The 68,556-nt window shown below is 37.9% G+C and overlaps 4 protein-coding genes, 1 long non-coding RNA gene and 1 other non-coding gene across 11 annotated transcripts; 3 read left to right on the forward strand and 3 right to left on the reverse strand.

The window, feature by feature from the left end:
* Positions 1-12,084: 12,084 nt before the first annotated feature.
* LOC115724842 (UPF0481 protein At3g47200) lies at positions 12,085-16,737 on the forward strand. 5 transcript variants are annotated; one of them, XM_061117029.1, is made up of 5 exons: positions 12,085-12,471; positions 12,828-12,979; positions 13,070-13,149; positions 13,741-13,806; positions 14,546-16,318. In XM_061117029.1, exon 5 carries the CDS (start codon positions 14,582-14,584, stop codon positions 16,019-16,021), a length of 1,440 nt encoding a protein of 479 aa, XP_060973012.1. In that variant the 5' UTR covers positions 12,085-12,471; positions 12,828-12,979; positions 13,070-13,149; positions 13,741-13,806; positions 14,546-14,581; the 3' UTR covers positions 16,022-16,318. The 5 variants fall into 5 exon arrangements, with proteins under 5 accessions (XP_060973012.1, XP_030510060.1, XP_060973011.1 ...); XM_030654200.2 differs by lacking the exons at positions 12,828-12,979; positions 13,070-13,149 and adding an exon at positions 16,542-16,737 and having other exon boundaries at positions 14,546-16,041; XM_061117028.1 differs by having other exon boundaries at positions 12,828-13,149.
* Positions 16,738-28,630: 11,893 nt separating this feature from the next.
* Positions 28,631-29,739, reverse strand: LOC115694934 (uncharacterized). Its single transcript, XM_030622036.1, has 2 exons — positions 29,287-29,739; positions 28,631-29,236 (listed from the first exon to the last, which is right to left on the reverse strand). Exons 1-2 carry the CDS (start codon positions 29,737-29,739, stop codon positions 28,631-28,633), a joined length of 1,059 nt encoding a protein of 352 aa, XP_030477896.1.
* A 437-nt stretch (positions 29,740-30,176) lies between these two features.
* LOC115724865 (uncharacterized) lies at positions 30,177-31,667 on the reverse strand. The gene is made up of 4 exons (XR_004013292.2): positions 31,531-31,667; positions 30,851-30,915; positions 30,560-30,742; positions 30,177-30,440 (listed from the first exon to the last, which is right to left on the reverse strand). It is a non-coding gene; the product is annotated as an uncharacterized LOC115724865 (long non-coding RNA).
* Positions 31,668-32,959: 1,292 nt separating this feature from the next.
* Positions 32,960-35,973, forward strand: LOC115724858 (serine/threonine-protein kinase Aurora-2). The gene is made up of 9 exons (XM_030654219.2): positions 32,960-33,255; positions 33,588-33,704; positions 34,211-34,357; positions 34,456-34,551; positions 34,712-34,807; positions 34,904-35,000; positions 35,163-35,280; positions 35,410-35,482; positions 35,574-35,973. Exons 1-9 carry the CDS (start codon positions 33,220-33,222, stop codon positions 35,673-35,675), a joined length of 882 nt encoding a protein of 293 aa, XP_030510079.1. The 5' UTR covers positions 32,960-33,219; the 3' UTR covers positions 35,676-35,973.
* A 7,112-nt stretch (positions 35,974-43,085) lies between these two features.
* On the reverse strand, positions 43,086-43,192 carry LOC115696066 (small nucleolar RNA R71). The gene has a single exon (XR_004007664.1). It is a non-coding gene; the product is annotated as a small nucleolar RNA R71 (small nucleolar RNA).
* Positions 43,193-46,650: 3,458 nt separating this feature from the next.
* On the forward strand, positions 46,651-57,226 carry LOC115724851 (uncharacterized). 2 transcript variants are annotated; one of them, XM_061117030.1, is made up of 2 exons: positions 46,651-47,087; positions 56,443-57,226. In XM_061117030.1, exon 2 carries the CDS (start codon positions 56,451-56,453, stop codon positions 57,219-57,221), a length of 771 nt encoding a protein of 256 aa, XP_060973013.1. In that variant the 5' UTR covers positions 46,651-47,087; positions 56,443-56,450; the 3' UTR covers positions 57,222-57,226. The 2 variants fall into 2 exon arrangements, with proteins under 2 accessions (XP_060973013.1, XP_030510072.1); XM_030654212.2 differs by lacking the exon at positions 56,443-57,226 and adding an exon at positions 47,823-49,356 and having other exon boundaries at positions 46,684-47,087.
* Positions 57,227-68,556: the final 11,330 nt, after the last annotated feature.

A 68,556-nucleotide genomic window follows, 5' to 3' on the forward strand; every position in this document is an offset into this window, starting at 1 on the left:
TTTCGACTGTTTGTGATAGAATAGCACTTATAGGATAGGTTTTCTGCTGCTGGTGTGAGCATAGCACTGCAGGATATATTTTTGGCTGCTTGTATGGGTTTACTTGCAGGTTATCCTATCATGGGTGAGTACAACTTGTGATAAGGGATTGCCCTATTGGATGCCGAGTGTGAGAACAGCACAAGGCATGGCAAGTTACACTTCATGTATGATCAACATGAGTGGGAGTAGATTATCGTATGTGAGGACAATGTGCGATAAGATACTATGTGTTATGTGTGTGAGTATAGCATGCATTAAGATTACACTGTGATATGATGTTGTATTATATGTGAGAATAATATGTGATATGACATGTTGTTATATGTATGCAAGTATGGTATGAATTGATTTGATATTGTGATATTGTTATACTTATGACTATGTTATCTAGTTGAGGGGGTTATGTCCTACATAGCTCTTCTTACTGGGCGTTAGCTCACGGGTACTCTGTGTGCAGGTAAAGACAAAACTAAACAGTGAGGATGGCGAGCCCGAGGCGTGGATTACATGTTAGGGGATTGTCACGATGTTTTAGTTTAAAAATATTTCATTAAAGATTATGATTCAAATAGTTTTTGTAAAGCTTAATATTTTAAGGTTATGAATAAATAAATGTTTTGTTTTAAAAATAATGAGATCTCATGCTTAGTTATTTTTCAATAAAGAAGTCTTTTATTGTCTTTATCTTAAATGGTTTTAAACGGACTAGCTAGTGTGACATCTCAGGAAATCGAGGCGTTATGGGCTACCGAAAAATAAGATGCACCTTGTTGATATAGGTAGTACCAATTAATCTATTTATACTCTCTTCAACTATGTATTCCCATACCTACACAGCCTCAGAATCATCACACTTGACCTTCCCCAAGCGATGTGAGATTGCACAGTGATTAAGGCTCAAATTTGTACATTCTAAGTCTTTATTTATGCATATTAAATTAATATAAATTAAATATTTCATATTATTAATGGTAAATTTCTTTAGTTGGAAATATTTAATTTATTTTAATATTATGTTATTTTTCAGATTTGGAGCACAAATGGTAAAATTATAAATAATTAAAGTAGAGAAATGAAGACCAAATGCAATGGCCCAAGAAGCAGCCCACGTCCATGCATAATCCTTTCTTCAATTGGGCACCCTATCTCATGTCCAATGCAATGACTCAATTGTAGCTTTGGTCATCACGTTCATTTAATGTCCCACTACCTCAGCCAAGCACCACGTAATTGAAATGTGCTCTCTTCACACTCGGCTTGGCATGTGGCCATCATCTCCACAACTTTAGCTTGAGTCATGCACATTTTCACATTATTATGGGAGCATGGAGCCACATTCCCACTCTCTCGACAGTCTACATGAATTTTACTAATTTTACAGCAATCGTTCACTATAAATTAGAGCCAAAATGTGTTGTAAAGGGTATCAGATTTTAGAGGAGAGAAATACATTTTCTCATCTTGTTCTCTCTTATTACTATTTTATTTTACTTATTTTAGTGACAAAAATGAGTGAACTATTTTAGAAATATTGGTGAGGTTTGAGTGTAGCTTTTGAAATTCTTATTTCTATTATTGATATTGATTCTTTTGTGCTTCATCTCCATATCTCATTTATTAAATTGTTCTTCATCTTCTAATTTTTCTTCCAAATTTAATAGTATCTTTTATATAAGTTCAGTCATGCTTTTCTTATGTAAGTTAGGCTATTAATTATTTTAGTGTATTTATTATATTGTATGTCATTTACTGCATTCTGCCAATAGTGGTATTTTGTCGATTTATGATATATAATATGATATGTTGTTAAGTTAGAAGTGAGATTCAATTTATGCAAGATTAATTAATTTGCGCTTTTATTATATACATCTTCCAGTTGTAATTAATGGTGTAGAATTGCAACTGTGTTTTGAATTAATATCGGTATTAAAATAAGATTTGCATAACTACATTTCTACCTTACTAAACTCTTTATCTGATCAACTTTCTCATCTCATCATTTTATTATTTCTACTCCATTCACATTTCTATCATTTTCTATTTATATTAATCTTTAGTGGTAATTTACCTCCCTGTGGATACGACATATAGCCCGTTTACTACCGCGACCGCAGTGTAACTAATTGGGCGACATCAATTTTTGGCGCCGTTGCCGGGGAGGTTTCTGCGCTACAAGAGGTTAGTATAGTAGTTTGTTTATTTATTATTTTTTTTTGTATCTATTTATTATTTTTTTTTGTCTCTTTATTTGTTGAAATTAAAAAAAAAAAAACTTTTAGTTAATATAGTATAATTTAGTTTTTTTTAGTTATATATATATTTGAAAAAAAAAATCACTATATATTAGTTTTTTTTTTCTCTTCTTTACTCTTTCAGTAAAAAAAATAAATAAATAATAAGAAGCAAGTAGTTTAATTTTTTTTTATTTGTTAGTTGTATTTATTATTTTGCTATTATATTAAGGTGCTATTTTTTTTTTACATTTTTTTATTTTGTATACTTTTTTTTTTTTAGGATATTAGCCATTTTTTTTATTTTATTTATTTTAGGTCACTTGTAGACTTTCCAAAAAAAATCTTTAGTGTCAACAATAATTGTGTAATAATGAAAGTGGTAAAAATTGAGATTATTCTGTCTAAGAAAGATTGGCTTTAAAGGTTTGTGGTAGAGTACCCTCTACACTTTCTAGCAACCTCGGGGAGTTCTAGTAAAGTGTGGGACGAAGCGGTACCTTGGCAACCTTCCCAATCGGCCTGGGAATATCTCATGTATATACCCTTAAATTATTACATAGTTGACTTTATGCTATTTTAAAAAAAATATGAATGAAGAAGATCATCGTCGATTTGAATATTTGTATCAAATATATCTTGCTTCATCAAACAAAGGAAATTTTAGTGCTACTGAAGGTACTAGTAATTTTATCGAACCAGAATTTAGTGACGGGGAGGAAGCTTTCCAATACTATTCTTTTTACAAGAGTGAGAGTTTCAAAAAGTGGAAGGCTTGGTACGAGTCGCATCGACCACGTCCTTGTGAACATACACCATCTAGTGCATATTCCTATGATGAGGAGGAAGAACAATCCTACAACTCTTTCTATCAGAATAGTCTTGATGATTATAGTTGGAAGCCTGAGTACAACTATAATCCCTTATATGAGTGGAGTTGTGAAGTGGAAGATCCTTGGTTTAATCACAAAAGTTCTGATAATTATAGTTGGAAGCCTGAGTACGACTATAATCCATTATATGACTAGAATTGTGAAGAGGAAGATTCTTGGTTTTCTTATAACTCTCAGCATCTATACAATATTTCCCTCAGTGACACTATTGTTGAGTTACAATCATCTATGGTAACAAATTGCGAGATGATGAAAGACTTACTTGCTGAGCTGAAACAAATTAAGCAAGAATTGAGCAAGTTATTTGGTCACCTGGTAAGTTTACATGCTAACGGTTTTCCTCTACAACAAGTGAATGAAGCACTAATCTCCAATACTACCTTTCACAATTTTGACGAGGTAAGTGTCACCTCTACAACTAGTGGTGAAAATTTAGAAGAATCTACCCTACCAAGTACAAATGAGGGTTATCATACTGATGTGGTACCCACATTATTCATAGAGGAAAATGATACCACCACTATTCAGAAAGAAACTCTTTCTCATTCAACCATTCTTCCCCTAATTCTGGATAAAAAGAAATGCTATCATACTGATGTGATAGAAAAAGTCATTGAGGAAATTAGAAAATTATTTACGTTTAGTCATTTACACTATTTCCTCCATGACTTAGACAATGACCATTTTCTTTTTCCTGAAAATGTAACTAATGCTTCTATTTTTGAGACACAGGATAAAAGAAAATTCATTTTCGATACTGGATAGTCAAGAATATTGAGTAGGTAAGCCCACCAGAGGAGACTTGTCTCTGGTTTGCCAAGACTAATCAGGTTCTATCTTTCCTTGCTTTCTTTTATTTCTGGAATGATTTAACTTTTGTTTTGTTCGTTTATTTATTTTTTTTTTCATTTAGTTTTATTTTTCTAAGAATCAATATCATGTCATTTTGCATTGGCTCACTCTCTAAGTGTTCTCATTTCACGCATTTCATGTATATATTTTTTAACAATGAGGACATTGTCTGATTTTAGTTGGGGGTGGTGAGCATATTCAAGCATGCTTATTAAATTTTGTCATATTAATATTTTCATGGTCAAATTTTTCACATATTACTCTTTTATTCTTGTAAAATATTATTTTCAAGTCAATATTTGCTATCTTTGTACTTAGAATATTTCTAGAGTTATAAAATGCACATGCCAAACTTTGTGGTAAGATGGTTGTTAGCACATATTTGCTTAGAAAAGCTACCAAGTTTAAGTGTTTATGTTTTTGTGAGTGGCGAGATTTGAGAAAACAACTTTTGAATTTTTATTGATTCTTAGAAATGGTTATAATTATTTTGGACATGGTACTTGGGTTTGATTGGATGTTGCTTTAAGGGATAATTTTTAGACAAATCTTATTAAGGAGCCTTTGTGTAATTATTTTCTTTATGTGCAAAAACAAAAAAAAAAAACAAAAAACAAAAAAAAAAAAGAAAATACAAGAGCAACATTTCCATCATCATATCCAACATGTTGCCTCTTGTTTAAAAAAAGAGAGAGAAGAAGAAATAAAGAAAGAAAAAAAAAACAGAAAAAAAAAGAAAAAAAAAAGTTTGTAGCATTTCATTTCTTTATTTGTTTTGGCTTCTAGAATAAATGTAAAAAGATTGTCTATTTTCGTTTAAAAATCCCGAAAAGCTAGTTTGTGGTACTCTTATGGTGGTTTGTCCAAATAATTCATAATCTATCTTCGTTTCAATGTTTATTCAAATGTTTGTCCTAAATTGATTTATCCATTTCGAGTGCTCACTTTTCAATTTCCAACTCCATGAGTGAATACCTTAGCCATATATAAATATTGTCAAAAACCTGTGAGGCTAATGGAGTTGAGACTTCCACTTGATATATTTTTCGAAAGCATTTATGTGCTACAGTTTGCGGTGAGAAGGTTTAAGTTTGGTGCACACACTCACAACTCTAGATTTATTCAAGGTAATTTTGGATAGCTTTTACTGGCTTGTTACTAATATTTTGCTTGAATATTTGTGCAATTTTTAGAAAGTTTGAGCTGAAAAATATTATGTTGACATTATTATTCTTTCGCTTGAATTGCTAGAGACTAGCAATAAGCTAGTTGGGGGTTGTGATTAAGGCTCAAATTTGTACATTCTAAGTCTTTATTTATGCATATTAAATTAATATAAATTAAATATTTCATATTATTAATGGTAAATTTCTTTAGTTGGAAATATTTAATTTATTTTAATATTATGTTATTTTTCAGATTTGGAGCACAAATGGTAAAATTATAAATAATTAAAGTAGAGAAATGAAGACCAAATGCAATGGCCCAAGAAGCAGCCCACGTCCATGCATAATCCTTTCTTCAATTGGGCACCCTATCTCATGTCCAATGCAATGACTCAATTGTAGCTTTGGTCATCACGTTCATTTAATGTCCCACTACCTCAGCCAAGCACCACGTAATTGAAATGTGCTCTCTTCACACTCGGCTTGGCATGTGGCCATCATCTCCACAACTTTAGCTTGAGTCATGCACATTTTCACATTATTATGGGAGCATGGAGCCACATTCCCACTCTCTCGACAGTCTACATGAATTTTACTAATTTTACAGCAATCGTTCACTATAAATTAGAGCCAAAATGTGTTGTAAAGGGTATCAGATTTTAGAGGAGAGAAATACATTTTCTCATCTTGTTCTCTCTTATTACTATTTTATTTTACTTATTTTAGTGACAAAAATGAGTGAACTATTTTAGAAATATTGGTGAGGTTTGAGTGTAGCTTTTGAAATTCTTATTTCTATTATTGATATTGATTCTTTTGTGCTTCATCTCCGTATCTCATTTATTAAATTGTTCTTCATCTTCTAATTTTTCTTCCAAATTTAATAGTATCTTTTATATAAGTTCAGTCATGCTTTTCTTATGTAAGTTAGGCTATTAATTATTTTAGTGTATTTATTATATTGTATGTCATTTACTGCATTCTGCCAATAGTGGTATTTGTCGATTTATGATATATAATATGATATGTTGTTAAGTTAGAAGTGAGATTCAATTTATGCAAGATTAATTAATTTGCGCTTTTATTATATACATCTTCCAGTTGTAATTAATGGTGTAGAATTGCAACTGTGTTTTGAATTAATATCGGTATTAAAATAAGATTTGCATAACTACATTTCTACCTTACTAAACTCTTTATCTGATCAACTTTCTCATCTCATCATTTTATTATTTCTACTCCATTCACATTTCTATCATTTTCTATTTATATTAATCTTTAGTGGTAATTTACCTCCCTGTGGATACGACATATAGCCCGTTTACTATCGCGACCGCAGTGTAACTAATTGGGCGACATCACACAGCTTACTCGGTATTTCCCCTTACGGATCACGGGACTACTGACTGTCACAGTGGTGTCCCAATACTGGAGTAGAGCCATAGATCACATTGATCTATCAGACTTGAACTAGTATATATCTTGGTGTTGATTTTTTTATTTTAAGTAGTTATTAGATACTCATTTTTACTCCTTTTTTTCCCTGTTTTCTATCGATTATTGTTTTTGGCTTGATAATCTTGTCATTGCTAATTATTTGATTGTTTAAAGTTTAGTTGATTTGATTCTACACTATTGGTCATAATTTTCCCACAAATTAGAGCTAAGTAATCGATCAAGAACACATAATCAAGATTCTTTCGGCTATAATTCTCGAAGAAACTTTGAATGTCATCAATGGCGAGATTTGAATTAGAGAAGTTCAATGGAACTGGGGACTTTGCGCTATGGAGAGAAAGTCTGAAAGGAATCCTAGTGCACCAAAAAGTCTCTAAGGTTCTTGGAGATGAGAAATTACTGGCAAAAAAGAAACTAGAGAAAAAGACAGAAATGGAGAAGATGGCATAGTACACGATTATCATGTATCTCAAATAGTGTTCGAAGAAAACTCAACGCAAAGAAGATGGCAAAAGGAGTTTGGGATAAATTGGAAGAATTATACTTAAAACCATTGATTGCTAGCAAGATTAATTTTCGAGAAAGGTTCTACGGTTTTAGACTGATTTCTTCCCATCGGTTTTAGATGAAAATATTGATAAATTTAATGAGATTATTGTAGGATTAGCTAATATAAACCACAAGATTTATGAAGAAAGTCAGGCCATCATTTTGTTGAGTTCACTTCCAATCGCATATCAAGAAGTTAAGGTAGCCATCAAGTATGGCAGGGATGTTATTACGTTGGAAGACATACTTGCCGCAATTAAGTCTAATGATTTTAAATTACAGTTAGAGAAGGAATCCAAGAAAGAAGAAGTGTATTTGGAAAGAGGAAGATCACCCAAGAAAGAAAGTTTAAAGAATAAACACTATCACTCTCAATCATGATCGAAGTCTAGAGAGAAGGAAATAAGGAAGTGTTACTTTTGTGGAAGGTTTGGACACCTGAAAAGATCTTGCAAGAAGTACAAGGAGCAACAAGGCTTTCACAAATCTCACAATGGAGATAGGAAGGACTTTTGGCACCATCATCACAAGAAGAATTCTGCTACAATTGCAGAATATAGTGACGACTGCTTCATAGATGGAGAATTGTTCTCTATCTCAGAATTTTCAATGAATATGGAGTGGATTCTCGACTCCGGATGCACTTATGACATGTGTCCAAATTGAGAGTCATTTTTTTTATAACTAGTCAGTTGATGGAGGTAAAGTTCTAATGGGTAATGATCGTTCATGTAGGATCATTGGAATCAAGAAGGTAGCCATCAAATAGTATGATGGCAGAATCACCAAAGGCACATCCCGGACCATAGACGAAACCTCATATCCCTAGGTGCTCTTGAGGACGTAGGATATGGATATAAGTCTGCACAAAAGCTAAAGGATCAGCAAAGGTTCTTTGGTAGTAATGAAAGGTGAAAAGACCAATGGTCTATATGTTCTCCAAGGAGAAATTGTTCCAGCTGGAGAAGTAAGTATGGTGAAAGGACTAGAATCGTTATGAAATTATGGCATCACAGACTTGGACATATTAGTGAACAAGGCCTCAAGGAATTTCATCAACAAGGTATAATTGAAAATTTAAATTCTTGTGCCTTACCATTTTGTGAAGCTTGTGTTTTAGGGAAACAACATAAGCTAAAGTTCACTCCGATAAGGCACACAACTAAAAAGATACTTGAATACGTGCACGCTGATCTTTGGAGGCCATACAGGGTGCTTACTCACTCCGGTAAGCAATACTTTCTTTCAATAGTTAATGATTATAGTCGTTGTGTTTAGACCTACTTGTTAACCACTAAGGATGAGTGTCTGGAACAATTTAGAAATTAGACAACTCAGGTGGATAAACAAACTGATCTTAAAATTAAGAACCTTAGGACTGATAATGGATTGGAGTTTGTTAACTCTAAATTTGACAAAGCATGTCAAGAATTTGGAGTCGCTAGGCATAGAACCGTAATTAAGACCTCGAAGCAAAATGGTGTTGCTGAAAGGATGAACCAAACCATGTTGAACAAAGTAAGATGTTTACTGTTTAGTTTTGGGTTAGAAAAACCATTTTGGGGGGAAGCCTTAGCAACCGCAACCTACCTTGTTATCAGGAGCCCAAACCTTAAGACACCTTACCTTAAGACACCTTATGAGATGTGGTACAATAAAACCCCTAACCAAACGCATTTAAGAACATTTAGGTGTACTGCATATGTACACCAATCCATTGACAAGCTAGAACCTAGGTCCGTGAAGGGAACTTTTCTAAGTGATGCCTTAGGAACCAAAGGGTATAGAATTTACATTTCTAGGAAGGGTAAACTAAAGGTTGTGATTGCTAGAAATGTTGTTTTCAATCAGTTAGAATATCCTTACTTGACCTCCAAGAAAGGTAGTGTGTCTACGTGTGATGTAGGAAAAATAGGAAACAAAGACACTGCAAGTGTGTAATGGAGTACGAAACGAAGCTCTCGAAAGAAAGTTCACAGGCGAAAGATAGTGTGAAACCGAAAGACAATGCGCAACCAGAAGTTGTTGGGGAACCGGAAGACAATGTACAGTTGGAAGCTATTGTTGAGTCAAAAGAACAAGATAACAAAGACCAAATAAAGGTGCCAAAAGGGTTCAGACAGACAGGTTTGGAAGGTTATCAATTGGCTCGTGATAGAACTTGAAGAGAGATTCAACCTCCGGGAAGGTTCGCGAAAGTTGACATAATAGCATTTGCATTGGCAGCAGTTTAACAAACTAAAATTGAAGAGCCCAGAAGCTATGAAGAGGTAATTTCAAGTGTAAACAAGTCTAAATGGATCTAAACCATGGATGAGGAGATGGATTCTCTACGTAAGAACAAGACTTGGGTAGTTGTGCTGAGACCGGAGAACAAGAAAATTGTGGAGTGGAAATGGATTCTCAAGATGACAAAGGGAATCAATGAGAATGATCCTGTGAGGTTCAAAGCCAGGTTAGTGGCTAAGGGTTTTACTCAAGTGGAAGGTATAGACTATACTGAAATCTTCTTACCTGTGGTAAAATACAAGACGATAAGACTGATGCTGTCCTTGGCAACATATTTGGAGTTTGAAGTTGAACAGCTTGATGTCAAGACTGCTTTTCTGAATGGGTTCCTGGATGAAGAGATCTATATGAAGCAACCACCTGGGTTTCAAGTGGAAGGGAAAGAAGTCAAATTAGTGTACAAACTTAATAGATCTTTACATAGTTTGAAACAGTCCCCAAGGCAATGGAATAAGATATTCGATACATACATGCATTAGATCAGTTTCAAACGACCCGCATACGATCACTGCTTATATTTCAAGAATCTGGAGTAATCTACAGTCGTGTTCTTATTATTCTGTGTGGATGATATGCTCACCATGAGCAAAGATAAATTAGTGATCAAAAGTATCAAAGCCAAGATCATGAGGGAATTTGAGATGAAAGAGCTTGGGCCAGTTCAAAAGATACTTGGTATCGAAGTCTCACAAAACTAGAAGGAAGGGACTATTAACTTAAAGCAATCCGGGTACATGAAGAAAATTGTTCAAAAATTCAAGATGGAAGATGCAAAGAGTACATCCATTCCGTTAGGGGGTCAGTTTGTTTTGTAAAAGGAACAATGTCCTAACAGTACAAAAGAGAAAGAAGAAATGAAGGATGTAACCTATGCTATGGTCTTGGGATATTTAATGTACGTGATCGTGAGCATGAGACCAGACATTGTTCACGCTTTAAGCATCCTAAGTAGGTTCATGTCCAATTCGTGCATGGAACATTGGAAAGCCCTTAAATGGTTATTGAGATATTTGAAGGGCACTTGAGATTATGGTCTGACCTATGACAAAGGAGAAGGTATTATGAAGTTAAAAGGGTTCATGGACGCAGACTATGCCTCGAATAGAGATACAAGAAAATCAACCACTTCTTATGTTTCCTTGACAAACCGGAACTGTATATGCTGGAAGGCTCGCTTACAGTCTGTGGTTGCTCTTTCCATCACGGAAGCAAAATTTATGGTGACTACGGAAGCATTCAAGGAAGCTTTATGGTTTCGGGGAGTTCTTTATGAGTTGAAACAAATCAGAAAGGGAGTGAATGTGTATTCGGATAGCTAGTCATCCATCCATCTTTGTAAGAATCTAGTTTATCATGAAAAGAGCAAACATATATATAAGACTCTACTGGATTAGTGAGAAGATAGAAGAAGGGCTGGTTAATTTAAAGAAGGTCAGTACTGAAGATAATCCTGCTAATGTTGGGACTAAGGTCTTAACCTTAAACAAGTTTAAGCATTTCTTGAACTTGATCAATCTCAGAAAGTATACTGAGATTCTTGGAATACTAATCAATGATGGTTGCTTTCTTTCTTCATCGTCGTCATTCTTTTAATTTGAAGTAACTAGGTAAAATTTGTGGTATAGTTCCTCCAAATGTAAAAGTCTCCACTTTTGTCAGTTTACTTGCGGTCTCGAAATGAGTCTCGTGGAATGATAGTCGTGTCCAGATAGGAGTTCCCAAATGTCTATCATGACCACTCCGAGTCCAATCTTCAGGATAACTAGCTCTTTCCTGGAAAGGAGTTACAGCTGGCTAGTTATCCCTCCTGCATTGATAGTTCCGAATAGTTGACTTTAGTAGACTTATATCCTATCAAGAAGTGTCTTCAACTAGGGTCCGTCATCCTCGAGCTCGGAAGCTCATTCATGTTCCCGGAGGCCCTGGTGCTCATGCTGACGTGGAGACTTCGCTAAATGAGGAGTTGGTTAAGTTAGTTATTTTCTAACTAACTTAACAACCTCATTTTTTTGCAGCCACTAACTTTAGGATCTTGATCCTAAGGCTATATATACCACCTTGGTTTGTCTTTTCAGAAAGATATAGAACACGAGAAATTAGACTCTGTCCAGACGAGATTGAGAGTTTGAAAGAGAGAGAAAAAAAGATTGGGAGGTAGAGAGAGAGGTACCGAGTAAAGGGAGAGATAGGGTTTAGGTTTTGTAAGAAGATTCTACTGTAAATGAAGAAGATTCTTGGGTGTAAAGTGTGAGAGTTGAAACACTTTGTGAGGACTCAATAAAGAATCTCGTCTCGACTGTTTTGTATCTATTCTTGCTCAATCAATAAAGAAGTATAACAGTAGTGTTCCAAAATTGGAGTAGAACCATAAATCACATCGATCTATCAGACTTGAACCAACATATATCTTAGTGTTGATTTCTTTATTTTATGCAGTTATTGTTTTCTAGTTTAGATACTCTATTTTTTCCATGTTTTTTGTCGATTATTGTTTTTAACTTGATAATTTTGTCATTATTAATTATTTGATGGTTTAAAGTTTAATTAATTTGATTTTGATATTTCACACAATTAACAAATATAAATATCAACCATTATAGTCCAACTACAGTGAGCAATGACCAATACTATATAATTTGAAGAAAGAAAAATGATTAATTTTTTTTTCAAAGAACTTATCTACAGCATCACTTTTTCTTGTATATTATACCAGCAACACTTTAGTCTTCAGAGAACATTATATGGTGTGACAATTAATTGTCTCTTTTCTCTATATTTCTGCCGATGTCTCTCTCTTCCAGTTCCTTCCCGTTTCTCCAATTGTTCGATCTCAATATTCAGAGGCTTGAAAAAACAGTAGGACAAAATCGATTTTGAGAGGGCTCTTCTCTTTCACGACTGTTGGAAGGCTATTCATAGGCTTTTTCTTCTCGTGTTTGCTTGAGCGTTCGCCGTTAGAACTTTAGCCATCATTTTTGTGCTATTCATAAGGTATATGTTTCCCTTTCAAGACTAAAAAAAGTTTTAACAGCTGTTTTCTTTTTCCCCTGTAAATCAGGATTTTGTGTCCTATAAATTGGAATGGGAATGTAATTTGTTTTGAGCTACTATTATTGATATACCATTTTATTTTACTTTTGAAAAGCCCAATTGGTTTGTGTTCGTTTTGTATGTATAATTTCTCATATATATAACTTATAAGATCATTTTGTTAGTTATATTTCTTTTTGTATGGTATAGTTTATCATATAAGATCATGTTATTTACATCAGATTATTACAAGTTTTAAGTAATGACCAAATTTATTGTTAACTCTAGCTATTGTCATGAAATTTTATGCATACTAGACAGGACTTTGGTTATGAAGCATGAAACTCTATCATACTGGTTTGGCATCTTGTTCTCTTTATTATATCGTTAATTTTCAATAAATATATACAAATCAGCGATGTTTCTCCCAGCAATCAAATTTGAGTGAGGGATATTGCTAAGATAAGAGGTATCATTACCATTTTCAGATTTTTAATTGTAGTGCTTTAGAATTTTTAGTCTTCGTATGACAGTTTGACAGCTAGCTTTTGTGTCATAGAAGTTGGTTGATTTGGGGAATCAGCTTGATTAAGAGGCTTATAAAAGAGAAACTCAGACTCATTTTTCATGGAAAAGTTGGTGAGTGAGGTGCTGAGAGATTTTAGTCTCTTATTTTCTACTGTTTTGAAAGACTTTGTTGATCTCTGGGTAAATATCAATCTGAGGCTGTTCTACCCCTTGGATGATAGTAGTCGCAAAAGCCCATTGCTTTTGTCTACTAAACCAAGTAAATTGTTCTGTTTTTGTTATTAATTTTCGATTCTCATTATCTTGCATTCATTTCTTTGATCATTTTATTTATTTTTTTGATAAAATTCTTTGATCATTGTTCTTGAGAGTGTTATTATAAACACTACAATAATAAAGACACATCTTTTATTATGTTGTGACCACCTGCCACAACAAGAGATTCTTTAATCAGATACTATCTTAACTATTCTTGTCCTAATTTTCTGTGTTTTACACTGTCTAACTACCTATGTAATCTCTAATTCTAATTATTAAGCCTTGTTTTTGTTATCATAATTTTTGATGATAAAATTGGTAATAAATAGAGCTATTTATGCAAATGCTAAGAGCAGTTGTTGGAACAACGTTATATCAGCTTTTCAACATCATCAAAAGCTAACTACTTTAAAAACTACTAATCACTAATAGTATTCTCGATAGGTTTCGTGAAGCCTTGAATTATGTTCTCGGAGAAGCTAACTGGTATGCTGTGAATTTGGTAGTAAGGTGTGCAATTTCTCTCTCTTTCTGTCTCCTTTTTAATTGTAACAAAGGGGACAAATATCTTTCTTCTTAATATTTTAACATAGTCAACACAGTTATCTAGTAATATATTTAACTTTTATTTATACAATACTTCTATTCATAGCTCTTGGCTCTGGTACACATTTTAATAAGTTTGTTATTATGTATGTAGGTAATGTCTTTAACCATTACATTTTGATGCATATATATAAACAAAAAGAAAAAAGAGTTTTTAACCCTTATTATTGATCCAGCTAAGTTTTGCTTCTTCTCATTCAAAGTTATCAAATACTTTTTAAGCAAAGTAAATGGAAAGAACAGAATGTAACTAACAATTACTGTGAAAAGACATTAATTTGTCATTGCATTAATATAACTTTGAAATTGTTCATATTATTAGAGAGTAATGATTTATACACTCTTAATTTATAGACTTTAATTACATACAATTTAGGTATTAAATTTTAATAATAAATATTTCTAAGTATGATCACATTTAATTGTGTGATTAAGATTAATTTTAGTAATAACCGTCGATTGGGATGCATGTAACACGACTTGATCATATCAACATATGAATTATCTCAAGCTAGTTTATATTTTCTGTTGGAAAAATCTTTGTTTCCAGTTTCCATAAATGATAAAGTTATAGGACCTCCACAGACATATTATGCACAATAATGTACATTTTCAAACTAAAACAATTACCTCTTTTTCTCAGGAAAGAAGACAAATAACTCTCTTCCTTAAGCAGACCATGGATGGTAACCAGGACGTGGTAATTGCCATTGGCCAGCAAGCTGAGCTGAAGGGTGATGATGATGGTGATAATAAGTTGTTAGATTTCATCGAAAAATATATTGAAAGTGGAGGAGAAATAAATAAAGCTACTAAAAGTGACGACGGATCACATATCAAGATACAAAAAGTTCCAAAAATGATGTTGAGGAAAAATAATTGGAAAGAGTATTACAAGCCAAAGGAGATTGCAATTGGTCCTCTTCATGCTTTCACCAAGAGCTTGAAAAATACAGATGATCTCAAGCATAGATTAACGGCAAGATTTATCAAAGAAAGCGGTCGAGATGGGAGAACTTTACTTGAAGAAATCAACAAAAACATCTCTCAACTGAAGGAGTGCTTCGATTTGAATGTAATACCTCGCCTCTTCAATGATGATGATAAGGAATTGGCCAGGTTACTGTTTTTAGATGGGTGTTTTGTACTACAATTCATAGATAGTTATGTCAATGGTGACATAAAAGAGTTTGAGATTAGCAGTGGCCAAGTTGTTGAGATTCAACATGACTTGTTTCTCCTGGAAAATCAAATTCCATTTCGAGTACTCATAATATTGATGAGGTTAAGTAAGGAAGGGGTTCGATTGGCGACAAACATCTATCGTTTTATCTTTTTGAACAACATGGTACCACACAACTTCTGTAGCAATTGGGCACAAGACATTTTTTTTGCCAATTTAGAAATTCTTGTTAATAAAAAGAACATCATTGAAGATGATAAATTGCCTGCTCATCTTCTTGACCTTCTTAGATCAAAGCTGTTATTTAATGAGGATGAGCCTGAATATGATCATGAGAGCAGCACAGGTGGAAACACTACAGATGCTCTTTTGTACTACAAACACTCTTTTCGCAACGTTCAAGATCTTAAAGAAGTTGGTATAATGTTAAAGCCCGACTATTCTCGTGGCCTGAAATCTGTATCTTTCTCTTCTCCATTGTATATTTTTGGTAAACTTAACCTTCCTCCATTGATTGTGGATGACTCAACAGCACGAAAGTTGCTGAACTTGGTTGCTTATGAAATGTGCCCTGATAACAATAAGAAAAACTACACTGTGACTTCTTATTTGAGGCTATTAGATTCACTCATCGATAGTGAACAAGATGTTAAAGATCTAAGATTAGCACATATACTTCGAAATCATCTTAGTAGCGACGCAGAAGTAGCACAATTGTTCAACACCATAGGCAGCAGCTTGGTGCCCTATGATGCTTATTTGAGCGTGAAAATAGAAATACAAAAGCACTACGAAAGAAAGATCGTTGCTTGGAAAGCTCAGTTCTATAGAGACTATTGTAAAAGTCCTTGGACTATCTTGGCTCTTCTTGCTGCAGCAGCGGCACTTATATTAACAGGGATTCAGACTTATTACTCTGTCAATAATCCCTCCTAAGGATTGAGTTACAGAAACAAGTATAGTTTTTTTTTTAGTCATATTGTTTTAGCATAGATGTTATTGGGTGATTCTACAATGCACCCCTTTAAAAGGGATGTACCGACTTGTTTCGGCATCCAGAAGAATTTTTTAATCTAATTTCTTTTCATATTCATGTACGTTGTAGCTATTTAAGATAACCTACAAAATTTTGAGAAATTCAGAATAATTTACAATATAAAAAACAATGTTCAAACAGTCTATTTTACACGCGTATAAAATAAAATAGTCACGCGTGCAACACACTGTTGGAACGTATTTTTCGACATGTTAAACTTTTCCAAATTTCTTAAAATATTACAAGATTTCTTAAATAACTATAACGTAGATGACCATGAGAAAAAATTTGACTAAAAATTATTACGGGTGCTAAAATAGATAATGGTGCATCAGTGTATCTATTTTAAGGGAGTGTATTGTAGAATTTTCTGATGTTATTTTAACATAATGTCTAATAATTGCTGTTAATTTCTTTCAGGAATCGGCTGCTCGGAACAGAAGACTACTTCTGGAAAATGAAAACTTAACAGTTGTCTTGAGGTTACTGAAACAATTGCTTTTAAATTAGTCCCAGTGAAGTGCTTTTGTGTTCTGTCCTTTTTCATGGGATTATATTTGGTTTGTATGTCCTTTTTATCTTTGTGCAATTTAAAAATGTAAAATGTTCTTTTTTGAAATAGAACGTCTATTATAAATATAAATTAAATTTATTTTGAAGAAATTATATTGTATATTTTGGTGGTGTTTGGTAATATTTTTTTAATCAGTTTTCTGTTTTTAAAATTGAAAAAATGAAAATAAGTTTTAAAAATGTGTTCTATAAAACTATTTTCATTTTTTATTTTTTTTAATTGAGAATTAAAATTTTAAAAACAAAAAAAAATTACTTTCAATATTTTTTTAAACAGTTTTTTTTTAATCAATATTTTGGACTCTGACTAGATTCGGACCCAAATCTCCCCCACGACCCTGGCGCTGAACCCGACCTCTGATCTGAACCCAAATCCGACGCGCACCTAAATCCGACTTAAATAAAATTAAAAATAAAAATAAATTTTACAGAATACACTTTTGTTTTCTGTTTTTAAAATTGAAAAACAAAAGTAGTTACAGAACACATTTTTGTTCTTCAAAAATAAAATTTTACTTTCATTTTGTGATTAAAAAATTAGAAGACAAAAGTGTTACTAAACGGTACCTTTATTTTAATTCTTTTAATTTTTACTTTTATTTTTATTTTCTTTAAGATATATCTACTTTTAAAGATGATATTTCTATTATTTTCATTATTATAAATTATGTGCTAGACTTAAGTGGATAGTGATGTTATATTGAACAATTCACCAAAAAAGTAAGTACATTTTAATAAAATATAAAATAAGGTGTTTTTAATTAATGGATACCAAAAAAGGTATTCCTCAACTTATTCTATTTGTTTTTGGGTTGTAACTTTTATAAGGTTCATTTTTGTTGTTCTAAGTGGGCCTTGGAGATGAACATTAGTGGGTTTCTTGAGGCTTCCTCTATTTACAAAAATATGAAGAAGAAAAAATTGATATATATGGCATGCAATTTTTTTTTTTTTGAAAAAAATCATAAGATTTATTAATTTATAATTCGTTCAAAATAATAGAACGCACTTCAGATGAACAGTTCTCCAGCTGAAGCACACAACCTATAGAGAAACAAGAATCTCTTGCTTAGCAATGAGCCAACTTATTTGCACATTGTTTTACAAAACACAAATCAACAAAAGATAAAGCCAAAAGCAAATTTCGAACATTTTGAACAATAAGACCAAACTGTGAAGGCATAAAAATACTGCTCTAAATCGCTTGGACATACACCAAGCTATCTGTTTCCAACATGACTCTATCCCACGAATGAGTTGCATGTTAGAAATTATTAGGGTCACAATTGTATATATAAAAATGTGTGTTAGGTCATCAAATAAATAAGTCAAATTTATGTGGTCTATTTTGGAATAAAGTTTATGACTTAAGGGCATGATTGTCATGATTTTAATACGTGGTTACCATAAGGACAATTTCTATTTTGATGAGGGGCCAAATAGAAATAGTCAATAAATATTACCAACAGTTTTGTCTGTTGGTAATATAAACGGTAATGGTCCCTGTAACACCCTAACTACCTTAGGCGTATTACGTGATTTTTAAACATACTGTGCAGCTCGTTGCTAATCAACGAGGTTTATGGAAAAACGTGATTAATTAAAATTTTGCTTTTTAATTAAACTTATAAACCATATTACAAAAGACTCGGGATCCCGATTATAAAATCATTTACAAAAAGTTTCAACTGTTTAACCATTACATAAAACTAAAGTCGTCTAACGACCAATTACAAAAATTCAGCCTTGCTGTCCCGAGGATCGTACGCTCCAGGCCTAACCGCCCCGACATGTACAATCTCATAAGCTCGCTCACGGTCCATCAGCTATAGCCTTGCCTTTACCTACACATAAACGTAGATCTGTGAGTCGACAGACTCAGTAAGAAAAGCATAATAATACTCATACATAATACTAACTGCCGTGTCCAACACGATACTGAGTCCCGCTACTGCCATGTCCAACATGGTACTGAGCCACTACTGCCATGTCCAACATGGTACTGAGTTCTGAACGTTCATAGGGACGGTACTATTGACACGTAACAACCTGATCGGTCGAACCGGTCATACTCCGGCCGTCGGTCATACTCCCGCCCGTACCGACGTGTTACTATATCCTCCCGATCGGCCGAACCGGTCATACTCCGCCGTCGGTCATACTCCACCGTACCGACGGGATACGTCAATAGCACGGAACCACCAACCAAGTGTCACTGATCGGTCAAACCGGTCATACTCCGCCGTGGTCATACTCCAGCCTGTACCGACGTGACAGGGTTGGATGGTTCGAAGCCAACATACAACTAATGTAATCTAATAGGCTTCCTACATGCTCGCTAAACATGTAATCTACATATGCATACTGTTATACTAATCTTACCTGGATTTCGATTTCAGGTGTGCCAACCCGACCGGAATCGAAGCCGAGCGCTTGACATCGGCTCCTAAACCATAAAAATCACAACGCTATAAGTGACACGCTAAATCACTTCCCGGGGACTAAAACTTGGAACTAAAAGTTTCCCTATCGATAAAAAGCATGGCAATACCCCCCTAAAACATAAAAACGAGGAAAACCAGGGTCCCTGAATTTTCCCCAACCGGTAGACCGGTTGCCCAACCGAATTCGGTTCGGAAAATTCGAACCCTCATCCGAATTCGGATGCACAACCGAATTAGGTTCCTCGCAGCAAGAAACCAAATTTTTCATAACTCGACCAATTCAACCCCAATTGGTTCCAAACTTTCCAGACCTGCTCTAAACACCCCAAAGAACAAATCTAAGGCAACAAACTAACCCAGAAACCTCAGAAACAAAATTCACCATGTGAGCTCCAAGCTTTGAGTAAAAACTCAAACTTGGCTAAAGCTCACTCACAAGCCTCAAGCTAGCTTAGAATCACATAATCAAGCATAGAAATACTGCAGAAAACAAAACCTAGTTCATGCAACAACTACAGCCACCAATTTCTCAATTTTTACTTTGAAAACCAAACTTTTGCATAAGAAAATTCTAGCATGCTCAACCTAGGAATCATACACCACAAGTAGTTTAATTAACATCTAAAAATCATGATTTAACCTCAGAAATCAACAATCAAACTCAGCAGCAACAACATTCAAATTAACATGCATTAACTCATTTTTTATCAAAAATTCCAAGAAGACCAAGAAGAACAAGTAAGAGATACATACCACAATCAAGAGTTTCTAAAATGTGATGAATCAAGCTTGAAAAACCCAGCCTTTGAATCCCCAATACCCAGCCGAAAATGGAGAGGAAAGAGAGCTTTTCTTTGTAAATTCTATCTTTCTAACTTAGTGTTTTTTTTTTTTTGAGAAAAAGGAATAAAATGAAACAAGTCACAAATACTCATTCTTTTCAGCCATAATAAACCATTAAATTAAACATTAATTCCATTTAATAACTCACATAAGACAAAACACTAATGGGGCAAAAAGACCATTTTGCCCCTCCACCATAAAATCACATAAATCATACTAAAGGGGTATTTTTGGGACATACTAAATTCCCGGCCATTCCCGACATTCCCAATGTCTAAAACCCGTCCCCAAACTACTAACATACTAAGTTGTGATTTCTACTGAGCCAAACGCCGAGTTCCAAAATACCGGACACCGGAAATGCAAAATATGCAAGATACTGAATAACATAAATAACAGTATAATAGATTATTTAAATAGCTATAAATAATCTCATAATCAATCACAAACAACTGATAATTTCCAAATTAACTAAGCGGGCTTTACAACTATCCCCCCTTAAAAGGATTTTGTGGCAGTCAGTAGTCCCGTGATCCGTAAGGGGAAACACCGGGTAAGCTGTGCAATCCCACACCGCCTGGGGAAGGTCAAGTGGGATGATTCTGAGACTGTGTAGGTATGGGACTACACAGTTGAAGAGAGCTTAAATGGATTGATTGGTACTACCTATATCAACAAGGTGCATCTTGTTTTTCGGTAGCCCATCTCGAAAGAACTCCACAGTTAAGCGTGCTTGGCCTGGAGCAATTTCAAGGATGGGTGACCTCCTGGGAAGTTTTCCCAGGATGCGTGTGAGTGAGGACAAAGCACGCTGGAAACACCTGTGTTGGTCTGTAGGGTCAGTCATCAATCCAGGAAGCAGCCAGAGTGGCGTACTCGTGTATAAGAGCCATTAGTCCGTGGGTGTAAGGGCCCAATGGAGGCTTGAAGCGGGGACGTTACAAATGGTATCAGAGCCTTGACCCAGCCGGAAGTGTGGTCGACGAGGACGTCGGACCCCGTAAGGGGGGGTGATTGTGACAGTCAGTAGTCCCGTGATCCGTAAGGGGAAACACCGGTAGCTGTGCAATCCCACACCGCCTGGGGAAGGTCAAGTGGGATGATTCTGAGACTGTGTAGGTATGGGACTACACAGTTGAAGAGAGCTTAAATGGATTGATTGGTACTACCTATATCAACAAGGTGCATCTTGTTTTTCGGTAGCCCATCTCGAAAGAACTCCACAGTTAAGCGTGCTTGGCCTGGAGCAATTTCAAGGATGGGTGACCTCCTGGGAAGTTTTCCCAGGATGCGTGTGAGTGAGGACAAAGCACGCTGGAAACACCTGTGTTGGTCTGTAGGGTCAGTCATCAATCCAGGAAGCAGCCAGAGTGGCGTACTCGTGTATAAGAGCCATTAGTCCGTGGGTGTAAGGGCCCAATGGAGGCTTGAAGCGGGGACGTTACAGATTTCGTCCCCGAAATCTAACCTGAATAACTCTGGATATTGAGCTCTCATACCTGACTCTAGCTCCCAGGTGGCTTCTTCCACCTTACTGTTTCTCCAGAGAACCTTGACCAATGCTATGGTCTTATTCCGAAGGGCTTTATCCTTTCTATCAAGGATCTGCACTGGCTGTTCCTCATAAGTCATGTCTGGCTGTAGCTGAAGGCTCTCATAACTGAGTATATGAGAGGGGTCTGAAACGTATTTTCTCAACATCGAGACATGGAATACGTTGTGAACTGCTGATAAGGCTGGAGGCAATGCTAACCGATATGCCACTTGACCTATCTTCTCCAGAATCTCGAAAGGTCCTGTAAATCTAGGGCATAACTTGCCTCTTTTCCCGAAACGTTCAATCCCCTTCATCGGAGATACCCGTAAAAACACATGTTCCCCTACTTGGAACTCAACATCTCTGCGTTTCGGATCTGCGTAACTCTTCTGTCTGCTCTGTGAGGCAAGCATTCTAGCTTTTATCTTTTCTATCGCCTCATTGGTCCGCTGAACTGACACTGGACCTAGGTATTTCCTTTCCCCTATCTCATCCCAGTGGATAGGGGATCTACACTTTCTACCGTACAACAGTTCATAGGGAGCCATCCCTATCGTACTCTGATAACTGTTGTTGTACGCAAATTCTATCAACGGTAGATACCTATTCCATGAGCCTTCAAAGTCCATAACACAGGCTCTCAACATGTCCTCCAATATCTGAATTGTCCTTTCGGACTGACCATCTGTCTGAGGATGGAATGCTGTACTGAATTTTAGCTTTGTACCCATTGCCCGTTGCAAACTTTGCCAAAATTTGGAGGTGAATTTCGGATCCCTGTCCGAAACTATAGACTTCGGTACCCCGTGAAGTCTCACTATCTCTCTGACGTACAGTTCTGCCAACTGATCCACTGTGAATGTTGTTCTAACCGGCAGAAAATGAGCAGATTTCGTAAATCGGTCCACCACTACCCAGATGGAATCAAATAAACCCGTGGTCCTAGGTAACCCGACCACAAAATCCATCGTAATATCCTCCCATTTCCATTCTGGTAGGGTTAGAGGCTGCAACAACCCTGCTGGTCTCTGATGTTCAGCCTTGATTTGCTGACAGGTGAGGCATCTCGATACGAATTCTACCAAATTCTTCTTCATACCGCTCCACCAGAAGTACGGTTTCAAATCTTGGTACATCTTGGTGGTGCCGGGATGCAGAGAATACGGGGTAGAATGAGCCTCCTCAAAGATCTCATTTCTAAGTTCCACACTGTTCGGAACACAAACCCTGGCTTTATACAAAAGCATCCCACTATCTGACACTGAAAAATCCTTGGCTTGACCAGCCAACACCTCATCTCGGATTTTCACTAATTCCGGATCTGTCATCTGAGCGACTTTTATTCTTTCCAACAGATCAGATTGCAGCGTCAAGTTGTGAAGCTGACCTACCACAAACTCAATGCTGGATCTAACCATATCCTCTGCTAGCTGAGGTGAGATCTGAACCATGCTAGCTACTTGCCCGGGACCCTTCCTGCTCAGGGCATCGGCCACTACATTGGCTTTTCCGGGATGATAGAGGATCTCACAATCGTAATCCTTCACTAATTCCAACCAACGCCTTTGTCTCATGTTCAAATCTTTCTGAGTAAAGAAATACTTGAGACTTTTATGGTCGGTATAGATCTCACACTTCTCCCCATAAAGGTAATGCCGCCAAATCTTCAGTGCAAAAACCACTGCGGCCAATTCTAGATCATGAGTCGGGTATCGCTGTTCATAATCCTTTAACTGACGGGAGGCATAAGCGATGACCCGATCGGCTTGCATCAACACACACCCCAAACCCTGTTTGGATGCGTCGCAGTAGACTACGAACTTCTCCTTGTCCGAAGGCAAAGCTAGTACCGGAGCGGTAATCAACCTCTGTTTCAGCTCCTGAAAGTTAGCTTCACATTTATCTGACCAAATAAACCGCTGATTCTTCTTTGTAAGCTCGGTTAGGGGCATTGAAATTTTGGAGAACCCCTCCACGAACCTACGGTAGTACCCAGCTAATCCCAAGAAGCTTCTGATCTCTGTCACTGTCTTCGGTTTCGCCCAATCCCTGACGGATTCAATCTTCCCGGGATCCATCTTGATCCCATCTTTACTCACAATGTGCCCCAGGAAGGACACCTGAGACAACCAGAACTCCCATTTCTTGAACTTGGCGTAAAGCTTATGTTCTCGAAGTCGTTGCAGTACCATTTGAAGATGTAACTCATGCTCCTCTTCTGATTGAGAGTACACGAGGATGTCGTCGATAAACACAATCACACAGATATCGAGGAAATCCTTGAATACTCTATTCATCAGGTCCATGAATGCTGCAGGAGCATTGGTTAGTCCGAATGACATAACCAGAAACTCGTAATGTCCATACCTAGTGCGGAAAGCCGTCTTTGGAATGTCCTCCTCTCGGATTCTCAACTGATGATAACCCGAACGGAGATCAATCTTAGAAAAAAAACCGTCTTCCCCTGAAGCTGATCGAACAAGTCATCGATCCTAGGTAATGGATATTTATTCTTCACCGTCAGCTTGTTCAACTCCCTGTAGTCGATGCACATCCTCATATATCCATCCTTCTTCTTGACGAACAAAACCGGGGCTCCCCAGGGTGACACACTGGGCCGAAAGAACCCTATGTCAAGCAACCCTTGGAGCTGAATCTTTACTTCCTTAAGTTCAGCTGGAGCCATCCTATACGGGGCTTTGGAAACCGGATCCACCCCTGGTGCCAAGTCGATCACGAAATCAATCTCCCGCTGAGGTGGTAACCCTAGAAGTTCTTTGGGAAAAACGTCCAAAAATTCCCGAACCACTCTGATGTCCTCCGGCCGAATGGTATCTGGCCGAGTGGTGTCCACCACCACGGCCAGAAACCCTAAGCAACCGCCGTGCAACAATTCTCTCGCTGACATAGCCGAGATCACCGGGATCCGAGATCCCTGAACTAAACCCACAAATACAAACGGTTCTTCACTTTCCGGTTGGAAGACCACCATCTTCCTTTTACAATCAATGCACGCCGAATATTTATATAGGAAATCCATTCCTAAAATAATATCGAATTCGACTAAACTCATCTCTATCAGATCAACATTTAACTCTCTACTATCTATCCTGATCGGCATAGACCTAATCCACCTATTGGAGATAACCAATTCTCCGCCAGGTAACAGGGTTCCAAACCCTGATTCATATCTGTCACACGGTCTAACCAATTTACTAGAGATTCTAGCAGCCACACAAAAACAACCTTGACCCAAGCACTCACCCGGAGGATGCCTCTCACTAATGAGACACTCCAGTAGGAACAATGGGTCTCAACACTACCCTGTCGATCGTCTTGATTCTGGTTCCCTCGGAACCTCTTGTTCTGCCTCGAGCCACCGGATGCAGTGGATGATTCCTCTTCCAGTCCATGGCCGAACCACTACCTCCCCTGCTGAAACCTGACGCAGGAGGGGTAGGAGCCCCGCCACATTCCGGAGTCCTAACTGATTCCACATACATCTAGGTGCGCCCTCAGCTCACCATGCTTTCTTCGCCATCTCAACTTAGATGGTCTTATCGTCGGTAGTGATCATAAGGTCATACTTGATCTTCACATTAAGTCCATCGAGATATTTTCTTTCTTACTGAAATCGGTTGGCGCAAATCTCGAGGCTAACCTCACCAACCGGCTGAACTGAGTAATATATTCCGTCATGCTCATATTCTCTCGCTGGGTCAGGTGGGCGAACTCTTTCCTCTTGGCGCTTCTGACCGCCTCGTTATAACATTTAACGCTGAAGAGTTCCTAAAACCTTTCCCAGGTCATAGTGATAACGTCATGGATCTGAGACACTATGTCCCACCAGACCAGAGCGTCTTCTTAAAACTGAAAAGTGGCACTCACCACTCTGTCGTTCCCGGTGACACCCATAAAGTTCAGAATCTTGGTGATCACCGTCGCCCATCTCTCGCTTTTATCACGTCCGGACCTCCCAGAAAACCGGAGGTGCTTGCTTCCGAACCGCTCATACGCAGGTTCCAATCTATGGGCCGCCACCACTATCTCGGCACCGGCGGCGAGGGTGTGCCACCGGAACTACGGCACCTTTGGGAACTGCAGGAGCACCCTGCTGTCTCAACCTCTGAATCTCGAGGTCTTGTTCTTCTATCCGGGATTGCATTTCCGCAAACCGTAACTTCCCAATTCTGGGTTTCCTGATTGACTTGGGCAGCCTGCGGCGAGTTAACATCGCTCCAACCGCGAACTCTGCCCCTGGGACCTCTACCTCGGCCCAAAACACTTGAGGGGAACTGAGCTCCTCGACCTTGATCTGACCCGACTGAGATGCCCTGACTCCTAATATTTCGTCTGGCGTCCATCTAGTCTGAACCGCCTCGAAATCCCGAGTTGGCACTTCAGGTCACGATCATCGAGAGCTTACTAATGCCGCTTAATTTGGAAATTAAAAAAACGAAACATGCGCCTATTCTACTATCAGGCTACTAACATGCTTCCTAACAGGCTTTTCTTTTTCATAACTGAATAAAATAAACTACTAAAGCAATAAAGGCTTACTGAACCGTGAACCGAGCTAACTGCTGATGATGATTGTACATGTCGTGACGATCTTCGGAAGACAACCTGGCGGCTCTGATACCAAATTGTAACACCCTAACTACCTTAGGCGTATTACGTGATTTTTAAACATACTGTGCAGCTCGTTGCTAATCAACGAGGTTTATGGAAAAACGTGATTAATTAAAATTTTGCTTTTTAATTAAACTTATAAACCATATTACAAAAGACTCGGGATCCCGATTATAAAATCATTTACAAAAAGTTTCAACTGTTTAACCATTACATAAAAATAAAAGTCGTCTAACGACCAATTACAAAAATTCAACCTTGCTGTCCCGAGGATCGTACGCTCCAGGCCTAACCGCCCCGACATGTACAATCTCATAAGCTCGCTCACGGTCCATCAGCTATAGCCTTGCCTTTACCTACACATAAACGTAGATCCGTGAGTCGACGGACTCGCAAGAAAAGCATAATAATACTCATACATAATACTAACCGCCGTGTCCAACACGATACCGAGTCCCGCCATCGCCATGTCCAACATGGTACCGAGCCACTACCGCCATGTCCAACATGGTACCGAGTTACGAACGTTCATAGGGACGGTACTATTGACACGTAACAACCCGATCGGTCGAACCGGTCATACTCCGCCGTTGGTCATACTCCACTCGTACCGACGTGTTACTATATCCTCCCGATCGGTCGAACCGGTCATACTTCGCTTGGTCATACTCCAGCCGTACCGACGGGATACGTCAATAGCACGGAACCACCAACCAAGTGTCACTGATCGGTCAAACCGGTCATACTCCGCCGCCGGTCATACTCGGCACATGTACCGACGTGACGGGGTTGGATGGTTCGAAGCCAACATACAACTAATGTAATCTAATAGGCTTCCTACATGCTCGCTAAACATGTAATCTACATATGCATACCGTTATACTAATCTTACGGATTTCGATTTCAGTGTGCTGGTCAACTCGACCGGAACCGAAGCCGAGCGCGGACATCGGCTCCTAAACCATAAAAATCACAACGCTATAAGTGACACGCTAAATCACTTCCCGGGGACTAAAACTTGGAACTAAAAGTTTCCCTATCGATAAAAAGCATGGCAATACCCCCTAAAACATAAAAACGAGGAAAACCGGGGTCCCCGAATTTTCCCCAACCGTCAGACCGGTTGCCCAACCAGAATTCCGGTTCCGGAAAATTCAGAACCCTCATCCGAATTCCGATGCACAACCGAATTCCGGTTCCTCGCGAGCAAGAACCAAATTTTTCATAACTCGACCAATTCAACCCCAATTGGTTCCAAACTTTCCGGACACGCTCTAAACACCCCAAAGAACAAATCTAAGGCAACAAACTAACCCAGAAACCTCAGAAACAAAATTCACCATGTGAGCTCCAAGCTTTGAGTAAAAACTCAAACTTGGCTAAAGCTCACTCACAAGCCTCAAGCTAGCTTAGAATCACATAATCAAGCATAGAAATACTGCAGAAAACAAAACCTAGTTCATGCAACAACTACAGCCACCAATTTCTCAATTTTTACTTTGAAAACCAAACTTTTGCATAAGAAAATTCTAGCATGCTCAACCTAGGAATCATACACCACAAGTAGTTTAATTAACATCTAAAAATCATGATTTAACCTCAGAAATCAACAATCAAACTCAGCAGCAACAACATTCAAATTAACATGCATTAACTCATTTTTTATCAAAAATTCCAAGAAGACCAAGAAGAACAAGTAAGAGATACATACCACAATCAAGAGTTTCTAAAATGTGATGAATCAAGCTTGAAAAACCCAGCCTTTGAATCCCCAATACCCAGCCGAAAATGGAGAGGAAAGAGAGCTTTTCTTTGAAAATTCTATCTTTCTAACTTAGTGTTTTTTTTGAGAAAAAGGAATAAAATGAAACAAGTCACAAATACTCATTCTTTTCAGCCATAATAAACCATTAAATTAAACATTAATTCCATTTAATAACTCACATAAGACAAAACACTAATGGGGCAAAAAGACCATTTTGCCCCTCCACCATAAAATCACATAAATCATACTAAAGGGGTATTTTTGGGACATACTAAATTCCCGGCCATTCCCGACATTCCCAATGTCTAAAACCCGTCCCCAAACTACTAACATACTAAGTTGTGATTTCTACTGAGCCAAACGCCGAGTTCCAAAATACCGGACACCGGAAATGTAAAATATGCAAGATACTGAATAACATAAATAACAGTATAATAGATAATTTAAATAGCTATAAATAATCTCATAATCAATCACAAACAACTGATAATTTCCAAATTAACTAAGCGGGCTTTACAGTCCCCAATTTGCAGTATCGTATTTCTTATTCTCTTGAAACCCCATCATCAAGAGACAAAGGTTACAGAGAAAGAACTCACTGCAAAATTGGAAGATCATACCCTTCTTCAAGCGATTCATGGACTCTGGTACACTTCCGCTAATATATATTCTATTGTTTGATTCTCTTGAATTAATTAGGGCTATATTCAGAATTTTACAGTGTTCTTAACATTGCAATCCAACTCAAAGCTTCTTTAATGCCTATTATCTCAGCAATTTCAGGTTGAACACAACCAATCTTCCCTTTCTTGAATGCTTCTACCATAGCCCCATGATGATTTCGAGCTACACAACCCATGCCAAAGCGTCCCTCTTGTTCAAATAAAGCCCCATCAACATTAACTTTGATCTTGTTTAACTCAGGTGCAATCCAACGCTCAAGATTTTGCCCCCCATCATGCAGCGGAGACAACGAAAGACCCTTCCTTCGTTGAGCAAATTTATACTGATCAAGCATATTTCTAGCTGATGCAGCAATATTTGATGCAAACCAACTCTTCTTTTGCCAAACAAATTCATTCTGCGCGCGCCAAATAGCCCAACTCACCACAGCCACTTCCTCCATTTCACCTTCGTGCCCTCTGCCGAAGATCCCCAATAGCAAGCTGCTGAATGTTGCAGCCCCAGCCCCGAGGTCGACCATGCTGCGATTCCAAGCAGCTTTAGCAAACTCACACTCCACCAATGCATGTTGAACGATTTCTGCATGAGCTTTATACAGCGGACAGTCAGCATTGACGGGAACATGACATTTTTGGAGCTGAAAACAAGTTGGGAGCACACCCGAAGCAGCCCTCCATAAGAAGTTACTGATCTTAGGAGGTGTTTGTAACGACCAAAGGCGCTTCTAGCATCACGGCACCAAGCACTTTTAGATTCTTGCAAAAATTTATAGGTACTTTTAACCGAATAATTCTCACAAGTCTGAAGTCTCCAATTCCAACCATCATTTACGGCCGAATCACTAAGCTGAATGGGCAAAATAAGGTCCTGATCACGTGAAACAAACAAGTCTCTCACAACATCCTCATCCCAAGCGCGAGTATCAACTTGAAAGAGGTAGCTGACCGATTTGTTCACAAGAGCAGTGTGCCTTGTAACGACATAGCTGTTAGAACTATGTGGAAGCCAAGGATCTGCAATAATGGATACATTTTCCCCATTAGCGATTGTGCTTTGAGCACAGGAATGTACTAGATCTTTAGCTTCAAGAATACTTCGCCAGATGAAACTAGGATTATCTCCCGATTCAGCAGAATCCATAAAAAACTTAAGAAATTATACATACATATTACTTCTATAATCAAAACTAGTTTCCTGATGAAGAAACTTTAAATTCAATTTTTTGATAAAAAAAAAATTAGTCTTGATGAAGGGTTTTTTGTCTAATTTTAGTAAAAAAAATTATAACATGGATGTAAGTTCAAGGAGGCATGATTTAGTACATATCAAAGTTTGAGGGACATGATTTGGTAGATATCAAAGTCTAGAGAGCATGGTTTAGTACATAAACAATCACTGAAACAGTAAAATTAAATGAAATTAGACCAAAGTCTTTAAATCTAGCATTCTCAATAGTTCAGGGGGAATTTTTAACAGCCAAAAAAGTTCAGAGGGCATGATTTGGTACATGTCAAAGTTCGGGGAAAAAAAATCCTAATTAGCCTAAAGTAAATGTAACGTCCGAACTTGAAAACTAATTAATTTAAAATTTAAACATGTATTATTATTATAAATATGTAAAACTTTGTAGGTCGGGATCTCATATTAGAACATTGTTGAAAAATACATATATACCATAATGTAGTTACATAGTATTTATTGTTTTTTTTACAAACTACAGGGCGGCAACAAAATAACTCAAAAAGCAGTATGATCGAAACTCTCCAGGTTGCATTGCCGCGATATGTACCATCCTTGCCGAGCCCCAACTCACTGCTCCTCTAACTTGGCTTTTCTTTTACCTACACAAGGTATCAAATTGATGAGTCGACAGACCCAGTAAGATACGCATAAAACATACATAAGCAATACGGTAACGACTTTGAACTTAAGTCGTCCTGAGCCTATATGTAAGGCTCACCAAATGGTTAAGAATGTTCTCAAAGGAAGTACGACTGATGTGCCACATGCACTAGAGTATCGACTCTGTACTCGTGTTGGTAAGGCCATTATCGTACTTCCGGGAGTTACCGAGTGTTGTACCACATGCACTCTGTATCCCTTGGTACTTGTGTTGGTTACACATTAACCTCCCTTAAAAACCCTGCAATGTACTAACACCCTTAGTACTATAGCTATTTCAGTGCTAGTAGTGTATACAAATATCACCATGCATTCATTTAGTTACATATATACTTTATGCTTATCTTACCTCGTTTCTGTGCTCAGGTATGCTGGTCAGCCTAATGGAATAGCAGCTCGACTTTTTACAGGGCCCTATATCACAATATTTGTAATTTTGATGAGAGACACGCTAAAATAGTTTTCGGGGACTTAAAATCAAAACTAGAAATTTCTCTATCGATGAATAACATGGCCATACCCTAAATATCTCAAAAACGGGAAAACTATGGTTCATAAAAATTGTCCCAACCGGTAGACCGATTCCCCAACCGAATTCCGATTCGGTGGAGTTTCCCGGGGACCAATCGGTCGATCGGTTGCTTCAGGTTCCTCTGAACCGGAATTCCAGTTTAGTGTAGGAACCATCAAAAATGTCCCCAACACTCCAATTTAACTCCAAACTTTCCAATAATCTCAAAATACCTATAAATACCATAATGGACCTAATTCAAGCAACAAACCTCAAAAACAAACTTAGAAAATCAAAACACTATTAGAGCACTAAGCTTGAGTTCCCAAACTCTAACTTGGCTTAAACATTACAAAAATCAACCAATTCAGCCTAGGACAACATAAATAAACACAAGCTAACTCCATAATGCAAAATCAAACCATCCTAATATATACAACAACTTAGTACCCAAAATTCATACAATACACAAACAAAAACTTAAGAGAACAAAGGATTAATGTGCTAGAAGGGTATACCTTAGGTTGAAGCACCTAAATTTTGCTATAAACCCTTGCATTGCAGCTGAAAAATTCCTTCCCCTTGCTGGTTATAGTTTGTTCGACAAAGAGAGAGAATAATAAAGAGAGAGAAATGTGTGTGTAAAATGTGTGTATTTCTAGCTTCTTTCAAATTATGAATTAAGCAATATTAATTTAACCTCTAATTACCTTACTTACAGGACACACTAATGCCACAAAATGACAAAAGACAGCCTAACATAATGACCATATTGCCCTTAACAAATAAACAAATAATAAATGGAAACCCAAGGGTAGTTTTATCATTCCAAACTCGTCTATTTCCGATACTATCAATGCCCTAACTATGCTGGCCTGTTATTAAAAACATTCAAAACCATATAAAAAGTGACTCTCTAATGGCCCAACATCACGTTTCACTTCTACCGAGCACAAATACAAAAAACAAGAAACTCACATATATAGCATAATTAGTACATGCAGAATTTAAATAAATCTCCACAAATGTGTAAATCATAATTAATAATTCAATTTCATAATTAAACCCTAATTATTCAATAATTCAACATATTAAGGTTAGGCGGTCTTTACAGTGAATTTTGCATAAAAAAATTAGCCCATGTTATATTTAGTGGTAAATTTGAAACAATTTTTAGCATGTGCTAAATTTAATTAAATTATACACTACTGTATTAAAGTTTATTTTTATAAATTTAGAATAAAGAATACCGATATACCATATTTATAAAACTGTTTTATAAGTGCTTATTATATAAAATTAATTATTTTTTTTATTTTATTTATTTAATTTAATAGAGTTTTTATATACTTTGAATAAAAATTTAATGTTTTTGTGGACTTTTTTACAATTCTTTATTAGAAATAATAGAATAATTTTCCCCCTAATGTTCTAATTCATAATTATAAAATTTCATTAAAATATAATATAAACTAATTTTTAAGCTAAATTAAGCACAAATTTTACAATATTAGAGATGGTTAAGTTGAAAAAGTTGTGTGGAAAATGAAATTGCTTTTTGTTTTTTTTTTTAAAAAAAATTTATTTTTTAAAAAAGTGCTTTTATAAAATTTAGAGTAATTTGTAGTATAAATAGCCAAGTTTAACTCCTAGTTGCAAATAAATATCTAAGTTTAATTTTTGACAGTAATAATACTTAAGTTATATTTTTGGAACTCTGTAGGTACATTAAATATTAAGTCATTATCAACATATCATTTTCTTATTAGTATATTTAAATTAATTTTTTTTTTTTCAAAAAATCAAAGTTAATGACTTGGACTAATCAAATTTTGTCACGTGACAATTTACTTAGCACTTAACCGTCAGATACATGCATCAAATTAAATTTACCGCAAAAAATTAAACTTATATATTTATACCTAAATTAAAATTTAAAATTCTAGTGTAATAAAATTCTTGTGAGGATTAAGATGTTGGCTGGCAAGCATCAAGTTATCAGATCCAACATTTTCAAATTATTTTAGAGCGGCTTTCTCTGCCACGTGGCGACAAATAGCAATTCGACCGTTGGGCAGTATTGATTCATAGCTCTCGTTTGACCGTTCTCTTCTTCCATCGTCCGCATCAAGCTCCAAATTCATCTCTCTCTCTCTCTCTCTCTCTCTCTCTCTCCTCTCTCTCTCTCCCAGACCAGTTAACCTCTCATGGGCATTTCTGCGGAGAATCAACCCCCAGAGAAGGTAAAGTTGAATAACAGAGACCTTAGATGTTTATCTGTTTTCGTTAGGGCTCTTCGATTCCCCAATTCAAGTTCTAGGTTTTCTTTGATTTTGAATTTTTTTGGGGTCTTTAGTAATATCTGAAGGTTTCTTTATCTTCGATTATATATAAATTGTATATATATTTGGTTTGCAGAAAAATAATATTATACTTGATGATTTGTGTTTCCTTGTCTGATGAGTTTTGCCATCGTCTCCATTTTACATGTTTGATTATCAGAAATTGAAATTTTCGAGATTTTTCGTGCAATATTCAACATCTTAGAGTATCTAATTTGGTTTTGTTTGTACAGACATCTACGGAGGTGTCTGCTGGAGAGAAAAAAAGATGGACTTTGAACGATTTCGACATTGGGAAGCCTCTTGGGCGAGGAAAGTTTGGCCATGTTTACTTGGCCAGGGAAAAGAGGGTTTGTTCTGCCCCCTTTTTCGTTGTAAAGTAATGTAGTTTTTCTTTTTTTATATAGCTTGACCATGGGGGTGTCTTACTCTTTGATATTGATGCGTTTTGGGTGGCCAAGATTATTAATTTAACTGCATATATTTTGGTTATGAGAAGATAAAGATTTGACTTGGAATATGATGCCTATAATTATATGTGTGCAATAAGAAATAGTCTATTAGGGCCCTGTTATGGACTGTGAAGATTAGCTTGAGTTGAATCTAATGTTTTTGTCTTGGATGGGTTAAAGTTCAAAGATCTACAATTTTTGCACCTTTTTTTTTAATTACAATGTATACTATTCTTGGTATCATTGCTTACCTTACTACAGATTAATGACAGAAAATGGAGGGTAGGTATCATCATTTTTTGTTCTGAGTTTTGCTTATGAGACAAACCAGGTTGTGTGTGACTGCTAGGTGGCCGATTTTATTGCAGTTTTGTTCACCATAAGTCTTGATGTGTCTTAAACAGAGTAATCATATCGTGGCACTGAAAGTGCTTTTCAAGAGCCAGTTGCAGCAGTCTCAAGTTGAGCATCAGCTTCGACGAGAAGTTGAAATACAGAGTCATCTTCGTCATCCCAATATATTACGTCTCTATGGCTACTTTTATGACCAGGTATTTGGCAATTAGCTAGCTGGTAAATGTTAGAAAAATATTTGAATTTATTTAGCCAAATAGGGTACTTTACCATAGCTATTCCAATGTTATTGCAGAAACGAGTTTATTTGATACTGGAATACGCAGCCAAGGGTGAACTGTACAAGGAATTGCAGAAGTGTAAATACTTTAGTGAAAGACGTGCAGCTACGGTAAGCCGTTAATTACTGGGAATTTGGTTCTCCTACCTGATTTTTTGGTTCTCCCAACAATGGAAAAGAAATTCGGAAACTGAGACCATAATATGTTCTGAGCTTATTATCTACAAAAATTGACTAGATGTTCTTACTTGTGTGAACGAATTGTGTGCAGTATGTTGCATCACTGGCCCGGGCTCTCATATATTGTCATGGAAAGCATGTAATTCACAGAGATATCAAACCGGAGAATCTTTTAATTGGTGCACAGGTACTGATCACCATGTATAATTCTTGTTTTTCGTCAGGAGTTTTTCTGCCTACTTTTGGCTATTACCTTGTGTTAATGTTTGGTATACTTGGTCAGGGTGAGCTAAAGATAGCAGATTTTGGATGGTCAGTGCATACATTCAACCGCAGGCGAACCATGTGTGGCACACTGGATTACCTTCCTCCTGAGATGGGTAAGTTTTAGGCAAAGACATAAAATTTTGAAGCATGTTTTGTTCATTTTATTGATCAATGTTCAAACCTTTGAATTTTTATGTTTTACTTAGTTCGTGTTCAAATTTTTATGTTCCATTGAATAAGTTTCAGCTCATTTATAATTCTGTGTGCTAAAACAGTGGAAAGCGTAGAGCATGATGCTAGTGTGGATATCTGGAGCCTTGGTATCTTGTGCTATGAGTTTCTCTATGGTGTCCCTCCTTTCGAGGCTAAAGAACACTCCGATACATATAGAAGGTACACAATAATGCTGCAAACTGAGTAACTTTAATACTAGCTCCAACTTTGTTATTGTAACATCTTTGATCATGGAACTTTGTTATTGTATATGGCGTGGCTAATATAGCTGTTTTTCTATACTTGCAGGATTGTTCAAGTGGATCTCAAGTTTCCCCCCAAGCCAATTGTATCTTCTTCTGCAAAGGACCTGATTAGTCAGGTAAGTTTTGTTTGTTCTCGTGTTATTTTGGTGTCATTTAACATCAAAATTTGTTTATTATCGTTTCAACAAAATTATTTCTTAAAAACAGATGCTTGTCAAGGATTCATCAGAGCGCTTGCCTCTCCACAAGCTCTTAGAACATCCTTGGATTGTTCAAAATGCTGAACCATCTGGAATATACAAGTACTAGTTTGTATTATAGATAATATTTTTACTTCCCGAATTTGAGGGGTAGCAATTCCATGTGGCAGTTCTGAGTGAGCAATCCAATCTGAAGATTACACATTTGAATTTGTCTGTCATATATTTCATCGTATGAACTATGGACATTTTTTTCCGATTACAATATTAACTATGAATTTTAGTGAAAAATAACGGGTAGATACTTGTAATAATAACAGTTCTTTGTATTATTGTTGTACTTTGTTTAATTGTCCTGTTTTGCGAGCATATAATGCAATTTAAATTGAAGAGTTCAGTTTTGTACATTTCAAGAGTATTGCTGCTGGCACCTGCCAAAAAACAGCAATTTTATTTCACATTATTCTATTGAATGAGATAAAAGCAGCACTTTTATTTTCACATTATTTTATTTATTCAATCCAATATTGGATTTTGTCAACCCAATTCAATCAAATTGAGTCAACTGATCCAATCTAATACTGATCTAATTCGATATATTGGATTTGATCAGTTCCAACCATTAGATCAATTCAATCAAATTGAGTCAACTGATCCAATCTAATACTGATCTAATTCGATATATTGGATTTGATCAGTTCCAACCATTAGATGCATTAACTGATTTTCTATTGGACTGCATTGGATCCATCCAATCTTTTTAGCTATATATATATAAATTAAATTTATACAGTACTAATAAAAGTATTAAAACTACGGCTAAGATGGAACTCCCTTCAATCCAAAATACACTAGAATTAGATGCTTATGGTGATTTTCCCCTAATTGAAGAGGAACAAGAGGCTAACCCAAAGGTTTCAACACCAGCTACAAAGTTGTTAAATTCCTGCAAATCTTGGGCTAACGAGACAGAATCAGCGCAACAAATTCAAGAGAAATCAAAACAGTTTTGGTCAAAATTGCAAGCGAAGGCTAGTATGAGGGTTCAAAACTCCACTACACTCCTCCACCTTCGACAAGGGTCAGGTAATTGCTCAATTTGATCTCCACGAAGTTGAATTAGAAACGGATTACTGGAAGTCGATGAAGGCTTATATGGTGATGGGTGCGAATCCACCACTTTTTGTGTTTGAGGGATTTGCAAAATGGGTTTGGGGGAACTTAGGTCTTGAGAAGGTGGTTTGTATGAGTAATGGCCTTTCATTGGTTAAATTCAATGATTAAGCAACTAGAGATTTAGTCCAAGGAGGAGTGTTAAATTTTGATAATAAACTGGTTATTATGCGTCCTTGGTCTCCTTATATATCTACCTTCAAGTTAGTTCGATATGTTCCAATTTGGGTAAGGCTTTATGACCTTGGTCTTCAATACTGGGGGATTAATTTCCTTAGTGCATTGGTGAGCACAATTGTGGTGGATAGAGTAACCAATGAACGGTCCCTCATAATAATTTGCCTATTGGATTCAGTTTGTGAATGAGTGGAAACAATTCACTTCTACTCAAATTGAGTTTGAATGTCCGACTAAGTGTTCGAACTGTGGTGGTTTTGGCCATCAGATTGATCAATGTAGAAAAGAAAAGAAGTGGCAACCAAAGAAGATTCACTTCTGACTAAATCAGATACTCAGGTAGAAAGTGAGATGAAGGAATTGCTGCTTTGCCTGAGGAAATTAATGTAAAAGGGAAGAGTTTAATGGTAGAGGAAGCTGTTGATCATCCTGAAGTGGGATTTGCGAAAGACTCTGCTTGAAGCAGGGATAGTTTTAGCTGCAGTGACTTGTACAGAGAAGGCTAAGTCTAATAATTGGGAGGATCCCAAAAGGAAAAGTGGAAGAATACATCAGAGAATTGCTACTCAAAGAGGTAATACCTTTCGAGTTTTGCAAGATTAGGTCAATGATGAAGTTACTCAATTTGCTAATGGATAGTTGTAATATTTTATTATGGAATATGGCTTTAATTGCCAAAATGAACATGAGGCTGATCACAGTCTTTAAAAAATGAATAAAGTTGGATTAGCTGCTATTTTAGAAACTAAAGTGAGGGGTGCTAAAGTTGCTAAAATAATGGATAATATTTTCCATGGCTAGGAATATTACTCGAGTATTATAGTATAAGGTAGAGTTTTATTGATTTGGTTAGAAGTATTAGTTTTAGTATAAATAATTGAAGAGAATACACAATACTAGCATTGCAAAGTGAGAATGATAGGGGTAGATAATGACTTTTGTCTTACAGTGGTGTATGGGTCCAACTCTCAAGCTGAAAAGATAGGAACTATGGTATAGGTTGGGGAATTTGAGTATGCATGTTAAAGCGTGGTTAGTTGGGGGTGATTTCATTGCAATTTTTTTTACAAGCAATGACAAAATTGGGGGAAAGGATATTAGTGCCAATGAAATGATAGATGCTAATCAATGGCTAGATTTGGAGTTAGTAGATGAGATGAGAAGTAGATGTTCACACTTTACTTGGAATAACAATTATGGCGAGAGAATTTATTTCAGGATTGATAGAGTGTTTAAGAATGACGATTGGATTGATCTCCATCCAAATTATAAGGCATTCTTTCAATGGAAGCCAGAATCGGAGGCTGAATATTACAGTGGTCCAAAAAGTTACTAAAGAATTATTCAGACTTAGGAAAGTTCTATACAGACTTTCACGTTATACCAACCATGGAAAAACTACTAGTGTTACTTTGTGATAACACAAATATAGTTTCCAAACAGTAAGGAATCCATAACCCTAAGAGGAGTAAACATATAGATAGGAATTTCACAAAAGCATGAATTTTGTGACTAAGGAGGATGTAATGATGGAGAAGGATATATATTACTCTTGATCTGGACATCAAGAACATGAGATTAATTAAAATGCATTTATAGTTTTATATTAGTGCAAGTGAAAACTTTTTGGGTTTTATGCCCTAAATAAAACTCATTTTAATATAATCTTATTTACTAAGTAATAAAAGATTAAAAATTATTTTATTTGCTTGGTTCACATGATTACATTCATGATTATATGTTTAATATGTAAATCCTATCAAATCCCTAACATATAGTTACTCAGAATTATAGTGTTGTCTACACAGTGGAAAATAATCATGATTATATACTTCAAACTATTTAGTACTGTGATTTATCAGTGCACTAGATTTACACTAACGTGATAATCAATGATGTGATTTACTTACACTTGAACAAGCAGGATGTCTTTTCTAGGGCATTAGGAAAGTAAACTTTTATCAGATGTATCGACTATACATCGGACTGGACCGATATTGACAGTGGAAAAGATATCATAAACTTAATGTTATATCTTTTCTAAGTCAATGTCACTTATTTGATCTTAGATCAATTAATCATGATCCTTAGATTGTTAAGCTTTAATTTGATTGTACTATACGGGTTCTTGGACTTGTTCGTTACCAGCTTACTCGTAGGACTAGCCCATACTTACATGTTGGGAGCTCGGTAGTGCAATTGAGTGGGAGCATTAATCATAAATATGGAATCTATAGCTTCAATAACTATTTAGAAGTGGAATGATGATTTCAATAGAGCTTGGCTAAACAATATAAATGGAAGAGCTCATATTTCAATAATTATAATAGTTTACTGAAATATCATTTATAAGAGGTAAGTCTTTATAGGATAAAATACATCGAAGGGTAAAACGGTAAATTTGTCTCTACTCGATGTAAACTATCTACAAAGGATCGTTGATTATTTAGACTGAAACAATGGATAATTCATAACATATCTATATTTGGTATATAAAGCGTTTTATGTAATCAAGAATATAATTTTGAATCAATAGTGGAGTCAGGAGAAATTAATAAGCTAGAAAATTTACTTGGTAAATTTCAAATCTACTTATTAGGAGCTTGATTACATAGGCTCATGGTTCTTACATTCTCTGAGATAATACTACCTTGTAGACCTAATTAATTGATTTAATAAGTCACTTAGAATTCTAAAATAAGACTATGTCTTATTTGAGAATTTTCACTAAGTATGGGCAAATTTGAGAAGAAAAGAGAATATGAGCTTTTTTGTTAATTAAGACACTTTGTTTGTGGGTCTAATTAATAAATATATTTGAATAATAATTTTTTGATAATTATTTATAATTATTAAATAGATAAAATTAATATTTAAATAAATAGATTAAATAAATGGTATTTTTGAAAAAGGATAAGATTGTTTCATTTAATGAAATAAAATGGTAAAAATCAAAGTCCTAAGGCCCATAGTGAATTCGGCCTAGGCTTATGGTTTTGGGCTCACTATCTTTTTCTTAGTCCATTTAATCTAACTCTAGTCCAATAGAGAGCTAATAAATAAAACGTGGTAGAGCTTTGATTTGCAAGAAGTTTTTTTAAGTGAAGAAAACACTAAAACCCTAAACAAAAAAAAGCTCTCTCTCTCTCTCTCTCTCTCTCTCTCTCTCTCTCTCTCTCTCTCTCTCTCTCTCTCTCTCTCTCTCTCTCGAATTCAAATTCTCTCTATACTCTTGTTAGGCTATTTTTAGCCTAGTTTTCGGGTGTTAATTAAAGTCGTTTTTTAGTTGTTTGTGATGTTTTAGGACAAAATTATGCTTGTTTTCTGTGTTTGCAGGTATCCTATAGCTTTGAAAGTAAGGGGCTTCAAAAGTGTGATAGGAGACCAAGACGAGTAAAGAGAAACAAAAAAAATTAGCATTCGGTGCATTCTCCGCCTCGACGAATTTATTCGTGGCTGCGACCAAAAGTGGTAGAATGGAGGATTTTAACTGGCCCAGTCGCCACGATGGATTTATTCATGGTCGCGGCGAGAACTTGGCAGGGATCATTGAATTCAGTCTCAAGAATCTCGTCGCTGTAAGGCATTTCATGGCCGCGGCGAGGCTCCGTACAATTCGAGGCCAATTTCATCTTTTCTCGATTCTTTGAAGTCTAGGACTGAATCTATTAAAAATAGAATGTGAGTAAGGAAAGGAGAGGAGGGAATTTTAGACCTAGAAGCAGTCAAGGACGGTAGAAAGAGCAGAGTAGGATCCCGTATTCATTCCACCATCAATTTCTTTCTTCTCCTTTTATTTCATTTATGTTAAATTCTGTTTTAGTATTATTATGGATATGAATATGAACTAAACTCCCAATTTAGGGATATGATGATTGTTAGATGACGCTTTTTCAATTCAGTTAATGTGATTATTAGTTTTCCTCTCTGATTGTGTGATTTGTTCTTATTTGTTTTAGTTACATATTTTAGACTGGCCATCATAAATGTGACTTATGATTCTAATATGAAATATGAGAAGTGAATATTAGGAATGCTCTAATAGGACAAACATAAGTTGATGTAAAAAGAGAGTATTTACGTAGCTTATGTGTTTTTTTCGATTCTGATTTTAATGCAAGTCATAGGTTAATTTACTGCAGAGATGCGAGTAGATGATATATGATTTAGGACCTTAATGATCTAAGAAGAATTAGGGTTAAATTGATAATCTTTCATCACCAAAAGGAGAGAATTAATAATTAACATTAATAATTGAGAAATTGAACTAAAAGGATTCGTATTCCTAAACACTCATCCATAATTAATTGCACTCTTCATTATTATTTCCTTGCATTTTAATTGCTAGTCAGTTAATTCTTCAATCTTTTTAATTGATTTTTCAAATAGAAACACAAATCTAATTTAGTGGTATTCGATAACAATTTTCTGTGGATTGACCTCACCTGTGTGAGTTTAAAACTACAAAAGATTACGTATACTTGCGTAACTGCTCATAATTTTCTTAACAAATTTTTAGCGCCGTTACCGAAAAATTGATTAAATATTGATATTACAAAAATTAGATTAAATTCTACTTTGGTTAATTCTTTTTTCTTGTTGCTAATCTGTTTCTTTTGAATTGTCTTATTCTATTTTAGGAATTGGGGGTGCATGCGACGTCAAGGACAATGTGTAATACTTTCGATTGATCCTGAAATTAAAAAGACCTGTAGAAGAAACAAAAGAAACAAAAGGCAAGAAAGAAGGGCAACAAGAGCTGAAACATAAGAAGTCATAGCTGATAACGCTAATGGCGGCAACAACGGTAATAACAGAGGTGCCGTACTGTGACAGTCAGTAGTCCCGTGATCCGTAAGGGGAAACACCGGGTAAGCTGTGCAATCTCACACCGCCTGGGGAAGGTCAAGTGGGATGATTCTGAGACTGTGTAGGTATGGGACTACACAGTTGAAGAGGGCTTAAATGGATTGATTGGTACTACCTATATCAACAAGGTGCATCTTGTTTTTCGGTAGCCCATCACGAAAGAACTCCACGGTTAAGCGTGCTTGACCTGGGAGCAATTTTAGGATGGGTGACCTCCTGGGAAGTTTTCCCGAAGCGTGCGAGTGAGGACAAAGCACGCTGGAAACACTCGTGTTGGTCTGTAGGGTCAGTCATCGATCCAGGAAGCAGCCAGAGTGACGTACTCGTGTATAAGAGCCATTCATTCCGTGGGTGTAAGGACCCAATGGAGGCTTGAAGCGGGGACGTTACAAATGGTATCAGAGCCTTGACCCAGCCGGAAGTGTGGTCGACGAGGACGTCGAACCCCGTAAGGGGGGGTGATTGTGACAGTCAGTAGTCCCGTGATCCGTAAGGGGAAACACCGGGTAAGCTGTGCAATCTCACACCGCCTGGGGAAGGTCAAGTGGGATGATTCTGAGACTGTGTAGGTATGGGACTACACAGTTGAAGAGGGCTTAAATGGATTGATTGGTACTACCTATATCAACAAGGTGCATCTTGTTTTTCGGTAGCCCATCACGAAAGAACTCCACAGTTAAGCGTGCTTGACCTGGGAGCAATTTTAGGATGGGTGACCTCCTGGGAAGTTTTCCCAGAAAGCGTGCGAGTGAGGACAAAGCACGCTGGAAACACTCGTGTTGGTCTGTAGGGTCAGTCATCGATCCAGGAAGCAGCCAGAGTGACGTACTCGTGTATAAGAGCCATTCATTCCGTGGGTGTAAGGACCCAATGGAGGCTTGAAGCGGGGACGTTACACGTACAAGACCAGGAAAACGGTCGTAATCTTCCCAACAGTAGTCTGAGGGACCATGTTCTTCCAACATTGACGGGGGTTCAGTCTTGTATAAGACCACCTGTCGTGGAGGCCAATAACTTTAAGATAAAGCCAGCCATACTCCAAATGGTACAATCTTCAGTCCAGTTTGGTGGACTGCCCTCTGTAGACCCAAATTTGCATCTGTCTAATTTTATGGAGTTATGCCAAACTTTCAAAGTAAATGGAGTTAGCGATGATGCAATCCGCCTGAGGCTGTTCCCATTCTCGCTGAGGGAGTGAGCCAAAAGTTGGTTGATTTCTTTGCCACCCAACTCCATTGCTCCATGGACTAATTTGGCGACAAAGTTCTTGTCCAAAATTTTCCCTCCAGCTAAAGCTGCCAAACTGTGAGGAGAAATTAATAATTTTTGTCAACTGGACAATGAATCTCTCTATGAGGCTTGGGAGAGGTTCAATGCTCTCATCAGAAAATATCCACATCATGGGATCAAAAAGTGGATGTTGGTTCATAAATTCTACAATGGACTGATTAGTAACACCAGAACGATTATAGATGCCGCAGCTGGTGGGGCATTTATGAGAAAAAGTGCAAACGAGGTATATGAGTAACTAGCAATGACCAACTGAAAGAAGCCAAGCGAAGAAAGTTGCTGATATGCTCGAGGTAGACGCCATCACTAAGTTGACAGCTCTAGTCGAGGCCCAGACGAAGCTGATGGTTGTTCAAGCAAAACAGGCTCAAGTTACTTGTTATAAAATACTCTAATAAATGATTATAAATCGCGTTTATCAACTAGCCTAAAGAAGGCTTTGAGGTCCCCAAATACTCCTTTATATGAAGCAAGGATTCTTCCCTAATTCAGTTGACAAGACATTACCCTTGGGATAATATCTATCTTTATAGACACAGGTAACAAGATAATCAACATGTGTAATCAACCTCCACCCTTGTTTATCGAGAAAAGCTAAATTATAGCTCCTAAAGTCCCTCAAACCCAAGCCCCCCAACAAGTTTATGACGACATAATCTCTTCCATCCCATTTAACACCCACCTCTTCACTGATTTGACTTCGTTTGCCACTAATATTTTGCCATAGCCAACTTAAGACTCACAAAAACTTCCTCAAGAAAAAGAAACACGTGCATGGCGTAGCTGGGTAATGCTTGTACAAAAGACTTAACCACTATCACTACAAGGTGATTAGATGATACAAACACACAATTTATCATACAAAAAAAATTATTTTTATAATGTCTCCTTTAGCAAATTATGATCATGAATAAATCATAGTGCATGAAAATAACAAAAAGCTCAACCAAAAAAATGACATATACCCTCAGTATGAACATATAAGCAACCAATGAAACACTAACAAGAAACAAAAATATAAGATTAGCAACAAATTTCTTTACTTATTCAAAAATGAAATAGCCGACAACTTTTTTGGTCCAACTTCAATTATCTTCCACTTTCTTTTCTATGGAATATGAAGGGCTATGGAAGAATTATAAGTAATAATGCAGGCGTTGGACAATTATACATACATAGTGTCACGACTTGAGTCCTAGGAGTCCTAAGTCGTGGTAGTTATGTAATATCCATAACTTAGATGGTCAAAGGTCACACTTTGACCCTTGCAAAAAAATAAGACTTACAAATGATCCCTTAATATGTATTACAAAATTACATAAGACCTATAATTAAAATAATGGAGTAACTCCTATAGTAAATAGAAAATAATTGTAATAAAATTGGATCACTCGTTAGTATATATATACAACAATAATATTCTCAAAGTTATGTAGTCACCAAATTGTTAGAATTTATAACCTGATAAATACCAAGATAATACTTATAGCATCTATCATATTCCTCCTCCCTAACTGGTCATGTCTATATAAACGATACAGGTCATTCGTTAATAATTAGATGCATATCCAATCTTTAAAGAAGAGTTAATTGATAATTATGGTAAGACTAAGCTAATCTCATCGTTCTCCATCAACGAATTTCCCACATTTACAAGTATCCAACTAAGTTCCTGGAAGGAAAATATAGGGGGTGAGCTTATAAAGCCCAGTAGGATAAAACTAATATCAAAGGACCTTTGATTTAATAAAAATTCCTACATGGTCAGCTTTTAAAATAAAATACCTCAACATCATTATCAAAATGTATAAATAAAGTATAGAGACCATAAATAATAACAAAATCAAGCGTCAAATGCATATTACACCGCCCACTAGATCCCTAGCTCTCAATACCAATCATAGAAAATAACATCCAAAAACTGGGTAGTCGCACCTGATAACTACCATAATATCGGCGCTTAGATTCACTTCACTCCCTGTACAGATTCCAGGTCTTTCACCTACAGGTGAGTGCACACCTAATCTACCTATGCTGACACAGAGATTAGGTCATGAAACAACAAAATGCACAAATCATAATCAACATGGCTCTCATCAATATAACCAAAAGTAAGCAAATAATAAGAATAAATTCAAAAATCATAACTTGCATAAGTATATGTACAAAATTATATTTGACATTCAGTGCCCCATAATAGTCTAGAAAAATATGCAGATTAAGTTTTCAATTTTTCAAATAATTTACAAATTATAAAAATTAAAATATGTCTAATATTATTCAACACATATAAAATCGAGTCCAATAATCAAGTTCAGTCCCTACCTTTCTCAAGTCGTTAAACTTTGTCTAAAAAGCGATCCTAAGCTCTCAAGTCCCGAGCTCCCATTGCTTAGTCCAATCTTAGATATTAGTGTCACATATACCATCAAGCGACTAAATAATTATCATCATTGCATTCTATATTCAAAACCGAGTCCAACGACATATAATATGACTATATTTAAAGTTTGGACTTCCGAATCCTTAGATAAGCGGCGCACATTAACTATCGGTGGCAGTAGAAATTGGTGTACCGAAAACATCGCTGAAAATAGGAATAGTATACATCAAAACGACCCCCTTGATGAGTAGAACATGGATGTACAACCCATTAGCCCAAACAAATACTGAAATTGCCGAAAAATGCTTCCAAAGGGTCGGAGATACCCAAATCTCATCGAGAAAAAGTAACGAGTTGAGCGAAATGACTTAGTGGGGATGTTCCTCTCGCGACACTGATTTCAACGGTACCAACCATTTTCCAAATGGTGGCCGGAGTTGATCGAAATGTTGCCTCAAATTTTTGACGTAAAACTTTGAAGCTTTCGTATGGTTGCGCCCTTGCTCTGATTGCCACCAAACTTGAGGTGTAAGGTCACTATCAATCGGTGGTCATGTAGCTCCTGTGCGTGTGATCGAACGGTGACCAGAGGTGGGTCGTCGGTGCTCCATAGGTTGTGGTTTTGGGGGTTTGTCTTTTGTGTTTTGAAGAGAGAAAGAAAGAGAAATCGAAGATACAGAGAAAGGACCGGTGGGGATGTTAAATAAATTAAAAAAATAATTTTGTGAGTCCCACCCACTTCTTTTATTAATCTTTTTCTTATATTCGGTTTGACTGAGTCTATATAGAACATTGCGATTTAGTACCAGTGGTTCCTAGTATTTTTTTATAGGTGACGTTTTACGATTGATTAGCGATATTCCTTAAAAACTATTTTATATGAGTTTGACCGAGTCTTCACATTGTTATTTAGTACCAGTGGTTTCTAGTATTTTTTATAAGTGGCACTCTACAATTGATTAACGATATTCTTTAAAATATATTTTATATGAGACTGATAATAATTAATTATACCAATAATAATATGTCACCAACGAAAAAAATGTTAAGGGTCAATAATATTTTTTTAGATAAATTATGCGTTGGACAATTATACATATATAGATAGATAAATAATTAATTTAAGTAGGTAATCAATGCTCTAGTTGAATTATAGGTATATAATTAAATGGTTTAACATATTATATCCTCTTTAGTTTGAAAATAGTATTTTATATTTATTGTGTGTATGATCTCTATACATCCAAATTTTTAATTCACTTAGTGCACACACGTCCATCGAGAACGGCTGAAAGCCTGAAACTATGTCTTGTCTTTTTGTAACCCAAATACATACAAAAGTCGTGCTGATTTTTTTTTTTTAGCTGGAAATGCTTTCAGGACCATGCCATGTGGGTGGGAGAATAGAGATCCATAAATTAAGTTAGAATAATTTAGAAATGAAAACTCTGTGTGTGGTTTTTTTAGAGTGAACAACCATAAACACTCCCAAAGAAAATTCAAAGTCATCAGAGGAAGAACAAGAAAAAAAAGAAGTGAAACTTATATTTTGTAAAATCTGCCGGCCGTGGCCGTGGGGGGACAACTTTAAGAATCTAGGGCTATGTGGCCTCTCTGTATCTCAAAAAGGTAATCAGTTACTTTTTCTAATCATTATTATTATTATTATTATTATTTTGATTTTTTTTTTTCTGTTATCTTTTCTGATCTATTTTCTGTATCATATACTTCAGATTAATATATATATGTGGCGCCATTTTTCCTTAGCTTTTTTGTTTGTTGACTTTTAGAGCTTTTCGATGATTTATGTATTTTTTTTTTCATATATATATTTATCGGTTTGAACTGGTAATATAGATTATATAAAATAATTCCATTTTCGGTTTTGGATGATTGTTGATGCTTTAGAAAGTTAATTTCTGGGAAAATTTATTATCAGTTCGTAATTTTAATTAAGTAGTGGAGCATTGATATGTTGTTTTAACAAAATAAGCAAATTATCAGTTACTGAAACGAAGAACAAAAGAACATTATTAAGAGAGAGAGAGAGAGAGAGAGAGAGAGAGAGAGAGAGAGAGAGAGAGAGAGAGAGAGAGAGAGAGAGAGAGAGAGAGAGAGAGAGAGATTTCGTCGGATTCGGGTAAGGTACGTATGGTTTTACATAGGGTTATTAGTGGAGTGCTAACCTTCATTAATTACACTTCTATGATTTGGATATAGACAGCTAGATCAATACTAAATTATAAAATTTGTGCATATAAATCTTACTGTATACAGAATCTCATTTCAATTATTAATTATTGACTACCTACAAAACATCTTTATACATATATAATGTATATATTAATTTTTCATTGTGTGTAGGTATTGGATCATGATCATGAACATAATATAGTGGTGGTTGAATTTAAACAAACATGTACGTATAATAACACCTACTAATATACCATTATTTAGCTGAAACCTGAGCCCAGTAGTCAATAACTAAAATAAGTTATCTAGACCTTAATTTTATACTAGGTGGGTTTGTATATACATGGCAATAATAAGACCACTTCGCCATGGGTCATCATCAAGGTTGCGACCACTACCACGAAAGTTCCATCTCATACTAATAATGATACTTGTCTCTATTTTTGTGGTTACTATTATATTGACTCACGGCCAGAAAATCTCATACTTTTTCCGTCCGATGTGGGACCATCCACCACCACCATTCATTCACATACCACATTACTACGCAGAAAATGTTTCAATGGACCACCTCTGTCACCTCCACGGCTGGTCCCTCCTACCAAAACCCCGCCGCATATTCGATGCCATCATCTTCAGCAACGAGCTAGACTTGCTCGAAATCCGGTACGGCGAGCTCTTACCATACGTAACAAAATTCCTAATCCTCGAGTCCAAAACAACCTTCACAGGCATCCCAAAACCTCTTTTCTTCTCTTTAAACCGGTCTCGTTTCGCCTTTGCGAAAAAGAAGATTGTCCATGATGTGTTCTCTGGAGAAATTGCAACCCCGGGTTCAAACAAGGACCCCTTTGATTTGGAGAGAAAGCAACGAATAGCAATGGACTCTTTAGTTAGTAAATCAGGGATTTCTTATGGTGATATCATTATAATGTCGGATACTGATGAAATCCCAAGTGCTAACACTCTTAAAATTCTCCAATGGTGTGATGGTGTGCCACCAATTATGCATCTTGAATTGAAGAATTACATGTATTCTTTTGAGTTTCCTGTTGACTACAGTAGCTGGCGAGCCACGGCTCACATCTATGCTGGCCCTTATATCAGCAGCTATCGCCATTCTCGCCAAACAGATTACATATTTTCGGATGCAGGGTGGCATTGCAGCTTCTGCTTTCGGTTCATTACAGATTTTGGGTTTAAAATGACTGGTTATAGCCATGCAGACCGTGTGAGACGTAAGAAGTTCTTGGACCAAAGGAGAATTCAAAAACTTATATGTGAAGGTGATGATCTTTTTGACATGTTGCCAGAAGAGTATAGCTTTAAGGAATTGATAACCAAAATGGGATCAATTCCCCGGTCCAGTTCTGCTGTTCATCTTCCTACGTTTTTGATTAAAAATGCTGATAAGTTTAGGTTTCTTCTACCTGGAGGCTGTTTGAGAGAGCCTAATTAAATTACACATTTTTATAGATTTTTGCCAATTTATACAAAAATATAGTTTTTTTTTTTTTTTTTAAAAAAAAAAAGTTATATTATTTGAAAAAAAAAATTAAAAAATATGACCAAAGCACAAACTGGTTACCTAAACTTTTTTAATTTTTCTCGCAAAATAATTTCTTCAAAAAATAAAAGTTATATTTTTGTAAACATTGTAAAAAAAACTCATAAAAATAAAAATTTCTTGATGCCGTTTATTCCATTTTTTTAATTACTATTATTATTATTGTAGTGTGAAAACTAATTGTGGATTTATAGTGGTGTAGCTTTATTGTGTTAACCAATGAATTCAAAGAGGACATAGAAATTATTAATAATGTCCTCAACTGTAAAATGTATACACAAAAAGGCAATTCTTAAAGGGATATGTGTTTGGTTTATATAGGTTTCAATGGTTACATTTTTATTGTAACCATCATGGTTACATTTTTTTAAACCATTGGATTACTATTAAATGGTTGTGATTAATTTGAAAATTAAACAAAAATAAATAATAAATAACTTGTAACCTGAAAGTAACCTAATCATTTATTTCCTTATAAAACTTTAATTAAGATTAATTATATTTTAAAATTAAATTAATTATAATATAAATTAATTAATTTTTTGCAATTTATTACTATATAAGGATCTTTTAGCAATTTATTTTTTTATACTTAAATTATTTAAAATTTTATAGCAAAACTTTTAAATGGTTGTGATTAATTTAGAAATTAAACAAAAATAAATAATAAATAACTTGTAACCTGAAAGTAACCTAATCATTTATTTTATTATAAAACTTTAATTAAGATTAATTATATTTTAAAATTAAATTAATTATAATATAAATTAATTAATTTTTTGCAATTTATTACTATATAAGGATTTTTAGCAATTTATTTTTTTATACTTAAATTATTTAAAATTTTATAGCAAAACTTTTTATAATTTAAAATTATAGACATATAATTTCATAATTTAAATTTTATTATACTTGTAATCTTAATTTTAAATTATTACACTTAATTATTTAATTTTTTTATTTATATATTTAAAAAGTTAAAATGAAATAAGTTGAAGGATTTTTTAGAAAAAAAATAGCTGCACTTGTTATCGATTGATTAGCTTGAGGCCTCATACTTAGTTCATATAATTGTCACAAAATAATTAAATATCATTTATAAATAATTAATTATTTGAAAATTTATTATAAGAAGAGAATTTTAATTTGTGTCAAAAGAAGTTTAATTTTTGTAAAAAAAAAATAAATTTTATTGTAAAATATTATAATTAAATGGCTTTATTATTAAAATAATTCAAGTAAGGATTTGAATATAAATATTAATTGCTAAAAGAGGTCTTGTTAAATATTTAATTAATTATTTTAAGAAAATAGTTAATTATAATTAAATAATTCTAAAAAAGGTATGTCTATTTAATTAATTATTTTAAGAAAATAGTTAATTATAATTAATTAAATCTAAAAAAGGAAAGTCTACCTATTAGTAACCTGCTATTACAGGTTAAAGAAAAATGTAACCATATAGTTACAATAAAAATGTAACCATTGAATAGTCACCCATATATATATATATAATATACATATGATTGATAATTGATTGTTACTCTATATCGGAGGTGTGTTTGAAAAGCCACAATGTAATTGGATTTGTGTGTAATTAGAGGTAATTACATAATTTGGCATGTTTGTCTGACCATGTCATTACACTGTAACAGTGTAATTGGAAGTAATTGAGGGGTTCCAATTACACTCTCCAATTCTCATGGCCCCCATCAGAATTGAATGTACATTGTGTAATTACTAAAAACTTTCCATATTAAACATTAGCTACTAAAAATACTATTTTCACATGTAATTACTAACTATTTTGTCAAACAAGATATTAAGAATTCATATGTAATTACCATCTCATATCCAAACACACATTGCATTTTAAAATATAGTGTAATTACCATCCTAGTAATTACCCTACGTACATAATAATTACACAGTTACTTCCAAACACACATAAAGATTTTGGATTTGGCTGGTTGGCCTAAGACTTCCATTTTGACACTGGAAAATTATGACTAGAAAAATTAATCATAATGTATAATAACAAGAGAAATTTAAATAAATCCTCACTATAACAAATTTTATTTTTAATTATAACAAAACTTGTAACTTATTATGACTACAAGTAAAAAAAAAAATATGACTAATTTTAATATTATAACTAAAAAATCCGTGACTAAAGGTTTTAATCACAAAAATTATAATTTGTTACTAAATATATTTTTAATCACAATACTTTTTGTGACTAAAACTAAATTAGTGACAAATTGTATTTAAATACTGTATTTTAGTTATAAATAACTTTTTATTGTGACTATTTATTCATAAAAAAATTTATATTGTGAATAAAAAATTATCACCATGATTTTTTTATTATAGTACCTGTCAAATAAGTTCATATATAATAATATATACAACTAATCTATGGAAAAGGGCTAATGATAATTGCTAGGACAATGGTACATAAAACGGTCACCTTATTGTTACTTTGTAAGTACAATTTATATATGAAAATTTTGATTTTTTATGCTTATATATACTTAAAAAATTTATCCTAAACTCATAATATTTGATATTTGTAGAATATGACACATTTTATAATATCCTTAAAATACTCCCCCCCCCCCCCCAATTTACATCACCCCTCTCTCTCTTCTTCTCTCTTTTATTTCACCACATTGTCGAGTCATCGGGCCCCATCGTGCTATATCAAATTCTATTTTTTTTACACAGGCATCGGGCTCCATCGGGCCCACCATCAGACCCATCGGGCCCATCGGACCTTTGTCTTCTTCAATTTTCCTGTGATACCATCGGACCGGTGTCGGGCCTGCATCGGGCCCGACGAAATCAAACCCCGAACCTAGATTTTGCATAAATCACATCTGACGGAAAAAAAAAAAAGATCTGAAGGCTTACCTTCGACATCTCCGTTCGAAACTCGGTGGTAGAGGGTTGGAGTCGCGTCTCACAGTGGTCGGTGGTCTAGGTAGGCGGTGATTTGGTGCTCCGTAGTGGTGATTTGGTGATTTGGTGATTTGGTGATTTGGTGAGGGTGAGACGGTGAGAGAACAACGAGAGAGATAAAGGAAGAGAGAGAGTTGAGATTTGAAAAAATGAGAGGGTTATTTTTGGGTTTAATGTAAAGTGGTCATATATTTTAATTTTGAAATACATAAATTTAGGAAAATAATTTCCTCCATTAATATGTATGTATATAATCAAATTTCTTTTATGTATTGAGTCTCCTATATTTTTTAAAATAATATATATGTAGAGCATACTTGCACCAATCAAAATTAAATGATGTTGTGCACCTTGATTTCAGTATAAGGATGATAAGGGATTGAGATATATAAAGGGTCATTTCTAAGGTGGTTAACAAAAATAATTTCTTAATTGATCTCACGTAATATATTTTTAATTTTTTAAGCAATTAAATATTTTTTTAATTAAAAAGATAAATTGACATCATGTCAAAAAGAGATTTTTTTGAAATAAGTTGAAGAATTTTTTTTTATTATTTATTAATCAAAAATACTCTTATATTATATTTCAAAAAAATATAATCACTTTTATGAGTGGGTTGCCCAATATATCCTTACTTTCTACTTAAGTCTAGCACATAATTTACATTAACTTAAATGATATAATATGGATATCATCTATAAAAGTGAGTATATCTTAAAGAATATGAAAATTAAGGTAAAAATTAAAATAAGTAAAATAAAATAGATATGCAATGTAATTTTTTTCTGTCAAAAATGATATAAAATACAGAAAATCACACTTACGATGAGATTTTAAAAGTTCTTTAGTTAAATATGACACTTTTAAATTTGACTAATTTATATGGTATTTCTTTTTTATTTTTATGTATTTTTATGGTTGTTGACCGAGGTTTTCGGCAACTAATAAAATATTATAAAGTTAGAGGGCTGTAAGAAAATTAGAGAAGGATTTTTACGTGATTGTGGCGTTAATGAGCCTTAGTCCACGAGTCTTTGTTATTTATGGATGTATTTAATACAGAGAATGTATTTGGGGAGTGTTTCACTCTTATAAATACAGAGAATGTTCTTGGTGAGTATTTACTCTACTTGCTCTTATGCAACCCAAGATTCTCGATCCCATTTAATGAGCTTTGAGGGGGTATTTATAGTGTTTTTGGTGGGATGATCCCCAGAATTATCATTACAAACGCATCTGTAAGTATCCATAAAGTTGGGCATTCCCAACGTATATACCATGGGTAATGCATGGTCAAATCCCTAGGTGTTGTAGGGTTTTTATGTGGAATGTCCTTATTGCCTTTTGTCTGATGTGACTCTTCACAGTGTAGTCGTCGCTAGACTTAAATGATCATTACTTTGTAGCTGCTGGTTGGAGGTTGTGCCGTTAGACTTTATTGCGTGTAGCAGTCCCAACACGCTTCCTCCCATGCGGCATTAAATGTGACTTGATTGCTCAGGAGAAACCTGACACGTCGCGGAGATGCCTTAACGTTACTTCGAGCTTCCGGGAGCATATGGGGTTCCATATGCCTTCTCCGGGAGCTACGTCCTTGAAGCCACCTTACAGCATAAAGACTTAGCAAATATTTTGGATTGTACATTGCTTGATCCACGTGTCCTTGTTTGGTTGGTCCACGTATATTGGGAAAGATTAGGGGCAACATTTACCCCCAAGCCTTGTTTATTTGAAAAAATGAAACAAGGCTTGCTCAAGTGCTTCCGGTTGACTCCTCGGTTTCCTGACACGAGCTTTGAGCGCGTGAGGGTGTATTTAATGATGGCCTTTAATGCAGCGATTACTTTTTGCAGAGGCCGATTCGTTTCACGCCCATTGATTGATACGGCGCATTAATGGTGTCAGACGGATACTCAAACGTTTCCACCGCCTTAATTGCAAACCAATCTGGTTCGTTGATTTCTGAGAATTTGAATCGTGCGCTTCCCCCACCGTTCGATTGGTAGGTGATGACGCCTGTTCCTCATGCAACTTTGCCTATAAAAGCCACCACCTTTCCTTCATTTCGGTTACTTCCCATTTCTTGCCAACTTTGCTCAAATTTCCCAGAGAAAAAAAATTCTCAGACCCAGAAAAACACCTTTAAACACTTTGCAATTTTCTCCAGTTCTTCTTCGTTTGTTACTGTCAGTCCTTCTTGTCTTCATTTGATTCACAGCAGGACCCCCAGTCTCAACACTTCATTGTAAGTTCCTTGCACCCTTTGCTTCATTATTAATATGCATGGCATGCTGTTACTTATCTATTTGTTCTTTTCTGGGTTTGTATTCGAAGTTTCTGGGAATGCAAATGTTTAGATCCTTCATATAATCGGTTTGAGTTTACTGCCCTAGTGATATGATTATTGTTGTCAAGCGTTTGTTGTTATTTTTTGTAGAAGACCATACATTCTTCGTATAATGGTCGCTTAGGGCATAGGATAGACTGTTTTCTTTCTATTTTCTGCCTTTTCTTTTTCTTTAGTGCGCAATACCGTCTTCTGTGAATTTATTGCACCCAACTCTTGTCCAGGGAATCCTCCTAGGGTTTCCTGTATGACAGGTGTCCGGAGGGGGCCTCTTTCCAGCGGTTAGGGGACCCTCATTCCCTTTTTCTTGGTTTAGGGTTTGGTATGGGGCCTAACTGCTGGAATCTTAACTCTTTTTACAGAATCGAAACATGTATGCTTCTGGCTCAAAATCATCTAAGAAGAGCGGTAAGCGCCTGGCTACCCTCGAGGAGGTCTCCCTGGGTCCTGTTACCCAGGAGGGGTACAAGCCTTGGGCGACCGAATGGGAGGCGGCCGAGCTTCAGTCCACTCTAACTTGTCCCCATCAGTTGGAGAACATCGTGGAGGTAGCTGGAATCAAGCCTTCCACATCAGGGACCTACCACCGGCCACCTCGTGACGCGGAGACGCTCAATCATTACTACGGCGGCTTTGGGCCCTGGAGCCAGACGCATTTGATGGCTGGGGCCATGCTTCCTCTCCAAGATTATTTTGTTAATTTCTTAGTTTTTGTCGGCCTTGCGCCATACCAACTTATTCCCCAAGTATACCGCCTGCTTTCAGGCTTATTTATTTTTTACTCCGCCCGGGGATGGGGCTCTCCCCGCCCGGCGGAAATATTGTATTTTTACGAACTTGTTGCTGACCCCAAGAAGGGGGACAAACTTAAGGACGGTTTTTACGGGTTCCGGGCCCACCCTGCCAATGAAGGGGTGGTCCCGTATAATAGGCAAACTCATGTTAAGGAGTATCGCCATCGTTTTTTCTTCTCTTCCAGGTTCCGGGCAGTGGACCATCCGGAGCTCCTCACCGAGTGGGTCAGGATTCCTCCTTACGAACGGACCGCACCTACCCAGGTCTTTCTTCGGAGAGCCCAGGCCTTTGCCTCTTATGACCGGGCGGATCTTGACGTCGGGGGCCTGGTCACTACGGAGAACTGCAGGAAGGCAAAACTCATCCTTCCGCACCAATCCGTGGAGGACTCCAACCTATCCCGGGTTATCTGTCCCAACGTGAGGGCGCCGGTCGCGGAGAAGACCTTCCGAGATGAGATCATCGCCACTGCCGAGAAGAAGTACCAGGAATATCTCTACCGGAAGGCTCAGGAGAAGGCATACTCTAAGGCCCAGGCAGCTTCCGGGAGGCCACTTCGCGTGGGGAGCCCGGTCGAGAGAAGAAGCCAGGCGATCGCCGGGAAGCCCCTTCATCTTGGGGACTCAGCGGAGAGAAGGGCTCCCAGGCCACAGCCTTCGGCTCAGGAGCCGAACACTGGGGCTCCTGGTGCCAGCACTTCCGGCTCTGGTGGTAAGTCTCCGTTAGCAGTTCATTATGTCCCTTCTGTTGGCGAGTATGTCAGTCTTAGGCCTGTGGGGTTCGATGAGCGTCTTTATAGGTTTAGGATACCCTCGACCCGGTGGGGAGACCATTTGAAGGAGTTTTATTTTTCCAACTTAGGAGATTTTCTAGGTCGGTCCCGGATGGGTTCTGGTCCTCCGGAGCCCGTCCCCTTAGGGCCTTCAGCTTATATTACATCCAGCTGGTTCCGGCCTTCGGACAGCTATCTCGGAGATGATGCTGCCAGCATCAAAATTCGGAACTTTGCTAGGGCCGAATTAGAGAGTCAGGGTAGGACTAGCTTGCTTGTCATATCTGAGTGTTGGTGGTTTCCCACGGATGTTCTAACACTTGCTTTCTTTCTTTTGTTGTAGCAGGTGCTTCCATGGACGCCATTTTGGCCGAACTTGCCGGGGTTCACACTCCTGAGGCTCCTCCTCCCTTTACTTCTTCCCAGATGGCCCCCCCTCTAAAGATTTCTTCCAGTGCTCCTCCAGACACTATTGACTTAGTGGATGACGAGGAGGTGCTCCCGGGAGAAGGTCAAGAAAAGCAATGGGGCTTTTCTGAGGAAGTTGAAGAAGGTGCAGGAGGGCACCGGGCTCTTCCTGAGGAAGTTGAAGAAGGTGAAGAAGAGCAAGAAATTGCTCTGATTCGCAAACGTAAAGGCAAAATGATTGCCCAGGAGGAGCCCAAACGGCCACGGAGAGCTGATACTCCGGCCCACGGTCTCGATGGCGGGGTCTCTCCCATGGAGGAACATACTGCCCCTCCCCATATTGTGATGACTCCGGTTCCTGGAAATGAGGCGAGACAGGAGCTCCGGATAGCTAAACACAACTATGCCATGGACGAATACTCCCGGGGGTATGCTGAGGTGGAAGCCCTTAGGATGGGCTTGCGAGTTAAGATGCAAAATACTCTCAACAACCCAAAATACCAGAATCCGTGGGATCTAAATTTGGACCCCCTGTCGGACTGGTTCGGTCGCTTCCTCGGGCCCACCTTAGCTCCCTTTGCTGCAGAGATGACTGGCGAGTTTGCGTTCCAGCTTACCCGGTGTGCACCTAAGCGGTTCGCTGCTTGTGCATCCTTGAACTCCATCTTCCAAGTCCAGGACCTCAGCCACTCTCTCACTGTGGTAAGTGTTTTGTAGTTTGCTTTTCCCCTTATTATTTCTTTTTTCGGAGATTCTTACTTACACTTGTATTATTATTATTTTTTAGCTTGCTACTGAAGTCGGTCGTCTCTCCAAGAACATAATCAACCATGGTTTCGTCCAGTCCGATTTTGGGGACATGGACGAAATCAGGAAGATTCTGCAGGATCTTACTGCTGAGAGGCGGCTTTATCAGGAGGTTGCTGAGCCCCGGGAGGCCGCTGCCAAAGCTAATGAGGAAGAGGCCAAGCGGAGGGAAGCGCAGGCGGAGGCAATGATCCGGGAGGAGGCCCTGCGGAGAGATAGGCTGGAGGCCAGGCACAAGGAGGAGCTGAGGACGGAAGGTGAAGCCACTGCGAAGGCTAGGCGGGAGCTTCGGGAGGCCAGGGAAGCCTTGGATGAGATGGCTGCCAAGGTGAGGTCCTTAGAGGAAACTCACCAGGAAAACTTAGAATCCAGGGCCACCCTGGCCGCGGAGCTGAAGGAGCTCAGGGACTTCAAGGAACAAGCCTCAAAGAAGGCAAAAAGAGCTGAGCTTCTTTCTCCCGTTTCCTGCAGCCGGTGCACCAAGCGCTTTGATGATGGCGTCTTTATGGCTTGGTCTACTAACGAGCAGAACATCAAGCTTACCTTCTACCCCAAACCTGAGGAGATGATCGCCAAATTCCAGGAGAAGAAGAAAAAGCTTGATGCCATGGTGGAGGCACGCATCGGACCTCGTCTCCCTCCTCGCATCGATTAGGCCGCTCCGAGTTTGACCCAGTACAACCAGAATTTTACTCACTTCTTTTTTTTCTTCTTTATATATATTTGTTTATATACAGCTATTTTTCTTTTATTTAAGACAATATCTATATAGCTGTTTTATTTAAAGGGGAGACAATTTCTAAGGCCTGTCCCCGGGCCATTTGTATATATTTAGACCTGCCTTTTAAGGCTAGAATTTTTATATTTATACATTGATGCACATATTTTTTCTTTTGGACCTGTCCTTTGGATCAGGATGTTTATACTTATGCCTCTTTTTTATTTTTGTGCATACTCTTTTTGACCTGCCCTTTGGGTCAGGATATTTTACTTAGTTTGTTTTTTGTCTGTCCGTGCGGTATACCCTAGTACCCCCTTGAGTGGCATAGAAACTTTGTTTTTAAGGCACTCAGTTTTATTTAACATGCGGAGGCTGTATACATTTAGACAGTACAAACTCTTTAAACAAAATCTAAGTTACATTTTGGGCTATTGGTAATATTTTCTGAGGTGATCGGCATTCCAGGCCCTTGGCACAATGGTTCCATCCATCCTTTTTAGCTTGTAAGTGCCTGAGCCGATTTCGTCCTCGATTTCATATGGTCCTTCCATATTTGGCCCAAGTACCCCCACTCCGGGTTCTTGGGTGGCTGGGAAGACTCTTCTTAAGACCGTATCCCCAATAGCGAATTTTCTGTTTTTAACCTTGGAGTTAAAATATTTGGTCACCTTCTTTTGATAAGCCGCCATCCGTATTTGAGACTCATCCCGGAGTTCTTCAACTTGATCCAAGGCTTCTTGAAGCAAAGCCTGATTAGCGACTGGATTGTAAGTCGTTCTCCTGTGGGACGGGAATAACGTTTCTACCGGGACCATGGCTTCATAACCGTATGCCATTGAAAAAGGCGAGTAACCGGTCGTGGTTCTGGGGGTCGTTCGGTAGGCCCATAACACTCTTGGCAACTCTTCAGGCCAGTTGTTTTTGCAGGCCAGCAGCTTTTTCTTCAGGGTGACCTTTAGGATTTTGTTGACTACTTCCGCTTGACCGTTTGTTTGAGGCCTGGCCACCGCGGAGAAGTTTTTCACTACTCCGTGTTGGTTGCAGAAGTCAGTAAATTCTTCGCAATCGAATTGCTTTCCATTGTCAGAGACTATTTTGTGAGGCAGGCCATATCGACACACTATATTTTTGATAACAAAGTCTAGTGCTTTTTTAGCAGTTATGGTCTTCATGGGCTCAGCCTCCGTCCATTTGGTGAAGTAGTCTACTGCTACTATTGCATACTTTACTCCTCCTTTTCCTGTTGGCAGGGACCCAATAAGATCTATTCCCCATACCGCGAAGGGCCAGGGACTAGTCATCAGGGTTATTTCATTTGGAGGAGCTCTCGGTATGTTCGCGAACCTTTGACACGAATCACACTTTTGGACGTAGTCTATACAATATTTTTTCATTGTTAGCCAGAAGTATCCCTGTCTTAATATTTTCTTTGAGAGACTGGGTCCTCCCGTATGATCTCCACAGAACCCTTCGTGGACCTCTAGCATGATTTGTCTAGCTTCAAGGTCCGATACACACCTTAAATAAGGCATGCTGAGTTCTCTTCGGTAGAGAATTTGATCCATCATTACATAACGATGAGCCTGGTACTGAATCTTCCGAGACAGTGCCCTTTCTTGGGGCAACTCATCTTTTGTTATGTATTTTATGATGGGGACTATCCAGCTGGGTTCTTGCCCAACCGTTATTGTGGCCTCTTTTCTTTTGATGCTTGGCTCTGCCAAGCGTTCCACTGGTGCTACCATCAACTCTTCGATTTCGCTATCTGAAGCTAACTTAGCCAGACAATCCGCGTGAGCATTCTTTTCCTAGGAGATTCTTTCTATTTTGTAGTCCGTGAACTCGTGGAGCAGCTCCCGGACTATTGTTACGTACACGGCCATTCGCTCGACGTGTGTTTGGTATTCTCTCGATATCTGGTTTACGATCAGTTGGGAATCACTATAGACTTCCACTGTTTTGGCTCCTACAGCTTTTGCTAATTTCAGCCCTGCTATTGGGGCTTCATATTCGGCCTCATTGTTTGAAGCTGCGAAGTCGAATCGCAGGGCCGCTTGGAGTCGCAGTCCGATTGGTGATATCATTGCCACTCCGGCTCTGGAACCATTCTCATTGGAGGCTCCGTCCACAAATACTCTCCATGTGGGGATTGGCTGTACCGGCATATTGGCGGTTGCCTCGGCTTCGTTGCATTCAGTAATGAAGTCCGCCAAGGCTTGGCCTTTTATAGAAATTCAGGGCATGTAGTGCAAGTAAAATTGACTTAGCTCCATTGCCCACTTGAGGAGCCTTTCGGATGCTTCAGGTTTTTGGAGGACTTGACGGAGCGGGTGGTTGGTTAGTATCTTGATCGGATGTGCTTGGAAGTATGGCCTTAATTTCCTCGAGGCCATCAGGAGGCAAAAGACCAGCTTTTCGATGATGGGGTACCTCGTTTCGGCTCCTATCATGCGCTTACTGACATAGTACACAGGATCCTGAGTTTTCTCTTCTTCCCGGACTAGGGCGGCGCTGACCGCGTGTTCGGAGACAGCCAAATATAGAAATAGGTCTTCTCCGAGAACGGGTTTTGACAGGATAGGAGGCTTGTCCATGTGCTCTTTTAGTTTTTTGAATGCCTCCTCGCACTCGTCCGACCATTCAAACTTTTAACACTTCTTCAGTATGTTGAAGAAGGGTATGCACTTATCCGTGGACCGTGAGATGAAGCGGCTTAGGGCAGCTACCTTTCCGGTTAGGCTCTGCACATCTTTATGCTTTCTAGGGGATGACATGCTCAGGAGAGCCTGGATTTTTTCCGGGTTTGCCTCAATCCCCCTTTGGCTGACGATGAAGCCCAAGAACTTCCCTGACTTGACCCCAAAGGTGCATTTCTTTGGGTTGAGCTTCATGCCGTATCTCCGGACTACTTCGAAACATTCCTCTAAGTCGCTTGCATGGCTGTTGCATGCTTTGGACTTGACGAGCATGTCATCTACATAAACCTCCATATTTCGTCCCAGGAGGCCTTTGAACATCCGGTTGACCATTCCCTGGTAGGTTGCTCTGGCGTTTTTCAGTCCGAAGGGCATGACTAGGTAGTAGTATACCCCCTTATCGGTCCTGAAGCTAGTGCACTCCTGGTCTGCCGTATGCATCTTTATCTGATTGTACCCAGCATAGGCGTCCATGAAGGATAGTAGCTTGAATCCAGAAGTGGCGTCTACCATCTGGTCGATCCTGGGCAGCGGGAAGCAGTCCTTCGGACAAGCTTTGTTTAGATCAGTGAAATCTATACAAACTCGCCAAGTCCCGTTCGGCTTGGGTACCAGGACCGGATTGGCTAGCCACTCCGGATAGTATACGTTGCGGATCATGTCGTTGGTCAAAAGTTTATCCACCTCTTTCTCTAGAGCCTCGGCTTTCACCGAGTCGAGCGGGCGTCGCTTTTGCTAGACTGGCGGCATGTCCGGATTGACGTTGAGTACGTGGGTGATGACATGAGGGCTTATGCCAGTCATGTCTTCTTGGCGCCATGCAAAGATGTCGATGGCGCCCTTCAGTGTTTTTATTATTTTCTCTTTTTCCTCCAGATCTAGGTTCTTTCCCAGCCGGAGTACTTTGGTGGAGTCGAGGTCGCACACTGATAATTCCTCGACATCCTCCATTGGTTCCACAATTTTTTCGGACCCCACACGGGGGTCTAACTCATCTTCTTCAGCCACATCTGGCTCAATGGATTCCCAGACCATCAGTACGGGTAGGTGGGTTGCGACATTGTAACATTGCCTTGCTTCCCCCTGGTTTCCTCTCACCGTCCTGATCCCAGCTTCCTGGGTAAGGAACTTCAGGCACAGGTGCCAAATGGATGTGACTGCGCCAAAATCTACCAAGGCCGGTCGGCCGAGGATCGCGTTGTAAGTAGTTGGACAGTCCACCACCACGAAAGTGCAGTATTTAAATGTGCTCTGGGGGGTGTCCGGGCACAAGGTGACTGGGAGCCTTACTTTTCCCATTGGGATAAGTGTTGTCCCATTAAACCCTGTGAGTTGGGACCCACTGGGCGAGAGGTCTCGGTCCGTCAAGCCTATTGCGGTGAAGGCCTCCTTGAAGAGTAGGTTCAGGGAACTTCCATTGTCAATTAAGACTCTGGCCACCACTTTATTTGCGATGGGGGTCTCTATGACCAATGGGTCATGATGAGGGAAGCGCACCGTCTTGCCGTCTTCTTCCGTGAACGTGATGGGTTGGTCCATCAGCCGGGGCCTTTGAGTTGGGAGTTGAGTAACCTCCCAAACCTCATTGTGTTTTCCGGCCCCTGCGTATCGTTTGAGCTCCTTGCGAGTAGTTCCTCCGATATGGGGACCTCCGGAGATCATGGCTACCCTCCCGTTAGGTCTGGGCGGCAGACCGGGGATGTGCTGGGTGTCGCCCGCGGGAGCAGTTGGAGCTAACGCTCCTGCTGTACTCCCCGGTGTTCCCTGAGGCACACCCACAGTCGCCTGACCCGGATTAAGGTGAGGCAGCCTATTTTTGATCCACTCATAGAGGTGGCCCAACCGAATTAGGTTTTCAATCTCGTCCTTGAGATTATTGCATTCATTGGTGCTATGACCAATATCGTTGTGGTACTCGCATCTTTTGCTCGGATCTCTCCGGGAGCTATCCTTGTACAACGGTTGTGGTCTCCGGTAGTGTGTATTTTGCCTAGTAGCAAAGTACACACGCTCTTGGGAGTCCGACAGCTCCGTGTATTGAGTGTACAGGGGAGTGTACCCCCTTTTCTGGCGCTTCTCCCCCGTCCGGGTGTTGCCCTTGGAGGACCTTTTACTCCTCGAGCCCTGGGAAGGGCCTGCCAGGCTAGCAGTCGGAGCTGAGTGCGAAGGAGTTTGTCCATTCATTCCGGACGGGTTGCCGAAATGGGATGACGCTGGCGCCAAGGCCTGGCCCTGACTGTATCTAGGGGTGGCAGAGAATTGTATGTCGCTTGTTTGTGGAGTTGCGGTCGGGGCAATACCTAAGGGCGATACTCCGGGCATGTACCCTGCTATCCCGGTGGGATAGTATCCTCCATAAGCCACTTTTTGGGCTTCTTCGAGGTTGATATATTTTTGGACTCTCTTCTGGAAGTCCTGAAGGCTAGCAGCTCCTTCTTGCTGTAGTTCATTCCAGAAAGGAGTCCCCGTACGGATGCCTGCTTAGAGAAGCGCAAGCTGTTGTCCGTCGTCAACTTTCTTGGTTTTCGAGGCTTCCTCTCGAAACCTCTTTATATAGTTTTTCAAGGTCTCGGTGGGCAGTTGCTTGATATTAGTCAAGGCACTGACCTCTAGGTTGACCTTTCTTGCGGCGACAAACTGTCTCCAGAAATTGGTTTGTAGCTTGTTCCAACAGCCCACGTGTAACACCCTAACTAACATAGGCGTATTACATGATTTTTAAACATGCTGTGCAGCTCGTTGCTAATCAACGAGGTTTATGGAAAAACGTGATTAATTAAAAAATTTCCTTTTTAATTAAACTCATAAAATAATATTACAAAAGACTCGGGATCCCGATTATAAAATCATTTACAAAAAGATTTAACTATTTAACTGATACACAAAATAAAGGTCGTCTAACGACCAGTTACAAAAATCAGCCTCGCTGTCCCGATGATCGTACGCTCCAGGCCTAATCGCCCCGACATGTACAATCTTCACAAGCTCGCTCACGGTCCATCAGCTTTAGCCTTGCCTTTACCTACACATAAACGTAGAACTGTGAGTCGACAGACTCAGTAAGAAAAGCATAATAATACTCATACATAATTCTAACTGCTGTGTCCAACACGATACTGAGTCCCGCTTCTGCCGTGTCCAACACGATACTGAGCCACTACTGCCATGTCCAACATGGTACTGAGTTCTGAACGTTCATAGGGACGGTACTATTGACACGTAACAACCTGATCGGTCGAACCGGTCATACTCCGCCGTCGGTCATACTCCACTCGTACCAACGTGTTACTATATCCTCCTGATCGGTCGAACCGGTCATACTCCGGCTGCGGGTCATACTCCAGCCTGTACCGACGGGATACGTCAATAGTACGGAACCACCAACCAAGTGTCAGCCTGATCGGTCGAACCGGTCATACTCCGCCGTCGGTCATACTCCAGCCTGTACCGACGTGACAGGGTTGGATGGTTCGAAGCCAACATACATAACTAATGTAATCTAACAGGCTTCCTACATGCACGCTAAACATGTAATCTACATATGCATACTGTTATACTAATCTTACCTGGTTTCCGAATTCAGGTGTGCCGGTCAACCTGACTGGAACTTTAGCTGAGCGGCGGATTACAGGCTCCTAAACCATAAAAATCACAACACTATAAGTGACACGCTAAATCACTTCCCGGGGACTTAAACTAGGAACTAAAAGTTTCCCTATCGATAAAAAGCATGGCAATACCCCTTAAAACATAAAAACGAGGAAAAACACGGGTTCTGAAAATTCCCCAACCGGCAGACCGGTTGCCCAACCGGAATTCTGGTTCTGGGAATTACTGGACCCTCATCCGGAATTCCGGTTGCACAACCGGAATTCCGGTTCCTCGCAGGAATTTTTCAAAAATTCCTAACTCAACCAAATCAAACCCAATTCATACAAAACCTTCCAGACCTGCTCTAAACACCCCAAAGAACATTTCCAAGGCATAAAAACAACCCAGAAACCTCAGATACAAAATTTGCCATTAAAGCTCAAGCTTTGAGTTCTAAACTCAAACTTGAGCAAATCCCACAAACATGCATTCAAACCTGGTTAATTCTACTTAAATATGCATGATTAAGCTTCTGAAAACAAACAAAAACATTAACAACCATGCAGCAACAGATTACACAATTTTCATGTTGAAAACCAAACTTTTGCATAATAAAACTCTAGCATGCTCAACCTAGGAATCATACTTCACAAGTAGCTTAATTAACAACTAAAAATCATGCTTTTAACCTCAGAAAATAACCACAAAATACAGCAGCAACAACAACCAAACTCATGCATGCATCATCAATTTATCAAACTTTTCCTAAGAAAAATAAGAGAAGAAGCTAGAAATCACCTACCGCAATCAAGAAATCACTAGAGTTTTGCAAACCAAGCTTGAATCACCACAGAAAAATCCAGCCCTTGCAGCCAAGCCTTGGCCGAAAAAGAGAGAGAGAGAGCTTGAGAGAGTTTCTTTGAAAATTCTATTTTTCTTTTCTAAGTGTTTTTTGTAAAAATGAAGGAATAAACATAAAGCCACTTATCAACTTACATTTCAGCCAATAATTAAATAAAATAACATTTATTTTCAATTTAATCAAATCACTAAAAGACAAAAGTCATTGGGGCAAAAAGACCATTTTGCCCCTCCACACTAAAATCACATAAATCATACTAAAGGGGTATTTTTGGGAAATTCTAAATTCCCGGCCATTCCCGACATTCCCAATGTCTAATAAACCGTCCCAAACTAATAACATGCTAAGTTGTGATTTCTACTGAGCCAAACGCCGAGTTCCAAAATACCGGGCACCGGAAATGCAAAATATGAAAACTACTGAATAACATAACCATGCATTTCTGAATTCCATAAATAACAGTATAATAAATTATTTAAATAGCTATAAATAATTTCATAATTAATCATAAACAACTGCTAATTTCCAAATTAACTAAGCGGGCTTTACACCACGGATCCTGGTTCCAACTTCTTGAACCATTCCTCCGCGGACCCGCTTAGAGTAAGTGGGAAGCACAGACATTTGGCGTCATTGCTGACTCTCATGACCGTCATGACACGGTTGAACCGTGATAAGTGGTCGCTAGGATCGGAGTTCCCGGTATAAGCTGCCATTTCGGGCATCTTGAAGTTCTTAGGGAGTTCCGCCTCCAGGATGTGGTTAGCACATGGCTCCCGGTCTTCGCTATCTGAGTCGGAGTCGTCCCCTTTCTGCCTTCGGGAGACTCGAGCAATGTCTTTTCAAAGTATGGCGAGTTCCGCCATAATTCCTTCATTTAACGTACCTGTGGAGACCGCGGGTCCGTATCTTTTTTGGTCAAGGTGATCCCGGAGGTCACCTTGGTTCCCATTGATTTGATTTCTCAGGTCAACGGGAGGACACCTCTGTCCTCTTCTTCCTCTACCCCCGGGCTCTTGGTGCACGGAAACGCTTTTTCGGTCCTCTCGATCCTGAGGGTCAAAGCTCCCTTTTTGGGGTTTGCCCCTCTGCAGACCTTTCCCTTTAGGGAAATCTGAGCGGACCTTTCGCGGATCCTGCGCCTTTTTCTTTCGCGCTGAGGTAGAGGTAGGGTTTTTTGTTTGGTTCCCTTCAGCAGGGTACCTTATAGGGCTAGGCTCCCTAGACTTCTGCTGTTGGGAACTAGGCGAGGACGTCTCTGGTTCCTTGCCAAGTCCAGCAGTCATTGCCTTGGGATGCACGTGAATGCCAGCCGCCTCCATGGCTTTTTGCATGGCCAGCATCACTTCTTGCATTTTTTGGTTTTGTGCTTTCCGAGCTTCGATCTCGGCTTCGTGATCGATAGCTTTTTGTCTGCGAAGCACCAACTCTGAGTAACTACCTTCGTCGTAGGCATACTCATCGAGGTTTCCCTCGTAGTCATCATCTGGAATTCCTTCTTCTTCCTCGGAACCCTCGGCTGCTCTTGAGGCTACATCTTCCTCATTTGGGTCTTGAGCATCTTCTAGAGGGCGAGGCTGACGAGTACTCCTAGTCTCCACCATGGTTGTGAAGTCAAGTGTTCGTTTACAGTGGCTTTCTTCAGCTCTCAATGAAAGCACCAAAATGTTGACCGAGGTTTTCGGCAACTAATAAAATATTATAAAGTTAGAGGGCTGTAAGAAAATTAGAGAAGGATTTTTACGTGGTTGGGGCGTTAATGAGCCTTAGTCCAAGAGTCTTTGTTATTTATGGATGTATTTAATACAGAGAATGTATTTGGGGAGTGTTTCACTCTTATAAATACAAAGAATGTTCTTGGTGAGTATTTACTCTACTTGCTCTTATGCAGCCCAAGATTCTCGATCCCATTTAATGAGCTTTGAGGGGGTATTTATAGTGTTTTTGGTGGGGTGATCCCCAGAATTATCATTACAAACGCATCTGTAAGTATCCATAAAGTTGGGCATTCCCAACGTATATACCATGGGTAATGCATGGTCAAATCCCTAGGTGTTGTAGGGTTTTTATGTGGAATGTCCTTATTGCCTTTTGTCTGATGTGACTCTTCACAGTGTAGCCGTCGCTAGACTTAAATGATCATTACTTTGTAGCTGCTGGTTGGAGGTTGTGCCGTCAGACTTTATTGCGTGTAGCAGTCCCAACACGCTTTCTCCCATGCGGCATTAAATGCGACTTGATTGCTCAGGAGAAACCTGACACGTCGCGGAGATGCCTTAACGTTACTTCGAGCTTCCAGGAGCATATGGGGTTCCATATGCCTTCTCCGGGAGCTACGTCTTGGAAGCCACCTTGCAGCATAAAGACTTAGCAAATATTTTGGATTGTACATTGCTTGATCCACATGTCCTTGTTTGGTTGGTCCACGTATATTGGGAAAGTCTAGGGGCAACAATGGTATTTGATATGCCATATATATATGTAAATTTAGTTTTCGAATTCCATATTTAATAATGTTTTTATTTGTTTAGGCAGTTTTATTTGTCACTGATGCAGGAAAAGTCGCCGGAGTTCGCTGTCGGCACCAGAAAAATCACCGGAGTAGCTGGCGGTGCCAGAAAAGTCGTCGGAGTTGCTACCGACGCCTATTAAAATTGTCAAAATTGGAATAGTCACTGGAAAAATTACAAAAAAAATCACCAAGAAACTGTTTTCTTAATAAAAAAAACCGATTTCTTGATGATTTTTCTGGCAATAATATCAATTCCGATAATTTTTTGACACTGGCAGCTACTCCAGCAACTCTTTCAACATCGATAACAAACTTTGGAAAAGTCGTCGAAATTGGCATAGTCGCCGAAAAAATCACCAAAAAACTGGTTTCTTCATCTCCAGTCTGAAGAAACACTGGTTTCTTCATCAAGAAACCAGTTTTTAGGTGATTTTTTCGGTGATTTTTTTGACGACAATGCCAATTCCGATGACCTTTCTAGCGCCGACAGCAACTCCGACAACTTTTTCGACACCAGCAGCTATTCTGGCGACTTTTCCGGTACCGACAGCAAACTCTGTAAAAGTCGTCAGAATTGACATTGTCGCCGAAAAAATTAACAGAAAAATTACCAAGAAACTTTTCTTGATGAAGAAACTAGTTTCTTGGTGATTTGTTAGTGATTTTTTCGGCGACAATGCCAATTTCGATGAATTTTTCGGTGCCCACAGCAACTCCAGCGCCGACAGCTACTCCGACGATTTTTTTGGCGCCAGCAGCAAACTCCGACGCCTTTTTCGGCACCGGTGACAACTCCGGCGATCACTGTAGTTTCATTTGTTTTATTTTTTTAAAAAAAAATATGAAGGGAATTTTAATATTTT

This window comes from Cannabis sativa, chromosome 6 (genome assembly GCF_029168945.1).
Source record: "Cannabis sativa cultivar Pink pepper isolate KNU-18-1 chromosome 6, ASM2916894v1, whole genome shotgun sequence".
NCBI lineage: Eukaryota > Viridiplantae > Streptophyta > Magnoliopsida > Rosales > Cannabaceae > Cannabis > Cannabis sativa.

What these genes read in the sequence shown, in the direction of transcription:
- LOC115724851 (XM_030654212.2), top strand. Translation starts at nt 47,995, where the DNA reads ATGGCAATAATAAGACCACTTCGCCATGGGTCATCATCAAGGTTGCGA.
- LOC115724842 (XM_030654200.2), top strand. Translation starts at nt 14,582, where the DNA reads ATGGATGGTAACCAGGACGTGGTAATTGCCATTGGCCAGCAAGCTGAG.
- LOC115724858 (XM_030654219.2), top strand. Translation starts at nt 33,220, where the DNA reads ATGGGCATTTCTGCGGAGAATCAACCCCCAGAGAAG. An exon ending in GTGAAAGACGTGCAGCTACG is followed by an intron (nt 34,552 to 34,711) that starts GTAAGCCGTTAA and finishes AATTGTGTGCAG; the next exon opens with TATGTTGCATCACTGGCCCG. An exon ending in TTACCTTCCTCCTGAGATGG is followed by an intron (nt 35,001 to 35,162) that starts GTAAGTTTTAGG and finishes GTGCTAAAACAG; the next exon opens with TGGAAAGCGTAGAGCATGAT.
- LOC115694934 (XM_030622036.1), bottom strand. Translation starts at nt 29,739, where the DNA reads ATGGATTCTGCTGAATCGGGAGATAATCCTAGTTTCATCTGGCGAAGT. An exon ending in ACAAACACCTCCTAAGATCA is followed by an intron (nt 29,237 to 29,286) that starts GTAACTTCTTAT and finishes ACTTGTTTTCAG; the next exon opens with CTCCAAAAATGTCATGTTCC.